The following is a 71,268-nucleotide window of genomic DNA, read 5'->3' as shown; positions in this document are numbered from 1 at the left end:
CTCCGGGGAAATTTAACAAGAACCAGCCAAGGTCACAGAACCATTCTGACTTACTCTTTTAGGGAATCTAGAGTAATCTTGGCTCATTGCAGTACTGAGCTGAGCATGCTCAGAAGTATTCATGTCAGCCATCTTTCCTTTCTGAACATGCTCTCTCTGACCTTGAACTGATTGATGGTTCTTGGAAATGTGCCCTCTTCCGCATGTATATTAGTATGTATAGGCTTCCCAATAAATCCCCATGCTTCCCCCTTGTTCCCAGAAAGCACTCTTTCACAAATAACCCCAATCTTTGTATTTGCTATAATGTGTCTTTCTCCTCTTACGTCCTGGTTGTGCTTTGGGGCATGGTATTCACTAAGATGGGGACCCACTGCCTTTGGTTACAACTCATCTTTCATTTTCTCTTTATTCTGAGCACTCTCCCTGTGTCACTCACAGGAGGCATGGCTGGGGCTTAAAGCCGGCTTCCTGACTCTTAGCTTATTCCTTCATGAAGCATTCAAATTCTACCTCAAGTAAAATTTGAGACTTCTATGTTGGGAGTTTTATCTATGACTTAACCTTTAATTCTTACAACAGTGCATTGCAGGAACCTGCTTATTATTATTATTATTTTTTTTCAGGAAAGGAAGCAGGGATTAAGAAGAGGAAAGCAGTTTGACTAAGACCCCAACGCCCCCCTCCCTATTGCAGGGGGTTGCGGGGAGAGCGGATCCCAGGACCTGAAATCCCTGAATCCCCACATCCAGTGTCACAATCCATTCTTACTTCCTCTCCCTTGTCACCTCCTGCTTGGCTTTTCTTATAACCCACCTGTCCTGGGTGCTAATTCCTCCCAGATGTCTAATAGCCTAGCAGGCAGATAAAGGTGCTTGAGGAATGCAGTCCCCTGGGGGAAATCAGCCTAGTAAGGGGTTGCTCCCAGGCCAGGACACCAGGGCAATAAGGGACAGGAAGAGGCCCAGGCTGCCTATACAGGATGGAGGTGTGACATTGCTAGGTAGAAAAGGCGCAGATGACCTTACCCATGAGTCATAGCTGCCCCACTACTGCCTCAGCAAAGCAATGTTAGGAAAGTGTGAGTCTGGCCCATGCCCACAGACCTTTGTGGAGCCTGACCAGTGGGGGAAGTGTGAAGGAGACAGCCAGGCAGGATTCAGGCTTCTCAGGGCAGGGAAAGGACTTGGGGAAACTAAGAGCCACCCTTTGCCAGGCTGCAGGAGGGGAAGGCCTGGGTAGAGGGAGGGTATAGCTGGTTCAACAGGAGTATGGAGGGAGGAAGGAGCCTAGGAAGTCGCAAAAAGCAAAGTCCAGGAGGCATAGACTGAGAGGGCAGTGCAGAGAAACAGCAGGTGGAAGACAGGGACAGCAGAAATGGTTCTGTGGATAAAGTGCTGGCGGTGTAAGCAGGAACCTGAGTTCAAGGCCCAGAACCGACAGAAAGCCAGAATCAGGAGCCCCATACTTGTGCTTGTCAAGTTCCTACAATGATGCAGAAGGGCAGAGGCAGGAAACCAGAAGCCCTCAGGCCATGTAGCCTGGCCTGAGGCAAGAGACAAACAACAGATCCTCTCTCAGACAAGGTGGAAGGTGAGGATTGATACTCAAGATTGTCCTCTGGCCTCCACGGTTCTCTCTCTCTCTCTCTCTCTCTCTCTCTCTCTCTCTCTTTGTGTGTGTGTGTGTGTGTGTGTGTGTGTGTGTGAAAGAGAGAGAGAGAAGAGGAAGAGGAGGAGGAGGAAGAGGAGGGGGAGGAGGAGGAAGAGGAGGGGGAGGAGGAGGAAGAGGAGGGGGAGGAGGAGGAAGAGGAGGGGGAGGAAGAGGAAGGGGAGGAAGAGGAAGAAGGAGAGGAGGAGGAGGAGGAGAAGGAGGAGGAGGAGGAAGAAGAGGAAGAAGAAATAACAAGGCCAAGACAGAGACAGACACAAAGGGCAGACCCAGAGTCTGAAGGGCACCAAGACTACCAAGGAGACAAATCAGAGGAGGGGAGAAGGCTGTCTCCCAGGAACAGCTCTTCAACTGGCTGCACTGCCTGCCTGCTGGACTCTGGAAAAGAACAAAGGCCATTCTCACAGGCTCCCTCCAGACTGAGGGCTGAGGAGAGAGCTGGGCAGATGCCTCACACAGAAGAGGATTCAACAGAGGCCTGAGTACTGAGTGCAGGGAGGCACAGCAGATCTACGACTCTGGTCTAAGACTGAGCCTGGGGCATAGAGGATTTAGCAGTCTTGGCTGGGTCTCTCTCTCTCTCTCTCTCTCTCTCTCTCTCTCTCTCTCTCTCTCTCTCTCACACACACACACACACACACACACACACACACAAACACACACACACACACACACACACACACACACACACACACTCCCCCCTGTCTCTGACAGGATCTGGCTTCAAACTTGCTTTGCTCATATGTTGAAGTGCTGTACAACTGGGCTACATTTCCAGCCCTCAGCCCCTAGCCCCAGCTCTTTACAGATCAAAACTAAGGTCCGGGTTGGGAAGAGGAGAACATGCTGAAGTCATACTTTTTCAGGCCTCCTATAAACGAAGCCCTACTTACCCAGGCATCTGTTTGATGCATGGTTATCCATTAAGCCATCCTTAACAACTTTGCCGTGAACTGAGTATCATGGTAAATGCTGAGGGGACATCAGGTAGTCTCAGTTCACAGTCAGAGGGCAGAGGCAGGCGTCACTGCACACTAAGTGCCACCATAAAGGATAGCTAGGCTAGGGGAAGTCTGTCTGGACACGGGGTAGCTTCCGGAGGAAGACACCAAAGGCTAACCTGAAAGTGGAGTAGGAAGTAATCCGGAGGGGGAAAATGGGAAACCACGAGAGGCAGAGAAAACAGAGGAAGCCAAGCATTTGGCAGAGGCGTTACAAGATTCAGCTCACTGCTCTGATGCACAAGGAAGCTGTAATTATGTTATTACTAATGTGACTTTTCTCCCGAACTCCTCCCTGTCTCTTCCTTAGGTTGACAGGGAAGACTTACATCATGTTACTGAGTATATTTTTAAAAGCTCAGTCTGCGAAGATCTTTTTATGTACCCAGGTACCACGCTGCCTTGTATCTAACTATGAAGCTGGATGTGTAGCTCAGGTTGGGAGAGTGCGTGCCTTGCATGCTTGAGGCCCTGGATTCAGGCCCTGGCACTGGAGACAACCGGGCACAGTGGCCCCAGCATTTGGAAGTAGAGGCGGGAGAATCAGAATTTCAAGAATGGTTGACCTTGTCTACATAGGAATTTTGAGGCTAGCCTTGGCTACATGAGACTCTGCCTAAAAAATTAAAACTAAATGACTAAGGCCATCACTTTTGTCAACCTTCAGGCAGTGTTGGTTCTACTTGAGTGTGGGGAAATGTTGAGGGTAAGTGGGGTCTGTTGGGGGCTTGGATACCTAAGTAGGAAGGTTACTCTGAAGAGGCAATGCTCATCGATGTCCTCTGCCTCTACAGGTCAAACTCCCACCTGTCCAGTCACAAGGCTCCTCGGGAGGGTTCCCAACTCATGAACTTGGGGGTCTTTTTAGCCAGTTCAGGAATGCCTCTGCCTGAGCTGCCTATACTTGAGCTCTGAGAGTCTGAGCTCTCCTGGGCACTTGCCCAGGCCTCTCCCTCAGCCTTCACTGCTCCATCCCTTACTCAGCTTCTAGTACATTTGGAGCATTGGACAGGACAGGCAGGCAAATAAGCACAGGCCTTCACCCTCGGACAACACTTGCACGGACGCCTTGCTCTGTTGCTGTGTGGAATCATGAGCGTGCCAGATTTCCTTTTCCTTTTCTTTTCTCTCTCTCCCTCTCTCCCTCTCTCCCTCTCCCCCTCTCCCTTCCTCCCTGTCTCTCTCTCTCTCTCTCTTTCTCTCCCCCAAGATGAGCCTTCTCTGTGTAGCCTTGACTGTCCTGGAACTCCCTCTGAAACCCACACTGGCTCTGGTTTCTCCCAATTGTCAGTGTAATGAACAGTGTTTCAGGAAACTTCTCTGTGCATGCATCCAGGTGTTTCTTCAGTGGGTAGATGCCTGGGGGTGAATTGCTGGGGTAAATACCATATATTTTAAATTCCAGTAGAATGTGTCTGATGGTCTCCAAAAAAGTTGTTCCAACTTACATGGCCAGCAATGCTTTTTATTTCTCCAAGCTGTATTTTATTTTTAATTACGTGTCTCTGTATGGGTATGTACACATGAGTGTGGGCACCCACACCCCACAGGGACTAAGTTATGACACGTTGTGAGCCGCCCTATGCGGATTCTGGAAACTGAACTTGGGTCCCACGGAAGAGTAGAGGGCTCTCAGTTGATGAGCAGCCTTTCTAGTCCCCACATTATATAGCAACTCTTGTCAACACTAGGTATTGCTATGAGTTGGTTGTGGTTTGGTCTTCAGTGGTTCATGAAAAATTAGCCATTACTATAATAATACTGAGAGATGGGATGGACCTTTCAGAGATGGGTCCTTAGGTCACTCAACCGCTGTGTTTGGAAAGAATTTAAGCAAACCTCATTTAGAACCCTCTCTGGCTTCCTGTCTGAGAAGCTGGTCACTTCTCCCCATCCACCTTGCAGCCACTGTGACATTATCTACCAAAAAGCTTTTACCAGAGCTGAGTTCATACTGGCTGGGGGACCCGTGAGCCCCCAGAACTGTGAGCTAAACTAATTTCTGTATATAAACTGAGTCCTATGAAAAGCCTTGTGTGTTTTGCTATCATAATGGATGCAGATATCATCAATAGTCTGTCAGTCTCTCAGATGAGAACTGATTTCAATCGATGGTATTTCAGAGTTTCACCCCCTGACAAGCAGCATGGAGGACATGGTCGCATGTGTGAACCCTTCCTGCTCCTTCTATGGCTTTCCTATTTGAATGCTTTGCCCAGCTCTCTGGTTTGGTTTACTGGGTTAGGGGGTTGTTTGCTTGTTTGTTTATAGGAATCCTTTCCAGTTTTCAGACTACTTTTTCTTATGTATGAGGAAGCACTTCCCCTTTTCATTTTTAAAAACATTATTCTAAATTTTAAAACATTATTAAAATTTTTATCCAAAATTTTAATACAATGTATTTTGAGCTGTTTCCCCTCCACCAACTTCCTCCCAAATCCTCCCCACCTCCTTCTCCCTCCCCCACCCTCCAATAATGTACACTGGGTGTCTGGGCTCCAGTAGCTCTGGCCACTGTCACACCTCCCTCAACATGGGGTAATGTCACACAGAAACAAGTTCAGCCACCTGAAGCAGGCCTTTTTCCAGATCGCCACGGGCATCTCAGGACTTGACCCACCACCTAGACACCAGGTACAGACCAGGCTGCACATTTGGGTTTCTTGCCTGGCAGCCCTGCCTGCTTGACCCAAGGTCCTAGCTCTCCTGTGGGGTGGAGGAAGGCACCATCATCTTCTCACAGTTAAGATTCCTGTTCCCTTTTCTCCTCTGGGTCATCGCAGGGGTCTGGAGGTTGTTTATTTTGAGCCTATGAAACATTCTAATTACACCCAAATTATAGCCCCTTTCCTGACCACACTGCTGACCCACCCAGTCATGGCGTTCTGCCATGACTCCCTCCAACAGTTGCGAAGGACGGCTGTGTCGGTCACCAGCTGGGAACATACATCCTATGAGTGGGTCTGGCTCCCCTCAGCAATCAGGGGTCAAAATTCCCAGGTACCCATAAGTTGTCAGGTGGTTCTCAGTGTGTCACTGCTCCACCATCGCCTTCCTCAGGACCTTTACTCCCCTGGGCAGGGCAGGAGCCATGATAATCAGCAACACTGCAAGGAAAACCACGCCAAGGACTCTGAGGCCAGGTTCAGTCATAACTCTCTCATTAAGGAAGACATTTCCCAAAGTGTATGCCTAGGGCGTGGGGAGAATCGCTGATGATGTGGCTAAGTTGGTAGAGTGCCAGCCTAGCACACATGAAGCTCCGAGTTCAGTCTCCAGCGCCATATAAACTAGGTGTGGTGGCTCGTGCCTGTCATTCGAGCCTTTGGGAGGTAGCTATATTGCTGTACGGTGGATTCAAGGTTAGCTTGGGCTACCTGAGATATTGCTGAGAGGGGCAGGAGAAGAGGAGGAGGAGGAGGGAGAGGAAAGAAAGACCATAAAGTGGCATTTTTAATATGCTTCTCTTATAGTCATGCCCCCACTTAGATTCTAGAATGATCAGTAAACATAACCAGACACCCTAAGTAGCTACCAGTGCAAGAAGGATGGGAGGTGTTCTCCATAGATCCTTAGGCCCAAGATAGCACCATTTACATTCTCTCTCTCTCTCTCTCTCTCTCTCTCTCTCTCTCTCTCTCTCTCGCACACACACAGTTTCTAAGTGTAATAAAATTGGTCTTTAAATTCTTTAAAAATAACACTGTCTCTGTTCTTAACATGTATAATTTTTTTCTTGTCATTATTTTCTAATCGAGGCACCATGATAACTGATTCTGTGGCTTTTACTCTGTCTTAAGTTTTCACCCAGAGGCGGTTTAAAGTAGGTGCTCTGTCTGAACAGTTTGTGTGCATGCCATTGAATATGAGAGACTGGGGCGTGCACGGACTTGGGTATTCATGCAGGGTCCTAAATCAAATCCTCTGTAGACAAAGAGAGGTAGCTGTACTCTACTCCCCTCTGAATGTGATCGTTTTACGGCTTTTTCCTAAAAATGTAGGCACAGTATCTGGGCAGAGGGAGAAGAGGAGGGTGGTAGGGGAGAGAGGCTGAGTAAAAAACAAAACATGACAGTTCACGCCTGTGAAATGTCACAATGGACTCCACTTTGCATGCTACCTTTAAACGTTAATTTAAAAATACAGATAATCAGCCCTCTTTTTAATTTGTATGAATTAGCTTCTTGTTGGATGCCTTTATGGCGTGAAGACCATGGCAACCAGACTACTTTGGTTTTTCAGGGACTTCCTGACTCTGAATGGCAAAATCCTGCATTAACTTTTGTGTATAAAAGCGTTCCTCACTCCCTCTATGCCACCCTGCTTCTTTCAGTGAAGTGAGGTCAGGCGCATGAGTCTGCATAGTTTACTTTTCATGACTTAGTGATATTTACCCTGTCCCAGGCTCTGGCCCCAGGGATACCTGAACAAGGGCATTACACACAGTCCCTCTAGGATGACACTCGGAGCCGTGAGTAGGACAGGTGATCCACACTGTTCAGATGCCAGAATGGAGGTAAGAAATGAGCACCCGGCTGAGGTGGGACACTAACTCCCCAGGGAGTTGAGAACATCAGAAAGATCTCTGGGAGTTGGTCGATGGAGTGTTGGAGTGTGATTTGAGTCAAGAAGGAGGAAGCAGTGGGCCTGGGTTTGGGTGACCTCCCTCTTTACAGGCTGAGTCTACAGAGCGTGGGGACATCGAGTGGGGTTGTCCTGAAGCTGCTGACAATGTGTCTGAAGTCAGACAGGCAGCATAGTGGACGTGAGAGAATGGAGGGTGGATGGATGGAAGGAAGGAAGGTAGGCACAGAGCCATTGTAAGACGGGAGCCTCAGAAAGGAGACTCTGTGAGGTGACCATCTGAAGGAGGAGGACACTGAGCCTCTAGGAGGGCAGTGAACCTGGGTCCCACAGAGAGCAACCAGTGCTCTTGACTGCTAAGCCATCTCTCCAGCCCAACTAGTGATGGTTTTGCTCTGACAAAAAAGAGATTGTGTTTGCTCTGAATGACCCAGATGATCCCCTCAGCTCCCCCAACCCAGCAAAGCCTCCCTAGTGGCCAAAAGGGCCCTTCACCCCGAGATACCCACAGGCCCTGGAAAAAATACAGGGCTGGGAGTCTGCTGGCTTGGAGTCACTGAAACAGCCTTCTCTAAGGCTTCCTCTTGGGGCCCCTTGTTGGGACCGCACACCTTGACTTGGAGACCGATGGGGCCAGCGGTCTCTGGCTTGATTCTGATTTTATGCAGTGTTGTTCCTGCACGAGCACATACTTCTACTCACTCACAGGCAAACACTGCTCGCTCTGATCCTCAGTGTCAGCTCACAAGCTCACACACTCACAGACAAGAACATCACTCAAGAAGTGACCTGCTGCCAGACGAGTTAGGGGATGCAGGAGCGAAGAGGTTAGAGCAGGATACAGGACTCTGCTGTGTGGGGAATATCTTGGTCCTGAGCAAATGGAGCTGTACTTTCAGATCTGCTCTCATTGCAGCAGAGAAGCAGCTCTGGCTTCAAAGGCTGTGACCTTTCTGACTTTGGGGCTAGACAGAGGGCTGGCCTGCATCAGGGCTAGGCCCAGAAGAGCATCCTTAGTGTCTGACTTCTGTTGCTGGCTGGCAGGGCTCTGGGTTGTTGTGCACTGAGCTAAGGGTTTTCACGGCCCTTCTGCCTGGAGGCATCTATGCTGTGGAAGGAGGCAGGGGTGGTATGCCAGGCCATTGCCCTGAGTGACTATCTCCATGATAGCATTCCCACAAGGCAAGCTTAGCTGCCAGTTTTTCCCCTGGCATCTGCTGAACCCACGATTCCAATGAGCAGAGCCTTTCGGAGTCAGGTATAGAGGACCTGGGCCGTGAATTTCTGGGAATCACACAGATCATGAAAAAAGACATCCAAGTGTGCTGACGGATGAAATCTTGCAGGAAATGACGTTGACAGCCTAGTAGTGGAGGGAGACTACAGAGGAAAGTTGGGGGAAACAAGAGAATGTGTGGGGAAAGACTAATAAAACATCATATTTTCTCCTACATGCAGAATCTAGGTATAAATATACATTGTGTGAGAGCAAAGGGGGTCCATTTGGTAGAAAGAAGGCTAGCAGGGATGGGTGTCGGAAGAATAGGAGAGGGTGAGGAGGGTCATGAATATAAGCCAAATGCAATATCACACATGTGTAAAAATGTCATAATAAGGGGTTGGGGATTTAGCTCAGTGGTAGAGCGCTTGCCTAGGAAGCGCAAGGCCCTGGGTTTGGTCCCCAGCTCCGAAAAAAAGAACCAAAAAAAAATTGTCATAATAGGTGCCACAATAGCAACACTAATGAAAGTAAAAACTAACAGAAAAAGGTACTAACCTAAACAGTAAAACAAACAAAAACAAACAAACAACAGCAAAATCTGGACTTGAGTGAGATGGCAGTCCAGAGTCGAATCCCCCACACCTCCACCTAGCCAGATCCTAGCTGCGTAAGCTTCGAGCACTGATGTTTTCAGACACCAAGTGTAGGGGTGGGTGTATCCAAACGGCAGAACCCTCACTTCTCGCAGATCCCCGAGTGGGCTCCCAGAGGCCCCCACTGTGCTTGGAACCCTCGGATGAGTGCTGCCAGCATCGTTAACCTCACAGCAAGTCTGAGCAGCAGGGGTAATGAGCTCTGATGGGCTCCGGTGTGGTAATTAAGTCAAAGTGGAAAGGAGCAGGATAATTGAGGGTAAGGAAGCAGGGAAGGAACTTTAGGTCCTGAAGGAAATCAGAAGTTGGGGAGGCATTCAAGCAGGGGCTGGCTAACGGCTCTGGGGGAAGACACCGGCAGGGGGGGAATGCATTCCACTTTGGTTTTCTCCAAGACAAGTGAACCTCAGAATCCCATGGGTTAGCACTTCTGTGCAACTAAGGTTTGAGACCCAGAGGGAGGTCCAGCTCCTCTGAGGGTGCCCTGCTAAGCTTGAACTGATGACAAGCTTCTGATAATGGCCTCATCCGACACCCCCTGCACCTTAGGGTTCTGAAGTCCAAAGGCTGTTATATGACTTGCTCCCCTGTGGCTGGGGATTTGTTTCCTCATGAAGTCCCAGATGGGCTCCATGCAGAGCCCTTCCTCAGCAAGACTACAGCTTCCTGTCTCCAAAGTCACATGTAACCTCAAGATTTGTTAGCCACTGGGTGAATTCAGCAGATGGGTTTCTGCTGGTTGGATGGTGTCCATGTCCTCTGATGTCTGCTGTCAGATCCACACAGAAAGCAGCCCTGATGGCCTCTTGAGGCATGAACTCAACGGCTGTTAGTTCCTGTGCAGGTCAAGGGCAGTGCTGAGCCCATGGCTTCTAGTCCTAAACACCCAGAGTACAGGGTGCCAAAGAGGGTTCCCTGGAGTGCTCAGTGAATGAACAAAAGCAACCGTGTCTGCACCTGGAATAATACCCTTTGCCCTAACAGAGCAGAGCCAGCACGCAATGCCAGGAGAGGCATGCAAGGTGGGTAGATAGACCGGGGCGTGGGGCAGATGATGTGTGTGGGCAGGTGAATCATGTCCTTCCAGACCAGCTCTCCTCCTCTCTCCAGTTTCCCTCTGCACTCAGAGACCATGCTGAATAGGTTCCGGGGCCCTTTGACCTCTGCCTAGATCCAGCAAAGAGGAACCCAGCAGGACATGGGACAGAAGGAGAGTCTTGTTTCCAGAATTTCTACACAGTTCCTTGGCCTGGCCACACCCCTTGACACAGGGCACATTTCCTATTGGGCATCCCTCTCTGTGTAACTGGCTCTTCTGCACTTTTTTGGGCTCTGGGTAACATCAGTCTAGCTGTGCTCGATCAGGTCGTCACGAGCCTGGGTGGTCTCCCTTCATACTCTCCGATCCTCGTTTTTCCTACTTGTCCATTTTTATTTCCTTTTAGTTTCTTGCAGACAGTCTCCCTCTATATGACCTGGGTTAACCTTCTGGTTCATGAACTTTAGGTTGCTGAAGCTGAGGAAAATGTCTGGGCTCATATCTTACCTAATGTGGTCAGCCAGCCACAGAAGAAATAGCCCGGGCTATCCTCAACCAGCAATCCTCCTGCTTCAGCCTTCAAAGTGCTGGGATTACAAATGTAAGTAAAGATGCCTGGCTTTAATAGTCCCAAGTTAATAAAGCCCACCCTGAAACATTCCAGTTTTTAAATAAATGAGTTTCCCAGTGCAGTCCTGCCTGGCTGCTGCACATGGTAACTGACTGGCTCAGGGTGGCCAGAAGTCACCACTGTGATATGGATAGAGGCCCAAGTGGGTTTTTTTAACCTTTTATTTATTCTTTGTGAGTTTCACATCATGTACCCCAATCCCACTCACCTCCCCGTCCCGTCAATATCTACTGTCTACCCTTGCCTGCCAAAATAAAAATAAAATAAGATAGAATAAAAAAAAAAACTGTCATGGAGGCTGTAGGGTGTCAGTGTGGCACACAATGTACCCTTTTGTCCACATATCTTTACTTGCAAATGTTCATTGCAATGAGTCATTGGTCTGCTTCAAGGCATCTGGCTTCTGTTACACTATCAATACTGGGTCCTCGCTGGATCTCCTGCTGTCTCCCTGTGTCTTGGAGATCCTGCAGCTTTGGCACTGCGGGCCTAGTCCTTTCACACATGTAAGCCGATTATAGACAGGGTAAAGTTGGGGTGCACCAACTCAGAGCCCTGGGTCTGGGCCTGGGTGGTAGCTGGGTGGTCAGCCTGCCAGCTCGCCTGTGCTGTGCCCCCAGGGCGAGCGCTCCTGCACTGCCCTGGCTGTTAGGCTTCAGACCCAGGACAAGGAGCTGAGGTACATATTTTACATACTGAAGCAGACCTGGCCTCCGGGTTCTCCCAGCATCCCTCAGTCCCAACATGGCATACCCCACCCCAACTTTCCAGTCCAGGGGCTGGGCTGCCCTTCCCTATATAATCCAGACATCTTTTTCCTTCTCTCCCTGGGCACACTTTCTCTCTTTCTCTTCCCCAGCCCCCGTCTCTCTCTCCCCATGGCAATGTCTCTGACCTTGTTCCTTGGGACCACTGAACTCACCCACCTGAGGGCAGACTCCCAGTCAATCTGTGTTTGTGCATTTTAATCTGCCTTGAGTTGACTCATTTCACCACAGAAATAACTTATCACTGGTTAGCTCACCCAGTGCCACATCCAACAAGGGTCAGGGTCAGCTCTCCTGATATGTCCTCGGGGCCAGCTCCCCTGCACCTCTGTCACTAGGGCCAGCTCTACTGTGCTGCTCAGGTGAAGTGCAGGGCCTGCTCTCCAGAATGCTGCAGCAGGTGAGAGATGTGACCAGCTCTTCCCGCATAGCCTGGGTGCCAGCTCACCTGTCTGCTGCAGGTGGCAAGTGTCGAGATAAGGAAAGCATCTATCCTTTGCCTGGGACACCCCGTGACAGAAGAGAGGCCAGGTCAGGCAAGGTTCAGGGCTCACTCTCCTGAGTGCTACAGACAGTGAGGGGTGGGAGGACCAAGGTGTCAGGATTCACTTCCTGGCTCTAGTCTATGTGCATACTTGGGAAAGCCTGGTAATGCCTTTAAGGATTCCTTCTTCGGGTGTGAAAGTGGGAATTGAAATGGGACTCCCTTGCTCAACAGGGCTTCAGGGAGCAGCAAGAGCTAAGCATCCTGCTTGACACAGTGAGTGCCATCGTTGCTTTTGTGGATGGCTGACCACATGGTAAGATAAAAGCCCACAATGCCTCCCTTAGCTTCAGCCGCCTGAAGGTCATGAACAAAGAGGCCAACCCAGGTCCTGCATTGTTCCCAGGTTCCCTCTGCCATATATGTAGTATTTTGTACTATGTGTGTGTGTGTGTGTGTGTGTGTGTGTGTGTGTGTGTGTGTGTGTGTGCGCGCGTGCATGTATGTGTTCTGGGAGTCTTAGAATGTACTTCTGAGGGGGTTGCTATATTTACAGTGTCGCTGAGGTATGATCTCCCCTGGGCCCAAGTTGGTGCAGGGGTTGGGTGCTAAATGGACAATGACAGTGTAGTAAGACAGAGAGGACAACAGATGAGACCTGCCATGACACACAGAGAGTTACTTTTTGATTATTGTGACAAAATGCAATGACCGAGGCAACTTACAGAAGAGTTTATTGCTTACAGTTTTAGAGAATTAGAGTCCATGACCATCATGGTGGGGAACATGACTTCAGATAGGCAGAACTGGCATGAGAATGGTAGCTAAGAGCTCCCACAAGGCATAGAGAGAGAGAACTAACTGGAAAGGTCATGGATTTTGGAACCTGAAAGTCCACCCCAGTGACACCTTCCTTCAACAAGGCAACACTTTCTAATCCTTCCCAAATGGTTCCACCAACTAGAAGTGAAGTATTCAAACTCCTGAACCCATGGGAACATTCCCATGCAAGCCATCACAGATGCTGTCACGTGGTGTGGTTGATGGACAAAAGAGGGAAGATCCAAGCCCAGCAATGGTGGTGCATGCCTTTAATCCCAGCACTCAGGAGACAAAAGCAGGAGACTTCTGTGAGTTTGAGGCCAGCATGGTCTACAGAGCCGGTTCCAAAGCTACACAGAGAAATCCTGTCTTGAAGAAACCAAAAACCAAAACCAAACAAACAAAAGCAAACGAAGGAAGGCCCTTGACAGGAATTAGAGAGAATTCTTCTTGGGTCATCAGGTCTCTGAGACACAAGAACCTTCCCAGATCTAGAATATTCTGTTTTACCATGGTTCCAGATGGGATCTAGCTACCAAAAGAACATTTTTGACATTTGCTCAACTTTAACCAAGGCCATCCTAGTTTTCATACTGAGTCCTGCTTAGGATCTGGGAGAGTGTTGGCCATGGAGACTAGAGGAGGGATACCCAGCTGCAGGCTCTGGCTTCTTCCGTAGGGCCTGCCACAGTCTTGGGTATGATCAGGGAGGTTCGAGCTATGACAAGTTTTAAAACACGTTCTGTTTTGTTTCAAACCTCCATGAGAAGGTGATTTTAGAAGCTAGCTCTGTACTCTTTCCGAAGTTCTCAGTCACGATTTTGTCTCTTCTTATCTACCAGGCTGTGGTCGTCAAAAAAAGGAACCAGTCCCCTGTAGCCACCCATGGAAGCAGAAGTGATTGCATGCAGAGTTAGAGATGCCAAGCTTTCGTGAGTATCCACAGTGTGCCAGCGGGCATGTGTTCATATTAATGAACACGATCGTTAATTGGACCAACTCAGGCCCACTGTGTGCCTCCCACAATGCTGCTTTCTCTATATTCTCCCAAGAACTTTGTAAGGAAGGACTCATTATTTCAAAATGAAGGAAATGGAAGCCGAGAGAAGGGTTACTTGCCAAAGTTTCCCAGCAAGTCCAGAGTTCAAGGAGCCAGACCTTGAACTCAAGTCTGTTTCCAAATTCCCTCAATCCCCTGGCCCGATGCCACAACTCACATTGATTGAGGCATGGACAGGCACCTGGCTGCTGGTTGGGACACTCAAGCTAGAACATGCTGTACACCAGAGTACTGGGTGGCCTTGGGCAGGTTCTTGTCCTCCCTAGACCTCACATGTCCATGTTGAAGTGATGGCTTGAACACACTGTCCAGCTGTGACTAACTCGGACCTGTGTGTGAACGAGCAAGGTTGGGACCAGTCCAAGGTGAGGAGAGCAAACCATGGACACCCTGACTCGGCATAGCAGGGCTTTCTGTCACTCACTGTGGTGCTTGTTAGATCCCGTCAGGCGGGTAGTCCATGCAGGGTGCACTAAGTGCAGAAGGATAGCTCACTTTCTGGGTGAGGCACAGACAGACATCACGGGAGAGGCTAGCATCATGCTATTCACAACCGTATGTAATCTAAAGTTTATAAATTATTTCTGGAAGTTTCCCTGTAAAATTACTGGTTTTGTATTTTGTTTGTTTGTTTGTTTTGTTTTTTTTGAGACAAGGTCTCATGTAGTTCAGGTTGCCCTTGAACTTGTGATCCTCCTGCCCTTGAACTCCCCAGTGCCATGGTTATAGGAGTGTTCCACCATACCTTGCTTTCATTTAATATATTTGGATTGTGGTAGACAGTAGGTCACTGAAGCCATGGAACACAAAACCATAGAGAATGGAGGTTACAGTCCTTTGCAGCTCAACATAAAAGGTCAGGCTCTACAAAAACACTTTGAGAAAAAGATGCTTGAAGATAGACCATTTCCCTGCAGGGCACAGGTTGGAAATGACTGGCCCAAAGTGAGGTAGGTTTAGGGGGCCCACTCTTGACTGTGGAGGTGCCATCCCCTGAAGAGACCACTGCTGCACTGCTACAGAGTCCTTCCCATATGTGTCAGGGTTTCAACCAGGAGCTGGAGGGATTCCCAGGCCTGGAAATTCCTGCTAAGATAATCCCACTCCACCCTAAGTCCCCATAAACTGGTCATTCTCTGCTCTGTTTCTTGGAAGAAGTTGGCTTGTGATCAAAAATTCTGGAGTTCATCATAGGAAGTGGCCATTCAAGCAAGGAGAAAGGACTCTGATTAAAGAGCCAAGAATTCTGGATCCCGATTTCCCCTCCAGCAATTACAAGCATGTGTCAGACGAGCCTGGATCGACTCCAGCTCTGTCTTTGGGCACTGCCTGGTTCCGGACAAGGCGGGAACCTCACTGAGCCCTGGCTTCCTCTTTATGACTAGGGACTGAGGTATCTGTCTAGCAGGTTCTTGGGAGGATTTCAGAGGGAGCAACTGGGCTTGTGGTACGTTGGCGTGCAAGGACACTTACTGCCTTGGGAATAGCTGCTACATGCAAATGTCCCTCTACCCGACCCCGCAAGGTTCAACAACCAAAGGGTTAACAACTAGCCCACCCTACTCTCCAAGACCCTTGGTCTTTCTGATTGCTAATAAACTCAATGGGTAAACGAATGTTCTATAAACCACCAGTTACTGTCATCCCACCTCCACACATACCCAGGTCACACCATCTCCTACATACTTCCAGGGTCTCTTCACCCAGATCTCTGGTAGCCATGATGCTCACTGAGCTGAGTCTGTTGTTGAATCTTTCCTGTCATCCCAGGCAGGATGGCTGGGGCAGGATCCCAGACAGCTCCACCTTGCCCTGATGTTCCAAGGCTCCCAGATCCTTTCCAGACTCAGTGTCCCCACCCGCACTCCCTGTTCTCTGAGTCCCTACAGATCAATCCCCTCCTTCTGCCCCCTCTCGCTCACATCTTTTTTTTTCCTAGATTGAAACAATCAAATCCTCCCTGACTGCCAGATTCCAATGTGTCCTGCCAGAGCATCCCCTCACTCTGGACAGAAATGCCTTCAGAAAGAAGGGTCTCTCATCACCCCTCAATGAGATGCCACCCATCATGGAGACCCCTGCATGATGGTTGTTACAGGTGGAGCTCTTGAGGACGGAGATCAAGAGGGAGACTTGCTGGTAGAATGTTCTTTGGGGAAGTTCTCTCAAGATCTGCCTCAGAAGCAGGACTGGGCAGAGGGACAAACTGGACTTCCAGGTAAACCCCTCAAAGGCCTTTGCCTGCTCCTCCCAGAGGTCTGGAGCTGGCATGGCTTGTGTGTTTGGTGGTGTGTGTGTGTGTGTGTGTGTGTGTGTGTGTGTGTGTGTGTGTGTGTGTGCGCGCGCGCGCGCACGTATGTTTGTGAGCTCTCACCAGTCTTTTATGTGAATATCAGAGCACATGTTGTAGGTTTTGTTTCTCTCCTTTACCTTATGGGTCCTAGGGATTGATTTCAGGTTGTCGGACTTGGCAGCAAACATCAGTTCACTACTAAGACATCGTACAGCACCCCCCTCCCCGATTTAGTATTGGAGCTCAGGTCTTTCACCAAACATGGCACTCACTAATTTGGATGGGTTGACTGGCCAGTGAGTTACAACCCACCTGCCTTTATCTCCTCAGCTCTAGGCTTACACACGGCTGCCTCTGGGCCTGGATGTTACACTGGGGATCCAAACCTAAGTTGTTTTTGTTTTTGTTTTTTCAGTCTGGCACAGTAAGGACTTTACACATTGAGCCATCCCCCAGCCTCTATAATGGTTTCTTGTGATTATCCCAAATTGAGGGAAGAGCCCTGGGCAACACCCCACCCCATCCCCCACACCACGTGATGGGGAGACAGTGGCAGTGGGGAACATTAACCACAGATTCTACCACCGGAAATCTCAGCAACCAAGGAAGGAGTGACACAGCCTGGGGTTCGGGGGCATCTGGGCTGCACCCAAGGCGTCCACCACAAAAGTGCTTCGGGTTGAGGAGCTGTTTGGGATGTCTGTTGTATAACGTACGAAAGAGCTTGGTGTGGCCTGCAAGCTGGGTCGTGAATCATTTAGTACCCTAGACTCTTCGAGATCTGACCCAAACATCCCCATGTCCCTGCTGCCCCTCGCCCCCACCCGTGTAACGGTATTGTGCCTCTTCCCACGTCTGGCAGGTTATTTCACACCCCTCTACTTTTGCTCCTGTTACTTTGCCTGCCAGGAAGGCCTTTAAAACAGAAAAGAGAAATCCTGTTCGCTAGGCCAATTCCCACTCCCCCATCATACTGCAGCCAAGCACTGCCTCCCCTGGGCAGTTCTTAGTTCTTTCAAAGCTGATGCTGCCACATGCTCAGGGCACAGCCACTGGGTGCTGTTTGAGGACCAGTATCTGGCTCCCTCCCAATTCAGAGGGCAGGCCCTGGCTACTTGGTTTCTCTGGACGTGTTTGTACATGTGGAATGTCTTGGGTAGGTACCCAGGAAGATGCACAGGGTGGAGTCCGGAAGTGTCACGGATGGCATCATCCTTCTCCCTTTCTTTGTCATTACAACACCATCGTTACATTGTCATGACCATGAACGCTGACTACCTCCCAGGCTTGGCGCCATGTGTGTTACAAACATGCTTCCAATTAGTCCCTATTTTATTCCAGTCATTAATAACCCTCCATCAATAGGTACTGTCATTATCACTGTTTTACAGGATGGAAGCTGGGGCTGGCTAGCAGTGGGCGTGTCCAAGGACACCCTCCATCGACACACTATCGGGCAGACAGCCACAGTGACCTCAGCCCTTCTGAGTCCCTCCCGCTTGCATCACTGTCTGCTTTTCTAAATGATCTGAGATGCAGGGTAGACCTACCAGAGGAGCAGCCTTGGAGGGGGTGAGGCAGACCATTCAGAACCACATTCCCTTCCAGACCCAACCAAGACAGGGCTTGAGTCATCTACAGTCACTGTTGCTCTGAGTGCTTGTCCCAGCCTCATGTCTGCAAACCTGCAATCTGACAGCTCGCAGAGAAGACTTGCTGAGGATGTTGGTCAGTTGATAGAGTGTTTGCCTAGTATGCACCAAGCCTTTCATTTAATGCCCTGTACCGCATAAAATCCGGTGTGGCAGTATATTTTGTACCCAGCATTCCAGAAGTGGAGGTAGGAAGATCACAAGTCCAAGGCTATCCTTGGCTATCTAAACAGCAAGCTTAAGGCTAGCCTGTCTCAAAAACAAGCAAACAAACAAACCCAAAAGGGAAGAGACCTTTTCAAGAACGCACTGCCTATCCATCTATAGTCAGGGCCGGAGTCTGGAATCCCAGGCCAGAGTTCTGCCAAGCTAACTCCAAGAAAAGAATATTCTGAGGGTGCTGGGCAGAGATCTCCTCACTCACCAAAACTGATGGTAAGCCCCAGAATCTTCCAGAGACCCCAGGAATGAGGCCTTTGACCCCAAGATCAGCCTCACAGTCAGATGGTTAATGGAAAGCCCCATTCTGTCTCTTCTGACTTAAATAATGCACAATTATCCAGGGATAGACCTGGGATGCAGCAGACCCCCAAACCCAGCCGCAGTGGCAATAAATACAGAATGAGGGACAGCAGAGCCGGGAAGTGGCTTTTACCCAGATCTATTTAGGTAAGGATCCTTCATGCTGGCTGTGTAAATTTTGGAGCAAAATCTGATTGATCAAGCCTCAGTCTTCTCCTCTACACAATGGGAATAAGAACTATTATCTGGTAGTGTTGCCAACAACAGTTACTGAGGAAAACAATGGCAGTGTTCAGTAGGGTCACAAGGTCTGGGCTAAGAAGAAGCTCTGGGTGGCAGCTGCTCTTTTATTTCATTTGGAGCGGACAGAGATGGTGGGTTCCAGGTCGTGGAACAGAGTAGTTCCAGTCCCCACTGGACAGGACTGAGTTTTCTATGTCTCTGGAGTCCAGAACAAAGGGAGAAAGTTTCCCATCCCTGAAGCCAAGGAAGCGATGGTGTAACTGTCTATCAGGTGAGAAGGGCAGGGAGGAAGCAGAAGAATTCCTGAGGTCACCAGGAGCATCAATGACAAACCTAGAAAATGACCAGCAGCTATATCTTCAGCCAAGCAAAGCAGAAAGAATCCCTCCCCAAATCTGCTGGGGTGAGAGGACAGTGTATACCAAATGCTGTCCCTGCCTCACCTCCAGTTGCCCAAACATCAGCTCTGGTAGGCAAGACTGGCAAAGCCCTGATGGCCTTCAGCTGCCTGTCTGAGGAGGAAACTGGATTCAGGACAGGTGTAGCTACTCCAGGAAGCTACTGAAGCCACACTGGCTGAGCTGGGCCTATACCCCAGCCTCAGAGACGAAGAGACAGAGACACCAGCTCAGGAGACTAAGCTCACCTAGGAAATTCTGTCTGGGCAGACACGTGGTAATGGTTGGCTGCCCCTGGACAGCCCTCACTCTCAATCAGGGGAAGGCCTCTGAGGGCCCAGAGAAGTCACAGGCTGAATTTGTACATTTCAAAGCTGGGTCCCACCAGATCCCAGCCTAGCACATTCCTGTACCATACCCTGTACACAGCAACACACATCTGTAACACCAGCAACATACGCCTGCAAACACCACACAAGCACTTCCCAACCTCTGCCTTTGCATATACTGTTCTCTGCTGAGAAGCTGCCCTTATCTGGCCCCTCTAATTCTTGGTAACCTATGTTCTCTCAGCAGGGTTCCCTGTTCCCTAAAGCCTAAAGCCATCAGCTGCCACCAGCTCTCATGCCCTCAGCCTGGGGCCTCTTTCCCTCTGTCAAGGAGCAGGTCATGTTAACAATCAGTGTGTCTCTTTCCTGCATCAGATGGAAGTCTCTAGAAAACAGAACTGGCTTCTGACTTAAAGCAACAGTCCCAAACGTAATAAAGCCTAACTACAAAGGATCTACAGTTTCTTCCCTCTCTCTTGCTCTTCCTCCCCCAAAGACTGACTGAAATCCTACTATGTACCAGGCTGTAGGGAGCCAGTAAACACTTGTACGGAATATGAATTGTTTGACACATGCAGGGCCATGACAAGGACCAGTTCCTCGGTCCCATGGGAGTAGCAAAGCCTCGAGTGTGAATATTGACATTGTGTACAGAAAATGTTCACCATAGCTGTCTGCCCCCACCAAGATGTTTCCAGCCGGAAGACTGCTCTCCCACAGACTGCTCTTATCAGGTTAGCTAGACCTGCCTCCTGCCTCAGCTCCTCATCATAAACCCCGCCTCCTTGTTTATCTTTATGGAATAACTCCACCCTTTTGGTTATCTGAATGCAATAACCCTGCCTTCTTGTTTATCTGTATGCAATAACTCTGTCTCCTCGCATATCTGTATCAATAACCCTACCTTCCTGGTCAAGTGTATATAGTAAACTAAGCCTAGGGTGCTATGGCTTCTCCATTTGAGAGCCCGGATCACTCAACCCCAGCGTTTCTGTGTCCATATGTCTGTCCTTCCTTCATTTTCCTTATCACCGCTAATAGGCAGTTCAGGGCCCAAGTCTTGCAAGGGCTCAGCACCCGGCAACTCCTGGGGCAGGAGATGGAACAGTGACCAACACAAAGTTCATGCTACACGATCATCATTCTTCTCGGGGAAAGGGGCAGGGAGACCACTGAAAACATGAAAATGCCAACAAGTTTCGGTGGAAACAAATGCTAGAAAGTACTAGCTCACTGAGGGAGCCAAGGGCTTCAGGGCGGGAGCTGAGGGCTGTTACCTATGCTCTCAGGCTGCCAAGAGCTGCAGGGGGCATGTTTTAGGAAGGAAGCTCTGGTCGATGGATGTGCCAGACAGCTTTCCTGCCCACAGGCACACTTCCTGGCTCTCCAGGAATTTGACTCAGAACAGTTCTAAGCAGTCAGTTGTGTACTGGTCACAATAGATGCCATTATGGAAGGCCTTGGGAGCGCTATGGGTGGAGATGACCTTCCCATTACAGAAGCCTCCGTCTATCCATCTGGGCCCGACTAGTCTCCACTGAAGGAAGGCTCAGCGTCACACAGCCTACACAGCCCATCAGTGGCCCTGCTGGGATTTGACTCCTGGATCCCACGGTCTCCCTACCCCAAGCCCTGTAACTTCCCCAAGGCTTGGAGTGACTTGTAAACAGTCTGGTAGTGGGAAGAGTGTGACACTAAGGTGCTGATCCCAGCCAAGACTGCAGCGTGGGGGGTCCCCTAGCTCCTGTCTCTGTGGCCTCTCTACCACTCCCTGGCAACCGTGCCTTATACCAAGATGGCCTATGAACCAGGGCAGGTTTGCTGTGAACTTGGGCATAGGTAAAGTCCACTATGTACCCAGCTCCCAACCAACCTGGCTGGAAGCCAGTCCCGAGGCCAGGGCTGGGCGAACACAGGGTTGGTTGCCAATCTGGGCTGTAGATGAGGGTGGAGTCAAGGGTAGGGTGCCCTGGATCCATGCTGACACAGGATGACTCTGCAATATCCCTAGTCAGCCAGCTACTCTTCTTGTTCTTGGAAGATAGGCTAAGGACATTTGCTAAGGCCCTATTATGCACCAGACCTCTTCTTAGGGACTCAAACCATACAAATGTGTTAAATGCATTACCTTACAGTTCTTACGAGTCCAAGGTTAAGGAGTTAGCAGGCTTGCTTTTTTTTGTTGTTTGTTTTTTGTTTTTAAAGACAGGGTTTTTCTCTCTCTTTGTAGCCCTGGCTATTCTGGAACTCACTCTATGAGCTGGCCTTAAACTCAGAGATCCACCTGCCTCCGCAGTGTTGGGATTAACTGTATGTCATCACTGGCCTTTGGGGCTTGGTTTTTGAGTTCTCACTCCATGGTTAGTAGACGGCCATCTTTATAGTTACATGGCGTTCGACATGTGGGGTCACAAGCAAATCTCTCTTCCCAGTGAAGATACCAGTCGTGTGCGATCAGAGTCTAGCCTGCTGACCTCATTGTCACTTGTACCTTGCCCCAGATATTTACAATCTAAGATAATCTAGGATTTTAAGAGAGAATGCGGGTGGGGAGCACAATTCTAACTATAATGATGAGCGACAGAATCAGACTTTGACCATGGGTCATTTAGATCCCTCTTTTGTCCACTTCCTTTCCCTGGGACCCAATGTCTACCCCATTATAAGAGCTTTGCCCTTGATTTCATTCACACAGTGCAGCAATGTGGTCCTCGGAGGACACCGAATCTTGGGGAAGAGAAGGCACATGCACACACCAGAAGTCAGCGCTACAATAGGACGTGACCTTGACTTTCCCCTCTACCACCCTGCATAATTCACTTCAGCAGCAGCATGGTGGTGTGGTACCATGGCTTGCTCGGACAGATGCCCATCAGATATGAGCCATTAAATTGCTGGGATGCTCAGACAGACTCTGGGCCCAGGGCAAGAGAAGGGTCCGCTTTAGACAGCTGTGGGTATTTTGCAGCTTGTTTTGCTCCATGTTTGAACAGCAGTCCTCTTCTCTCCTGTAGTCCCCAGGTCGTCCTTTATGGTAAAGACCATTGGAACGTCTGTCCTCTAAGGAGTGTGGCAACAGGAGCTTCCTGTCTTTGAAAAGTGAGCTTCACTAAGGAGTCAGCATTAGAGCAAGGATGCAGGCCTGAAAAGACCCTGAAAACCAGACTATCCAAGCCCCTGCCCTGGACATTCAGAGAGACCCAGGCCCGTGGAGCAGGCTGTTTCTTTAGACTGTAGGGAACCAGCCCTGAGCCAGGCAGGAAGGCCTACCCCAGGACCCAGACCCAGGTTCTTTTGCTACATCAGACTAGGTGTTCTGGCTGGGGCAGAAAGTTCACTGTCAGTTGTGGGCCAAAACATTCCTCTTGTGAAATTGTTCCTGGGATGCCGATTCTGATGAAATTCTTTCACTATCCACAGGATTCTCACTATGACCTACAATGCTCCTGAAGCTCGCGTGTGTGTCCCTGCCCTGCCCTTTCACCCTCTCCTCTCTCTTCTCCACATTAGCTGATTGCCTCAAGCAAGCATCGAGCGACTACTATTTGAACAGACTCACAGTTGGCTTGTGTCCCAGAAGATAAACAAAAAATATCAGCACAGGTCATCTACCATGTCTGGGGTGCCCCAACCTGGAGTGCACTGAACCAGGCTGGTGGGTGTCCCTCCAGGGTTAGGCCAGCTTCCACAGTCCCGCTTTTGAGAGAAGCAGTTAAAGGTAGGGACTCTGATGTGGAACGCTGGATTCAAGTCTCAGCCTCCTGCTTACTAAAAGAAGGGAATGATAACAACAGGGTTCTCCTTGTGAGCCAGTGAGGACTAAGGTCACAATTATGTCATGTCTGCTGGGAGCCCCAGCTAAGTCAACACTTCCCATCTCCCAGGGCCCCCATCATAGGTGCTGATGGCATAAAACTAACTTCACTATCACTTCTACCTCCAGCTGAATAATCTCTTTCTTCCAAAGCCTCCATTTGTAAAACAGAGGTAGGAATGCCACACACCCCACCCCCCCACCCCACCCCACCCCACCCCACCCCTGTCACCAAATGGGCCTTGGGTATGACCTCAGCTTGACCTCCCTACCTCTCATTCTCTCCCTCCCCAAGCTACCTCTTTTCTTGATGTTCCCCACCCCCTAACCTCCACCACCGTTCTAAGAACAGAACTTGCTTGTGCTCCCAGCTCCTGGAGACACTAGATTTCAATCCCCAGGGCTCAAGGGAGAGGGCATTCTGCACGTTGGAAACAGAGCAAGGCAGAGAGAGTGGAAGGCACCACAGCATCCAAATCTTACCCAGCCTGGGCGGTCACTGTCTGGGCCTGGAAGTAGGCACTCGATGTGGAGGCAGGCAGCTGGGACTTTTTGTGGTGATCCTCGGGAATATGGAGGAATGGAGACTGGATGAGGCGCTGGGAAGATTCTGATAGGTGTTTACCTGGGACCAGGACCCACTCAGAGGACCCAGCACAGCCTAACAAAAGGATGGCCAACCCACTGGGACCCTCAGCAGAGATGAGACACATGTGCAAACATGGAGGCCACCGAAGGGCTCTCAGGTCCAACTGCCCACGGCATAAGTCTGTGTCTTGCTCTCACGGGATTTGACACTCTGTCTATTCCATTGTGTCCCTATGTCCCATACCGCCTTGGCTTCCCACCTATGACATCAGACAGCTCACTGTGAGCCTTGCTGTGAGCACCTAGAGTCAACACCAGCAACTGTGACTCTGTGCAATGCCTGACTCAAAGTTCCTTGCCCCCTGCTCACTACCTTCCTGTCTCAGCCCTGGGGGCAGCTGGCAGGCGAGGCCATCCCTGTTAATCACCAGGGTTTACTACACCTTGCCTCTGAGAATTCAGAGAAGCTGCCATGTGCGCACAATGCTGCCAATTTCCGAGATGATGCCAGGGAGTCCCTTCCATTGGCTTCCAAAGAAATGATTGTCTTTATCTTACAGAAAGTTTGCAATCAACTCCCTTGACCTGGTGATGCCAGGTCTGCCATGTGCCCATTGAAGAGCAAGGCTTACCCTCCTCCACTCCCTCCCATATTTGGTGGACCCTCAGTCTCCTGCTCTGGCCATGTCCCAGAACATGAGGCAGAGGAGAGACATAAGGGGATAGTACAGAGTAACAGTAAGGACAGGGGCCTCAGTCAGAGGCTAGAGTTCAAGGACCAGCCCTTCTACTTGTGAGCCGAGTGACCTGTGGGGTTTAGGAAGGAGCCTAAAAAAGAAAGTAGATTCTCCCTGGACCTCTGCCACAGCATGGTCTGTGAACTTGGACTCCTGCCCTCTCTGAGCCTGTTTCCCCATCTGTGAAATCCAGGTTTCTGATGCAATTTGTCCTGCTTTGAGAATCCCTCTTGACGTATCCTTGGCCTTGGCCCAGGCGTCACCATGCACACCCAGGCCAGAGCAGGGACTCTGTCTTCTAGGCCCCCAGAAAAATAGGTCCCAACATCAATGCTGGTCAGCCATTTGATTACAAAGGGAGTCAGGTCAGGCACAGAGGGAACACAGTCTGTGCCATCAATCAGTCCCAATAGTCCTAATTGCTCCCGAATAACCACCAGACCAGCAAAGCAGTGCTTCTTATCAAGAAGTTCATAAAGCAGCCTTGAGAGTCAGAGAAATCCCAGCCGGGAGGCATTGCCACTGACATAGTCTCTGGCCCTCCATGTCCACCTTCTGGGTATCTAATCACCATGCTTCCATGATTGGTGGTCCCATGCTCACTCTGGTTAGAGTAGTCTATGTTCCCGCCATGTAATTATCATCCCCTCTGGACCTTAGGTTAATTCTGTTTGTTTGTTCACTGTTGGTTCATTAAGTCTTGTTATATAATCCCAGTAAGGCTCCAACCCAAGATCCTCAGGGTTCAGCCTCCAGAATGTCGTATGACGGGAGTGTGACAGCATGTCTGGTTGGCACAGTGGTTCTGCGCATGGTCTTAACATTCCTGGAGTCTAAAGTCTATCCCTCTGTGAGCATTTACTGTGTCTATACTTCATGCAAAGCCTTGCGCTCTGTGGTGCTGGGGCTGGCAACAGGCAGAGCAGAGCACAGGGTCACTGAGCTGGCAGGACTGAGAGGGAGGCGGGGCTACTTCCCTCTGCTCACACAGGAAGGGCCAGTATGACATCCTCAGTAGCCTGGAAGGACCAGAGGTCTGTTTGTGCACTTCTAGAGAAGAAGTGTGGAAGGTGATGAATTCCATTTAGTTAGCTGAGCAGGGAGGCTGAGAAAAAATTCTTTTCCTTATGTCTTGTCTTGTTTTAACACGAGAAAAACTAAAACAGCTCTTTCCACATCTCCCATTATAATGGTCAATGAGAGGTGAAATCAACTCACAGTTGTGACCACCATTGTTAGTTCTCCCTTTTTCTTTATTTTAGTTCTTGTGTGCATTGGTGTTTTGCTTGCATATATCTCTGTGTGAGACCATCAGGTCCCGTGGAACTGAAGTTACAGGTAGTTGTGAGCTGCCAGCTGAGTGCTAGGAATTGAACCCAGGTCCTCTGGAAGAAAAGTCAGTGCTCTTAACGGCTTCAGCTCCAGTCCCTACACCACTGATATTCCTAACAAAATGGGGCAGAAAAGAAACTATCAGAGTGTAATACAGGTGGGCACCGTCTGTCAAACTTCTCTTTCAAATATGGTGTGTGTGCGCATGTTCATGTCCACTTGTGGTACTATGTGCTTCTTACTGTGAACTATCATTTAAAAACCTGAAAAAAAAATATCTTGATAAAACCCGTTTGCTCTTACCTACCACTGACTCTGCTATGCATGGAGATGGACCTTGTGAGATGGCAGCATTTCAGAGTTCTGTTTGTACTGGGACGGAAAGTAATAAGCTTATTTCAATACTTTATTTTCTTAAGCTGTGTAATAAGAATACGCAGCCCTTTGCACGTAACCCTCTGATAACAGAGTTACCCCCCCGGATGAGATAACAAGGGCCCCAGGCTTCACTGGCAATCTGGGATACCTAATGTGGTGAGATTTCTGGACCACAGTGTAAATGGACGTCTTTCCACACCTGGGCGATCTAGAGGGGCCAATGAAACAACGGTCAGAAGGGTTCCGGTGGCTAGAAATCTCCCTGCCGGTATGGTACTCACAGCAGTTAGTGTCAGAGTCAGCGGTGGCAAAGCCAGGGATTTTGGGTCCATGTTGAAGACTTGGTGCCTTTATATACCATGGAAGGAGATACTGGGGTCCTCAGCAGGAAGACAGGACAGGGGTGCATAGGAAGGGGTGGGTTCCTAGCAAGAACCGCTAGGCTCAGAGGAGAGAATGAAGTGGTAGAGCTCACAGGAAGAGAGTGAGTGCCCACATGCACGTGGAGGGAGGCAGGTAAGGCAAGAGCACTGCCAGGCCTTTGGGAGGTGACCAACAGGCTAGCTGGAGGTAGGCGAGACTCCCCAGGGCTTCCCCCTCTTCTCTCAGGGCTAACCTCACTGGAGCCCCTCATTCCCTGTACCTTAACCACCCACGCTGAAACATTGTTTGCTCCACCTTTTCCCTTGCAGGTTTTCCCTCTCTTAGGTCACCTTGTTCCTTTGCTAAGCACCCCTTGCCATCTCCTCTGGGTCCAAGAGGATTCCTTCCCCCCTGACCCATAACAGCTTCTCTGACTGCTCTGGAAACTGTGCTCAGTCTCTATTGCTCGCAGACAGACAAACTCATCCGGATCTGTGATCTGTCTTCGTAGGTGAGTCCAACCTGACCGTGAACTCCCAGACCAGCCTAGATCATGTGTCAGAGGACCATCTGAGAAACATGTGGGGTGGACGGAGAGGTGGACAGAGAATAAAGACAGCAGGAGAGGTGAGAGAGGCGGTGGGAATGCTGAAACAGAAACAGTACAGAATGGTCACCCCTCTTCCTGGGCCTCAGTCTCTGGAATTAAAATGGGCTGTGAATGGGGCTAAAGTGTCTCACTGTAAGTGAATCTTCAGGGCTTTCAGCTCCCAGGTTGATCCACAGTGGTGGGAGCATTACCTGTTGTCTGAAGTGTATGTGAGCTCAGCTCCTGGATGTAGGACTCAGGGAGGGACATGGAAGGGGAGGAGAGGGGAAGGAGTGAGAGGGGGAGGGGGAGGGGAGGAGGGGGAGGGGAGGGAAGGGCCTCAGGTTTGTATCCAGACCCCTGGAAAGGGACCAGTTGTGAGAGCTACTTGGAAAACAGCCTCTGACCTCCAGCCACCACCAGACTGGGGAACACATAGGTTGGAATTTTAACAGATTATACCTACTGCTTTACAAAAGCCCTGTGACCTGTCCAGAGAGCAGGCAAGGTGCTCTAAGTCCCCAAACCACCTTTGGGCCCTCCAAGCCTCTAGAGTCATAGTGTGTTCCTAGGCTCTGTAGTCTCTGTTTCCCTGTCCATCTGTTACAGAGTTTCAGCGTGGTAAGATGCTCATAACGGCTTTTATGTTGGGTTTTTTGTTTGTTGAGATAGGGTCTTACTATGTAGACCAGGCTGACCTCGAACTTACGGAGATCCAACTGCCTCTGCCTCCTGAGAGCTGGGATTAAAGATGAGCACCACGGAGCCCAGCTTTAACCCTTCCTGTCAGCTTCAGTGATAGAATGAGGTTGTGCAGCCCTTACTTTGTCCCATCTGTACCTTTTCATCTTGTCAAACTGAAGCTACACCCTTGGGGTGAGGTTTCTCTCCAGAGCTCAGATCCAGTGAACTCAGCTTTTCATCTGTTAGTCTGTCTGTCCATCTGTCTGTCATTTATTTCTTCATTCTCTCCCTGCCTCTGTCTGTTAGGTCTGTCCCTGGGACTGTGGAGGACTCCACAGTGATGTTTACAGTTCAAGTCTAGTTGCATAACACTGGTGCAGCTGCCCGACGAGTTTGGTTGGTAATTGCCTGAAAGATCTTTTCCCCATTCTTTCACTGTCGATCTATTTGTGTCTTTGAACCTCAAGTTAATCTCTCCTGGGAAACACATATCAGTGGTCTCCAATGGCTTCCTTTGTGCCTCCAATACCTGACACATAACCATAGGTTTGACTTAATCATTTTTTTTTTTTTTGGTTCTTTTTTTCGGAGCTGGGGACCGAACCCAGGGCCTTGCGCTTCCTAGGTAAGCGCTCTAACCACTGAGCTAAATCCCCAGCCCCTACTTAATCATTTTTAACGTGACATTAACACAACATAATATAAAATCAATCTGTGATCAGCAGAAACTGGCTCTCCTGCCATGTCGGGCAGCTCCTTCAGCCAATCACAAGCACAGCTAGTCTCCTCCAGCAGGTGAGGGTACTAAGCTAGGATGTCTCCAAGATTAGGTGTGCTAAGTTCTAATAAGCTGTTTCCAGCATAAAGTGGGCTTATTGTTTGATAACCTAATCATTAATCAAGAAGGAGCTGTAAGGGGCTGGGGATTTAGCTCAGTGGTAGAGCGCTTACCTAGTAAGCACAAGGCCCTGGGCTCGGTCCCCAGCTCCGTAAAAAAGAACCAAAAAAAAAAAAAAGGAGTTGTAGTTGGATCGTGTGTTTTACACATTTACTATGGTGGTTCATAGCTGTAATTCTAGCACTGGGGAGGCTGAGGCAGAGGGTTTGCAAGTTCCAAGCCAGTCTGAGCTACAACTGAGACCCTACCTTAGTAAATAAATGAAGTTGGATATGGTGGTGCACACGGGAGGCAAGGGGCAGGCAGTTCAAGGCCAGCTTGGTCTACAGAGTGAGCTCCAAGACAACCGGGGTATATATAGAAACCCTGTCCCGAAAAATAATAAGTATACAAGTCTCCCTTGTCCAGAGTTTTCTTTCCCACAATTTCAACTTCCCACAGTCAATTAAGGTGTGGAAAATTCCAGAAATAACTCAAAAGATTTAAATTGTTCAGAGTAGCAAGATGAAATTTCACTCTGTCTACTTTGTTCCACTCTACCCTGCCCCGGACTCAAATATCCCCTTTGTCCAGCTTCTCCATCCTGTAATATAATCTTTATTCCTTATATAACCGATCATATCCATTATATAACACAATCTTTGCCTAATGCCTGCCTGTGTCAGAGAGAGAGACAGACAGGCAGACAGAATACTCACATATTATCATAGCACTTTGATATAAGGACCTCCATAGCACCATTTTATTAACTGTTTCCATTAACCTCTTTGTTTTATTTTGTTTCGGAGACAGGGTTTCTCTGTGTAGCTCTGGCCATCTTGGAACTCACTATGTAGACTAGGCTGGCCTTGACCTCACAAAGATTCACCTGCCTCTGCCTCCCTAGTGCCGGGATTAAAGGCACCCACCACGACCTGACTGCTCTGTTACCCTCTCATTCTGCCTAACTTATAAATTAACCTTTTCCATAGGTGCTTAAAACTAGGAAAACCATGGGATGCATAAGGCTCAGCACCATCTTCAGTTTTGGGGTTCTTGAAGCGTATCCCCCACAGAGAAGGGTGACTTCTGATGTGGAGGGCTTTACTCTAGCGTTTGGTCATATGTCTTACATGTGCCCCGTAGTTCTATTTCCTGCAGTGCATTTTCTTCTGTGTCTGGCTGACTTTTTGGCAGTAAAATATTTAAATCCCTCCCTCATTTACTTTCATTTCTGTTCTAACAGCTATCTTCTTTATGAGCTATGGGATTATGTTTAACGTCTTAGAGGTATAATGCTCTAATTTGAATTTATAGCAACTTAGCCACACACACACACACACACACACACACACACACACACACACACACACACAGTCCCTTAACAGTCCTTTCTTATCCCTTTCCGTTATTAAAATCACAGAATTACACATTTACTCGGTGTGTACCTTAAAAACTAAACAAAACACACAGAAAACAAGAAGCTGACAAACCACCTTACTGCAACGCTAGCGTTTATAACCGCCTGTGCATTTATCTTGATCCGGAACTTCCGCCTACAGCTGGAGCTGTTGTCCGCACTCCTTTCTTTCACAGTAGGCAACTCCCTTCAATGTTTCTTGCAGGACAGGATGGAAATGTCTTAATTCGGCCTCATTTTTAAAAGTTTGTGAGACACCGGATTTTTGGTTGACAGTTTTTTTCCCTCAGCATTCTGATTGGCTCTGTCTACTGCATCCAGCCTCCTGATTGGCTCTGTCCTACTGCCTCAGGCATCCGGAAGTTTCCGAGCTCCTGCTGCATTTCCTACTGTGATCCCCTGGAGGATGGGTCTATAGGCTGCTTTTGTCAAGATTTCAAAGATTCTGAATCTGGCTTTTGATAATTTAACTATAATATCTCCACGTAGGCCCCTCTTAAGGTCCTCCTTGGACCTGCTTTGAGTTTGCTGGAATTACAGATGTTTATCTCCGTGTTTTTAATCAAATTTGCAAAGTACCTAAACGTTTCTTTTCCAAACATTCTCTGTATCCATGTCTCTTTTCAGATTTCATGATGCATCGATTCACTGGCTGATGGCTCTGTCTACGCTTCTCTAATGGTTTGATGCTGTTCCTCAGATGTATTTCCATCATCCTGACTTCCGTGTTGCTTTCTTTCTTTTACTTCCTGCATCCCCGGAGTGGTTTCCATCTCCGTTATTGTACTTTTCAGCTCTAAGTTCACTGTGAGGTTTTTACATCTTTTCTTGGTTATTTCCATTTAACTCGTGATCATTTTCTTCACTTTCCCTTGCTTTTTTTTAAAGCAAATATTCTATTCTAGAATAGGTCGGCTGTCAGGTCTTTCACAGTTTCCAGTTTCCATTTAATATTTTCCTTTCCTTTTTTTGAGGCAGGGTCTCTCTTCATAGCCCTGGCTGTCCTTGAACTCACTATGTAGACCAGGCTGGCCTCCAACTTACAGAGATCCATCTATCCATCTACCTCTACCTCTGCCTTGGCCTCCTGGGTGCTGGGATTAAATGCATGCACCGCCATGCCTGGCCTCTGATAACTTACCTACTAGTATCATTAGTATTAGTATTACTGTACATGTGGATGGCAGATGGGATGTGTGCACATGCCATGACACAGGTGACACTCAGAAGACTACTCTGTGCCACCAGCCTCTCCTTCCACTTTCATATGGGTTACAGGGATTGCAGGTTTCCAGTCTTACATTTTACCTACAAAGACACCTACCCAGCAGCCTCCCCCTGCCCCCTTTTTTTCTTCAAATGGGGCATGCTTTGATGTTTGGTAACCTTGTAGTATTCTGTTGAAAACTTGATATTTTAAACTAGTAATTTAGTAGGTCTTGAAATGAAGGCTGTCCCTTGCAGCGTTTGGGGTGGATAGTTGCTTGGGTGTTCTCTTGACTGACAGCTGTCCTGCTGGACATTGTGGTACACGCCTGCACTCCCAGTTCTGAAAAGGCAGAGGCAGTGGAATGTAAGTGTCAGATCACTGTGTTACACAGTCCTAGGGCAGCCTCAACTGGAATAGCAAGACTTTGTTTCAACAAAACAAAAACAAAACAAACAAAACATAACAAAGTTGTTATAAGGATCAGCCTAAGGTATGTGCCTTCCCTGGCTGTGTGTGGTCACTTTGTAGTGTCCTCTATATACACTGTTCCTTTAGAATAAATGATCTTTAATTTGTGGCTCCCAGTGGGGACAAAGGGGAAAAAATTAAGGAGAAGGAAAGATACCAGTTAAGTCCCTGGTAGCTGCTTCATGGAGGCAGAGTCTTGCACTATTTGGGGAGACACACCAACAAAGGATCCCAATGTCATTGTGTCTCTTCCTCAGAAGTGACAGAGTCAAAGGTCAGGACTGAGCCTGTACTGAGAACTACATCCTTCTTTATCTGTGTGTATAGTTCACTCCAGGCACACACTTGCACAGTTGCCTACACAAGATGGATTCAGGTCGCTGCTGCTTGGGTTAGCAGTTACAGTGGACTGAAATCAAACAGTTCATGAACCAAGTCTTCCCCTGAAACAGATTCCAATTTCTACCACAGCCGCAACAGACAGAACCCACCAACGCAATTCTTGTGGCACTTGGGAGAGAGAATCCCAATGCTTACACTTCTGTCATCTTCCCGGAATCCTCTTTTCTGTCCAGTTTGACAAACATTTTCCCAGGACTGTCAAATGAATTAATAAGCCACAGAGAAAGAATCAATATTCCCCGTGTGCAGGCCCCAAACCGCACATTCGACCTGAATTAATTCCTTAATCCTTACCACAACTTCTCAAGTAGAAGCCATTATTTCCCCGTGTTACAGGAAAGAAACATAAGGCAGGGAGGGCCTGCTGGGGGGACTTGCCCACTCTGAGGCTGAGATTCGACCTGACTAGTTGGCCCAGAGTCCATACCTTATGATTGTGTTCACATAGAGGTATCCTTGGCATCCCCTGGCAGCAGAGAATGGGCTCTCCGTGGCACATGATTAGAGATGCAGGGGGCACTTCCTGAAAGAGGTTTGCCTATGAAGGTCAGAGATGAGCTGGGCAAAGGGCTCCTCTATAGAAAGAATACCTGGAACAGTCAAACTGGGAAGTGCAGTAGCCTGAGCATGAAGCAAGCAGCAGGCAGGGGCTGAAGGCAGGCTGCACTCAGGAGCCTTTCCAACTTCAGGGAAGAGAAAGAGTGGGGAATGGAAATGTCTTTGCGAGGGAGGTGGCAGCTTTGGAAGATAGCAAGGCCTGCAGCTGGCAGATTGGACTGAGAAATCCTTCCAGACAGGGGAAAGTACGGAGGTGGGGGAGTGGGAGAGAAATATTTAGGGACACATTTGGTTTGGCAGGAGGGGAGGAGTGTTCATCACACAGTGACTGCTGAGATGTCAGCATGGCCCACACGGGAGTCTACAGTAGGATGACTGGAATTTTCTCCGCGCCAACATGAGGCTTCAGTGGTGTGACCACGGGTGAGAGCAGTGAGAGTCTCAGTTTCCACATCTGTAAAGGGGAAGAGTTTGGTGATCACCTAGAAACGTCACCCCAGGGTTTACAGATGGGGATTGTGTGGAAGAATTTTGTCCACCGTACAGCATCTTTTCAAGTCCCTTAGTTCCCAAGTTGGTTCTTAGGACTGACATCGGAATCACTAGAGGGTCTTCAACACAAAACAACAACAGAAATAAACCAAAATAACCCCCAAAACAAAAAAAAAAAAACAAGATGGACCAGAGGGTGGCTTGGCAGGTAAGGAAGCTGTGTGATATACAGATCCCACATGGCAGAAGAAGAGACCAGACTCCCACAAATACAAACTTGTCCTCTGACTTCCACATGCACACTGTGGTGTGTGTGTGTGTGTGTGTGTGTGTGTGTGTGTGTGTGTGTGTGTATGTATGTGTGTGTGGTGTGTGTGTGTGTGTGTATGTGTGTGTGTATGTATGTGTGTGTGGTGTGTGTGTATGTGTGTGTATGTGTGTATGTGTGTGTGGTGTGTGTGTATGTGTGTATGTGTGTATGTGTGTGGTGTGTGTGTATGTGTGTATGTGTGTGTGGTGTGTGTATGTGTGTGTGGTGTGTGTATGTGTGTATGTGTATGTGTGTGTATGTGTGTATGTATAGGTGTGTATGTGTATGTGTGTGTGTATATGTGTATGTGTATGTGTGTATGTATGTCTCTGTGTGTGTGTTATATGTGTGTATGTGTGTGTGTGGTGTGTGTGTATATGTGTGTGTGTGTGTGTGTACAGGAGATGAAGACCAATATGAGCTAAAAGATGAGAAACCCACAAAATTACCTACCATTGTTCTTGGGGTATCACATAGGCAGGATGTCCAGGAGGAATGGGAAGAAAATTGTGAAAATGGCTGTTTAACTACAAAACCCTGCAGAAACTAACAAGGGATCCAACATTTCCAGGGGGATTTCTGGAGGAAGGAGATTCTGGACAGAGTAGAGGATTTTTTTTTAAATCTGAGATTTTTCTACTTATATTTAATCTAATTATTTTTTCTTTTTAATTGGATATTTTCTTTATCTACATTTCAAATGTTATTCCCTGTTTTAGTTAGGGTTCTATTGCTGTGAATAGACACCATGACCAAGGCAACTCTTATAAGGACAACATCTAATTGGGGCTAACTTACAGGTTCAGAGATTCAGTCCATTGTCATCAAGGTGGGAGCATGGCAGTATCCAGGCAGGCACGGTGCAGGAGAAGTTGAGAGTTCTACATTTTCATCTGAAGGGAGCCAGGAACAGACTGAGCATCCTCAGGCAGCTAGGAGGAGGGTCTCCAAGCCCACCCCCACAGTGACACACATCCTCCAACAAGGCCACACCTTCTAATAGTGCCACTCCCTGGGCCAAAGATATGCAAACCACCACATTTCCCTTCCCAGTTTCCTCTCTGGAAACCCCCTATCCCATCCCCCCACTCCCTCCTCCATGAGGGTGCTCCCCTACCTACCCATCCACTCCCTCCTGCCCTGACATTCCCTTATACTGGGGCATTGAGCTTTCACTGGACCAGGGCTTCTCTTCCCATTGATGCCTGACAAGGCCATCCTCTGCTACATATGCAGCTGGGGCCATGGGTCTGTCCATGTGCACACTGTGGTTGGTGGCTTGGTCCCTGGGAGCTCTGAGGAGTCTGTTTGGTTGATATTGTTGTTCTTCCTATGGGGTTGCAAACCCCCTCAGCTACCCTAATCCTTTCTCTAACTCTTCCATTGGGGCCCCCTCCCAGGGCACTTCTTGCCTTCACCTCCCTCCCCCTTGTATGCTAGCAATTTAACCTTGAGCTGTAGGCGAAAGATGGCCAAAGAAAGGAGGGAAAGGGGCTTGTCATGTAGGCCATGGGTGCATTTTGGGAAATTAAGCTTTTGCCATTGAGAGATTTTAAGCAGGCAAGAGTCGTGGCCATTTTGCAAATTTGTAGTTTAGAAAGATCCTACTTGCTGCAGCAGAGACAACATTCAGAAGGCGGAGTGGGGGGTGGGGGGTGGGGGGGAGTCTGTCAACAGTAGACACAGGGATGGGATTGGGAGGCAGGTAAAGCAGCAGATGCCTCATCCCCAGGGCCTCCCTGGCTGGGTGGGGAAAATCAAGGTTGGTAATGAAAGGGAAAGCCCAGAAGCTGATGGGCTCCCAGGAAGGGGTAAAGGGATTTGTTGTTGTTGTTGTTGTTGTTGTTGTTGTGTTGTTGTTGTTAAGACAAGCGCTTCAGAGTCCTGAGGCCCCAGCCTGCACAGGACGGATGATAGAAACTGAATGAAAGCTGAACACTCCTCACACCTACCCAACAGCTGGGAAGAGGAGGATGGAAATCCTTAGGCCAGAAGGAGGGCGAGGGCAGTGTTTTGATTGCTTCAAAACAATCTCTCTGCAGTGTAGGAATGATGTTGTGCACTGTGTAAAGTTTGTCATTGTGTTATTAAAATGCTCATTTCTCTGCCCTCATGCCTTGTTGCAAACCAGGCACTGTAATGCTTATGCTAAGAACTTCCTGTGTAATGTAAATGCTTAACATTTATTCTCTGCCTTGTCAATAAAAGCCGATCAGCCAACGGCTGAGCAAAAAGGAGAATAGGGCAGGATTTCCACCAGCCCTGGAAAGGGGGGGGGGGAGAAAAAAAAAAGAGTAAGGTAGATTCAGTCAAGAGGAGGATGAGACAGGAGGAGGGTAAGAAGAGACATCCTAGGAGAATATACCTGAAGCTGAGAGAGCAAGATCAATGCTAAAAGACAAGTATGTCAAGGGTAACAGGAGGTAGCCAGGTTAGGCTAGAGGATTAGAATAGGTCAACAATAGGTCCCAGGTTTTGTGCTGTAAAGTTTGATTGAATAAATCTAGTAGTCTCAGTCCCAATCATTTGGGAGCTGGAGGGGAGGGGGTCATAGAGAAAAAACTAGACATTGGGTGCTACGTTGGGCACCAAATGTATCAGTGACTTTAATATAAATATATTCAATGCATTAATACAGTGGCTGTTTTCTTTATCCTAGCTAGTTCTCCAATAAGGACACAGAGAGACCAAGATTTATTTTCAACTTAAAGTGAAATAACTAGGCACTATAATTCTACTGATGTCATCTAAGCTAATCTGGCTCCCTCCTAAAGATGTTTGGATTTTAGTATTGTCCTTCAAATGTGTTTTCTGAGGATGTCTCTCCTCTTGCCCTCCTCAGAGCTGACTTTCTTCTTCCTCTCTTTCCCTCCTCCCCTGACTGATGGAAGTTCCACCCTATCTTTCTATTGCCTAGCTATTGGCTTTTCCGGCTTTTATTGACAAGGCAGAGAATAAATGATGAGCACTGATTACACAAACTCAAGACAAGAGATTCTTAGAATAAGCGCTATAATACCATGTCCGGATTGCAGCAAGACTTCCATCAGTTATTTCACTTCAAGTGAAATCTCAATCTGTGCACTGCAACACTTATCATGTAAATCCAATTTACACTATGGTTCATAACAGCAAAATTACAGTTACGAAGTAGCAACCAAAATAATGTTCTGGATGGGGTCATCACGATATGATGAACTATATTAAGGGGTTTGCAGCATTAGGAAGGTTGAGGAGCTGTTAAGAAGTTTCAGGACACTGGAAGGATTCTGACCTGCGTGTAAATAGAGATCTTCCCTACTCATGTCTATTGACATGAGAGAGAAATTCAGTCTCCTCTGGGAAATTTCTTTTTTTATTTGGCACCATGCTCTGAGGAACCCAGTCTCTCCTTAGAACTTTCTCTTTCTATCCCAGGACTCTCTCTCCTGTGGAGTCTAAAGGCCTCTCTCTTCTCACACTTGTTCCCACAGAGGTCAGGGACTGGGGCTCTCTAACAGAACATTTGATGGAAAGACCCTCCTCTCTTGGCGACTGCCGCTCTAGCCAAGGCAACTCTTTGATGAGATCTGAAGGTCTGGAGCAGCCTGTGAGAGAGGACGGTTTTCTCTCTCTTTGTTCAGGCCATTCCTGGTGCAGACTGCACAGCAGCATCCACTGAGCTGTGCTCATCACAGGAGATGCTCTCCCACATCCTGCAGTGTGGTCTTCCCTTGTCTCCTGGCCAGCTTTCCTGAGACTTGATTTCATCTCTCTGAGAACATCCCTGCAGTAGTTACCAGATGGGTAAGTCTCCCATTCTGAACCTGCCTAGTGTTCTTGCCTGTTAACTGTTGGCTCCTACACCAAGGGAGTCTTTTAAAAATGATACCCTTTTTATTAAAGTTTCGCCTCCAGTTCTTGACAGACAGCATGATGGTTTGAAAGAAATGGAGCCCCAGAGGCACACATATTTGGATGTTTGGTCTCCAGTTGGTAGAGTTGCTAGGGGTAGCCTTTTAGGTTCTAAAAGCCCGTATCATTCCCAGTTAACTCTTTCCCTCTCCCTCTCCCTCTCCCTCTCCCTCTCCCTCTCCCTCTCCCTCTCCCTCTCCCTCTCCCTCTCCCTCTCCCTCTCCCTCTCCCTCATCTTCTTCTTCTCCCTCTCCCTTCCCCCCTCTCTCTCCCTCCCTCTTCCCTTCTCCTCTCTCCTCTCTCTTCTGTTTGCAGATCAGGATGTAAGTGACCGGCTACTGCCCCGGTGCCATGTCTGATGCCGTGCTCCCCATCATGATGATCATGGACTTTAACATTCCGAACTGTGAGCCCAGATTAAAAAAATTTTTTATAAGTTGTCTTGGTCATGGTGTTTTGTCATAGTACTAGAAAAGCAATTAATTCAGACACCTCATCAGGAAGTACATTCTAAAGATACATGCCCCCCCCCCCCAATTTGAGAATAGCAGCATCAGTTTTCATACAATTCTGTTGGACCCTTTCCTCCAGAGGTGTGCCTCAGGATCATCCACCCTGGTCTCAACATGAGGCAGGCACCTTCTATTCCATCACATTCAGCACTGGGATGTATTATAAAGAACTGAAGTGAATGTAATCTCTAGATCCTAAAACGAAAGGAAGGAAGGAAGGAAGGAAGGAAGGAAGGAAGGAAGGAAGAAAGAAAGAAAGAAAGGAAGGAAGAAAGGAAGGAAGGAAGGAAGCATCCTGTGTTCCTTTGTGATGTAACTTGGCTTCAGTGCACACTGGGAGGCCTGCAAATGTGACCCTTCATTTCACCACAACACTCTCTTTTCTCAGCCAGTTCTGACATAATGTTCTAGGTGGTCAGAGGTATCCTATATATATCCAAGCTTTCATGTTCTTTTCTCAAGATCTAAATCTGCAAAATGTCTGGCCACGTGTGTTTAGAGAGATTGCCAGGGTCCTCAGAAGCCCAGAACATCCTGGATAGCCCTCCTTCATCCCATGTCATCCTATCAACCACTCCCTCAGTCCATTTTCCCAAAGGGGTTCAACAGTTCTCCCATAACCAGGGCTCTGATATCCTCACCCTTTCACACACCCTTTCAAGAAAGAACTCTATAGACCTAATGTGTTCTGCTGCTGCTTCAGGAAGCCTACAGCTCCTCTATGAGATAGCCTGCACTGTCAAGGTCTGTGTCCCCTCCTCATACCTGACCTTGGCCAGACAGAAACCAAAGTGGTCTCTTTCAGCCAAGACCTCTCTACATGCATTAAAGCAAGATCTTTTCTATCTCCTCCATCTCCTCTGACTAAAGTCAGCAGAATATATGCACTCATCCACTGCTGTTCACATGAGGAAAAGACCTGCGCTTGGTCAGCACCTGAATGATGGGCTAATGAGACCCTCATCTGAATCCTATGGGAGCCCCCCCCCCCATGGAAGATGCACTTCCCCCAAACAGACCCTGGGAGGTGCCTTAGGAGAAGGATCCAGGTAAGGAGGGTCATAGCTACATGTTTACGCTGATTAACCAGTGGTGATAAAGCCTGCTGATTATACCAGACTGCCCTGTCTAACTCCAGACTGGCTGAGGCCATGTATAATTCCTACCCTGGGACCCAGAGTGTCCTGAAGGCCTTGTCACTTCTCAACCCATTTCATAGTTAGTCCATCTCAGGTATCAGACAGAACCGCCAAAGCTGGGCAGGGATCTGAAGTTTCTTTCCCCACTTGGCTTCAAGGTATTGGATAACTGGGAGGAAGTTTCAAGCCTATGCCAGGGCAGCTCTAGGTGCCTCTGTCACAATACAAACAGTTTAAAGCTTCATCTACATCCCTTCTGTTCTGCATGGGGAGACCAAGTTCAAGTAATACCCCCTCCCCTGCTCTGTAAGTATTCTCATTGCGTCAGTCATGACATTTCAGTCAAGATTGTCAAAAGTGGCCTGTGCCCACATTGCAAAAAGAAGGGACATTGGATCCAGGACTGCCTCTCTCTGCAAAGGAAGGGTTACCTCAATACCTACAGTCCTGGAGATACTATGGCCAGGGGCATGGAAGGTACCACTGGGTCTATTCTTGGACTCCAAGGGAGGAGGACTGGCTTACTAACAGACTGTATGTAAATAGACTCTCAGACTATTTCTCTCTCTATGGAAGAGCCTTGGGTGACCCTGAATGTGGCAGGAACTAGAATTAATTTCTTAATTAATATGGGAGCCACTTCTAAATAGCTTCCTTTTTGGTCTTTGATACACTTTATTGAAATTAGTGGGTGCTTCTTGCAGAGCTAAGCCACCCCATACCCCCTCTAGAATGTTCCTTAGAAATTTTTATCTTTTACACATCCAGTATTACTGAAATGCCTACTGTACCCTTAGGGAGGGGCTCAACATTGCCACTAGCTTTCCTGGCCCCTCTTACCCAGACACATCATTAGACTCCCATTTCCCCAAAAATCCCCCTGAGGTCTGTTTCTCACTCTCTGGATGATCGTTGTGCACAATCTCTACAAAACATTTTCTTGAAAATTCCAACTCCTTTCTCAGGCACCTCTCCCCCAAGCTGGAAGTCCAAGGATGTCTGTTCCTTTTATCTATAAGCATTTGGTCACCAGTGTACTCTGTCCCTGTAACTTCCCTTGTGACATGCCCATATTTGGAGTTAGAAGCCCTGATAACATATACTGGGTAGTGAAAGACCTTAGAGTCATCGACAAGACTCTGGACTCTATATGCTGTTGTACCAAACCCCTATATTCTCTTAGGGAGAACACATTCCCATGGGGCATTCCTACTGATCTCCTTCTTCCCAGTTAGTCCCCCTTTTATTATTATTATTTTTAGGAGTGTCTTAGTTAGTGTTGTGTAGAGTCACCATGACCACAGGAACTCATATATATTCAATTGGGGCTGACTCACAGTTTTAGAGGTTTAGTCCATTATTATCGTGGCAGGAAACGTGGCAGCGTGTAGGCAGACGTGGAGAAGGAGTTCAATGGCAGTGAAGGGAGACTGTACCACACTGGGCATAACTTGAGCATAGGAGTCCTTAAAGCCCTCCTCCACAGTGACACACTTCCTCCAATAAGGCCACACCTACTCCAACAAAACCACACTCCCTACAGGCCAAGCGTTCAAAGACAAGAGTCTGTGGGGCTATTCCTAGTCAATATTCCTAATCCTATTCACCACAGTCAGAAAATGAGTTTAATAAAAGTTACATATGGAGGGAGAGGCAAAGGGAGAGGCTATTCACAGGAACATGAGCAGTTACCTCTAGGGGCTGTCTAAAAAGCCTTTCCCACTGAGACTAAAGAGTACAGAGGACACAACAGCGCTTGAACATGTACTCTTTCACTTCGGTCTCCCTTTCTCTCTATGGTCAGTTTTCACTCAAACAAACAACAAAATGAACAAACAAAAACAACAACCAAGGAATCGGTGAGGCCCTTAAAATAAAGTGTCACTTGTACGCTGTATACACACAACCAGCTGGAAAGGCGGAGAGGGCAAAGAGGCTCCTCCTTAGTAATTTAATACAAGAAACTCAACAGTCCTACCTAACTCTCCTCTCAACAGCGTTCCTAAGGTCTCCTATCACTGCTGAACAGAAATGTCTCAAGCCCATTTAAGGTCCCATGTAGAGACCATTTCTTCAGATAAAGCTTTCATAAAGCCCTGAAACTCATTATCTTGCCTAGTATGTCACATCTCAGAAACCAGCCATCAAGACCACTAATGATCAACAAGAACATTAGAGCCCTAAACCAGACTTCTTTTCCATAAAGTGAACATAGCCAGTCAAAATTAACCTCAATGGGACACCACAGAACTGCTCTCTCTAAGTCCTCTAGGACTCGAATACTGACCAGTCAGAAAGAACCATTATCATTTGTATGGTGGGAACTACACGATGGGAACTGCATGGTGGGAACTGCATGGTGGGAACTGCCTGGTGGGAACTGCCTGGTGGGAACTGCCTGGTGGGAACTGCCTGGTGGGAACTGCCTGGTGGGAACTGCATGGTGGGAACTGCATGGTGGGAACTGCATGGTGGGAACTACACGATGGGAACTGCATGGTGGGAACTGCATGGTGGGAACTGCATGGTGGGAACTACACGATGGGAACTGCATGGTGGGAACTGCATGGTGGGAACTGCCTGGTGGGAACTGCATGATGGGAACTGCCTGGTGGGAACTGCCTGGTGGGAACTGCATGATGGCTCGTCCTAATCAAAGTGGGTAGTGGGCTAGTGAGACGACACAGTGAGTAAAAGAATTTTCCTTTAAATCTGGTGACCCGACTTCCATCCCCAGAACCCACACTGTGGAAGGAGTGAAGGAGAGACTAACACCTCACAAGCTGTCCTCTGACCTCTACAAACATAGGTACATTCCTCACACCCGGAACAATGAAAAATAGATTTTTTTTAAAATAGATGGTAGCTGCAGACAGTGATTCTTTCTGACCACCCACCTCCCTGAATTCTCCCAGTGTGTTCAGTAAACCTGCTCCCCTACTTGGTCTAATGGTGAAAGAATTCACCACCCTACATCATCCCTCTTGCATTCCCACTCCATAGGAAGAAGAGCTCAGACTCTTCCCAGAAGGCTCCAAGGGAATTGGTACTGCAGCAGTAAATTCTAGCAGCCCAACTGTAAGAGTGACCTGCCCACTTGGATATGATTTCAGAGGGGGCCACAGTGAAAAGATCCCCCAAAGACCTCCTATTCCCAAGGATGATGGAATCCATTTTTCTTTCCCTCTTTTGGCTTTTTCGAAACATTCTATCTCTAGGGCTAGGCTGCCTTCACACTGACATTTATCCTGCCTCTGCCTCCTGGTACTAAGACAACAGGCAAGCTTATAGACAGGGACTTACCATTGTCCCCTCTCCTTAACTAGCAGGGTCCAGCCCAGGTAAGTCCCCAGGGCCACTCTGTGAAGGTAAGACAAGAGTCTGAACAACCACTCTCTTCTGAGTGTGAGCTTGACTTTGCTGACTGGGAACTCCCTTTTTCTCAGGCAGACACACACAAGCCCAAGCAAAGATTTTTGTTTTTAAATAATAAGGAAGAGAGAAAGGAAGACTGGATGCAACAAGCCTGGGCCATAGCAGGGGAACATTGCTGGGTTTCCCCACCCAGAGGCCCTTTCCAAAGGGGCAAGTTCCTGGGAGGTCCAGAGCCAATATCAAACTCCCTCTAACCCTTCACTGGAAAGGGCCTCCCTCTGAAGGTGGGCATTGCCTGGGGTATGTGGGCAGAAGTACCTACAGCAGGTAATTTCTCTTTTTAATCCTGTATTTTTTCCAAACACACACACACACACACACACACACACACAAATAATTTCGGCTGGAGAGGATGGAAGACTTAAGCCGCTACTACAGAGCAGTTTCCCTTCTTGGAAATCCAGCCAGAAGTTGACTTTCCCTCCAGGAAAGAAAAAAATAAGTCTGTTATGTCTATTGCTTTCTCTCTCACTCGGTGTCTGCCAGCTTTTCTGCTTAAGCTTTCTCTCTCTTTTCTGTTCTCTGTCTCTCCCTCTTTTTGTCAAACACACCCATTAATGGCTCTAGACCTTTTTTTAAACTTCTTTTTAGTGGGGTGGAGGAGAATTTGAGAGAAAACCCTCATCTACTCATTCTTACCAACTAATTCTGCTTCCCTCTACACACCACACCACACACACACACACACACACACACACACACACACACACACACACACACACACCACACACACTCCGGCGACCTCCAGATGTTCCCAACCTAGCGGCCATCTGCTGAGATTACTAGGACACACAACTGAAGGAAGGCAGAGGGGGCAGGGATCCGGGACGCAGGAAGCTGGGAGAGAGAGAGGCCTTGTGGAGTGGGAGGGAACCGCACACTTTTTAGACGCTCCCTAGGGTGGAACCCGTGCTCGGCCAGCGGGCGGGGACAGGGCTGCTAAAACGCCCCCCTAGACTTGCACTTTAACGACGCTCCCTGAGCTTCCTGGCCCGGAGCCGGTGCAGCCACTGGGTGCCGAGCAAGGGGAGCCCGGCGGCGGGCGGGGACGTGGGGCGGGACGTGCGGGCTCCGAGAAAAGCGCTGGCCCACGGGCCAACGCCGGGTCGCCTAGGTGAGCGTGCCGAGGCGACAGCTGCCGACCTGCCAGGTGGGTGCTGTCCCGAAGCGCAGCGAGATCGGCGCCGGTTTGGAGGTTTGGAGCCCGGGACTTCAACCTCACCGCCCCATCCTGTGAGCAGGCCGGTGCGAGGGGCGGGTCCGGGTCCTGCTGAGGCCCCTCAACTTTTCCGGGACACGGAGCCACAGCGGCGCAGGGTCCGGGGAGCAGGGGTGAGGGCTTTCAGAAGACAAAGGCTCTGCTTGGGGGCCGTGGGCGTGGGCCGGCGCCTCCAGGGTCTTTGTAAGAACACGTGCATCTCACGGTAGTGGGTCTTTTGTAGATTTGGGTTCGGAAGCTAGCATCTGCCTGTGCCTTTGTGTGTGCGTGGCTTTGCATGGCTATCTCGCCCCGGTGTCCCCGTTTTGTAGCCTTGCGTTTGGTTGTGGGGACCGGTGGGCGCTCCTAGTGTCCGCATACGTGGTCTAGGCTTGTCGACGTGTCTGGGTTGAGTATCCGTGGGGTATGTGCGAACTGAGAGCCTGAAGCTGCCCAGACTCTGTTCCCCTGCTGTCCTTCGTTTTCCCCCTACTTGGCTTCAAACTTTTCTCTGGGTTCCTCCGGCAACGCCTGTTGGCAGCCCTTCTGTCTCTCACCTCCGGAGGTCCTTTGAGCCGCGGGATGGATTCGGTGGGTTGGGGGTGGTCAGCAGTGCCTAGCGACTGGCCCCGGCCAGGACTGGGCGGAGTGTGCAGGACACCCTTACAGGACCCCAGTGGGAGGGGGAGGGGACACCGCTTGTCTGGGCTCTGGCCTGAGGCTGGAGACCCCGGAGTAGCGCAATGCTGGCAGTAGTCTTCTCTGCGCCCCTGGGACAGAGTGTGGATGGAGATATGTCTGCTTGGTGGAGAGACATGATTGGCTTTGAGTTCCACTCTGCATTTAACCGGACCCCAGTGTGAGGGGACGAACCTTCCGATCCTGTAGGTTAGAAAGGCCACGGTTTGCCTGCATCCGGCCTGCTTGTGGCCCCTGTCCCTGGTTGGGCTGTGATGAGAAGAGGCCTTCCACACACTAGTTTCGAAAGGCACGCCAATGGCCCACGTAGGATACGGGCGTGTGGCTGAAACCCGTTGAGATTCGGTCACTGTTGTGGATGAAGTGAGAAGAACTCTATCCCTCGGGAGCGGAGCGCACAAGTGGTGGTGACCAGCGTGGCGAGCTTAGCTGAAAGCGGCTCCCGCCCACACTTGGCCGGGCCCAGAGGTGACTCAATCTTTGATCCTTTCTTGCTCCATGCTAGCTTTTCGGATAAGTCTAGACTTGCAAAGCCCCCAGAGTGGGAGGGGCTCCATCCTGTCTGAGCTTTTGATCCTGAGTGTCAAAGATAAATCAAACATTTTTTTTCCCAACCCTCCACCCCAATCTTTAACTAAGAACTTTGGTCAGTTATTACCCTTGGGGTGGAGGTGGGGGGACGACAAACTTGGGAAAGGCAACAGAGGGCCACTTTCCTTTTCTTTTCTAGTCCTTCCTTATGAAAGATAGAGTGTGGATGGTCTCTGTACTCTCTTGATTCTCCTGATTACCAGAGATAGCTGAGTCTAGAAACAATTGTGTTCCCAGGCATTTATTTACTCCTAGGAAGGCTGGCGTTCTTGAGTCCACAGGGCTTCCACCTACATTGTTCCACGGACCCGTGTAAAGGCAAAAGCTAGTCTTGCTATCTTTTAAACAATAGACTGGGCAAGAGATTGAATCCACACTAGTTTTCTTTTTAATTGTAACTTCTGGCTCAGCGCAGAGACAATGTACTTGATTGGGTTCATCCCTTCTCCGGGCTCCGAGCCTGGGTATTGGGAATACTTCCTGAAGACAGCTGGTCCCACCCTGGAAGTCCCCTGCCAAAGCAAGTGCTAAGAGAAACAGGTTCCATAGGAGCAGACCTGGCAGAGCAGGTGACTGTACTCAGGGGTTTGAAATTTCCCAAGGGGTTGCAGAGACTGGAAAGGCCTCCCACAGTACAGGCTTCGGGGCTCTGTGTGCTCTGGAAAAGGCAGAGGGTGCAAGGTTGGGTGTTAAGGAATAGGAGTTACCCAAAGACTGGGAGGGAAGACAGAGGTGAAACACTGAGCATCAGTTTGATATCTGAGGTTGAGCCCGTGTGCAGAAAGCTGCTGGAGACAGCAGAACCATGTGGGAGTGACAGGGGTGATATTGGTGGTGGTGGTGGTGGTTGGTCATTCTTAACTCTGGCCTTTGGATGGTTCTAGAGTCTGGGAGGCCTGTCTGGAGACAGGGTGCTGCATGTCTTCCGATTAGGACGTCTGGGAGTTGTGCTCCCTCGTTCCCTAGCCTCCTGCCTCTGTCACCTGGTGTGTGTCATGTCACCTGTCTGATTCCCAGGCTCCTTCCAAGGGAGATTTTGACTCCTGTTTCACCGGTGTGTTATAAATACACTGGTAAATGGCATAAAAAAATATTATTTACACTAATAAATAATGTGGTTTCAGGGTGTCTGGTCACATACACTGTGTGAATTCAAGCGGAGGCAGAAATAGCATGAACCCCTATCTTAAACCTGGTTTTACCATTTAGTCAAACCCTGAGTTCCAGGAAGCATCCAAGCAGAAGGAGGCCTCTGTGTCCCTGTCATTTTAGTCCTCTAGTTTCTGCCCCTGCCGTTCGAGTATCCAAACTAGAGAGGAACTGGGTACATTCTTAGACAGCCATACCCAGGGCTCCTTCGGGAGTTGAAAGCCAGGTTGGTCTGGGAAGGCCTCACAGAACAGGTAGCTTTTGAATCAGACAAGTGGGAATTTGTGGAAGACAAAGGGAGAGGGGCTTTACCATCTTTGTCAAAAGAAATAGCCTGTGCAAAGAAAGAGGTCCCTGGGGAGTGACAGGCATCCGGCCTGAGAGGCTCTCTTCTCGGAATGGTTTTATATGGGGCACCATGGTGGGGGCTTGATCTTCAGTTGGAAGCCATCCTCTGGTGCCCAGCGTGGCACTTGTTTAGAGCTATGACAGTGTGTAGAGGCAGAGGTCAGAGGACTACAGAGTTCTCTTGAGTGTGACCTACGCAGGGTGAGGTGGCTGCCCAGTTTGAGGAAGAGGACAGTGACCTATCTATCCAGGAGTGACTGCTGATTTGATGCCAGCTTCTCATTTGGCCACAGGTGACATTCACCGTTTCAGCTTCCTCTGGCTTCTGTCACCTTCCCAGAAACCAGGGGAACTTGGTCAGGACCCTGAATGGGACACTGAGAGAATCCAAGACCTCCAGGGATGACTTCTGGGTTCTCCTCCATCCCATGTGTCTTAGCATCTCTTTTCTGGCCCTGCTGTCACCCACAGAGGAAAGATTGAACACTCTCTGAGACCCTCTGGGGCCAGCTTAGGCTGGGTCCTTGCTTTCTCTAAGTAACCCATACAGGGCCTCACAGTCACATGGAATCCTGTGAGGTTGGTACCCAGTCTTCAGATCCCCTTTCTTTTGTCCTATGCAGCCTCTCCCTTTATTCTTACTGTGCTACTTCAGTTCAGTGGGAACTTGACAATTTCCCCAAAGATCAGCTGGAGGGAGAAAATAGCATTTGGGACCTTGTCTATCACCCTGTGGGTGGCACTCTTTGGGTGGGAGGGTATTGAAGTTCCAGGTCCCACTCATACCATGAAGGAGGCCAGATGCTAGATTCAGAATACCTGGATCCTGCCTTTGTCTCATCAGTGGCCTCGTGACTCTCTGGACAAGTCACTGAACCTCTCCAGACTCTTTAGCCAGCCTTAAGACAAGTGCAATGCCTTCTAACCTCCTGGTTTCACAGGGTGAGCAAACATAATTGCTGAGGATGCATGGGGCAGGCTGAAGTGTCCTTTGGTGACACTGTTGCCTTCTATGTGCCTGATACGTCTTTTAGACATGTTTGTTTGTTTGTTTACAAACTATATAATCCCAGCTGCCCTGGAACTTACTATGTGAACCAGGCTGGCCCCAAACTCACTGAGATCCTCCCACCACTCACTCTCAAGTGCTGGGATTAAAGGCATGCACCAGCAACCCCCAGCCAACAATACCTGGTATATATTAATAAAGTACCTGATCCAGGGTTAAAAATTAAAAACCCTAACTCCCCCTCTCTGCCCACAAAGGACAGATAGGTAAACAAGTCATTACAGCCTAGCATTACCAACTCTAAGCAGCCATCCGCACTCCCCATCGAGGCCAATTGTGGGTTAGAAGCTAGAGTGTCTGGGTCTGGTTCCTGGTTCCTCTATTACCCGACCGAATAGCATGCTGATGTTTGCCTGTGCGACAGGGATAATAAGCTGGGATAATAAGGACTGGTGGAACAGGAGTCACACATGGGGGAGCTGATGTGCTTGTAGTTATCGGTTCTGTTGAGGAAGCCAAACCTGGAGGCTCCCAGTATGTACCCCCAATGCTAATTCCTGGAGCTTCCTGGTCAGGAGGCAGGACACTTAGGAAACTTTTCCCTGGGGATTTCATTATCATCCCTATTGACTGAGGGGAGTGAGGTGCAAGGCCAACTGGGGTAGAGGTATAGCAGGTTGATGGAAGGCCTGTCCTAGGTAGGTGCTGTGCATTGAACCAACCTGGAACTAGCCCCTTACCCATTTAGCTCCTGTTCCTGGGGTTCCCTGTTGAAGTTGTTAATAAAAAGCTAGAAAGTTCTGTGGATCAGAAATGCTGTGGCTCTGAACTAGGGGCTTGGCAACCAGGCCCAGGAGGAGCCTGGACTCCAACCTCTAACCCAGCCCCAGAGAGGTGTCCACAGAAGATGCAGGTGGTTGGACCGTCATCGGCAGATACCAACAGTGTGTCCGAGAGGTCAGAGCAAACTATGGTGAACCTGCTGGAGTCTGACTCTGCAGATAGGAATCTGGCTGGGAAGAGATAGGAAGGATAAGTTACCACCTCCAGGAGATTTAGGAAAGCCACCGGGGGACTAAGCACTTACTGAGCAGACTTCTCCATCACAACATGGTCCACAGCCCTCACTTCTTGTTCCTGCAGAGAACTCTGAGATTCTAGTGGTAGGGCTGGATTCCCAGCCAGGTCCTTCCTAGCCAGGTCCGTCTGGCAGCCAACCCCTGTGGCTTTCTTATTGGGTCTCTGTTGCTTCCTCCCTGCCACCAGGTCTGACTTTCACCTCAGTTGGGGAAGGATACTTAGGTTAAGAAGGCGGTACTCTGTCCCAAGCTGCTGGCATCTTATGTTGGAAATGTAAATTCTCTCAGTACCCTCTGAAGGAGGCCTATTGGTAGCTTGAGGTGTGAGAGGCCTGAAGGGAGGGGTGGTGGGAGCCTGTGGAGACAGAGGGTGCTTTGTTCTACCAGGCAGGGGCAGGCGGGTAGATGTGTGTGATGCAAGGACCATGTGAGGTGGTGGGTCTCAGCTACTGGGCCTTGCTCTGCTGTTGCGTTTCCCTTAATGCCCCTCTGGGCCTCCCGTCACTTCACCGGTCATCTCCAAGGACTCTGCAGCCCAGGAGCCTGGAATTCTCTCTGTTTGTGGACAGTGTGAAAAACAGCTGACTGACTGCAGGAAAGCTGCTACCCGGAAGACAAAGAGGGTCCAGTCCCTAAGGGGATTCAGACAGGGAGGGGAGAAGGGCATCTCCAACTTTCAGAGGCCTTTCTGGAGTAATCTCAGTAGTTTTACAATCCCCCAGGGCAGTGATGTCACCAGCTCTGTCTCATGGCTCAGGGATGCGATGTCGGGAGCCCCTTGGAGCTGTCAGGTTTGTAGCATTTACTCCATCCATGCTTGGCCTCACGGGCCAGCAGCCTACTTTTCTTTAGAGTCACTGTGGACTTGACATTGTGGGCCCTAAAATAGCTCATGTCTGGCCTCACAGGACCTGCTGTCTACCACACCAGTGCCGTGTGAAGTATCTTGCCTTGTATTCTGTTGATCCTCTGATGTCTTTCATCTGCAGGTCAGGCTTTGTAGAAAAGATCTCTTGACCTAGAGATCTCTCTTCTCCCCAGACATCCTTGATGGCTGCCTATCAGCACTGTCCGTATGTCTGCGCTGCCTGCTTGTCTGCACTGCCCTTTCTCCCAGGGTAGAGGTCCCTGAATGGAAGCTGAGCAACATTAATACAGTAACACAGATGAGGAACTCAAACTCCTGGACATAAAACTGTGAAAAGTCACAAGAACTTAAGCTTCCTGTGTCTGAGATGTTGCTGTGGGTGGGAAGGGGGCCCTAACAATCTCACACACTCACACCCACCAAGGCTTAGTCATGTGCTTCGTGCTTAGTGTTTGGTTCAGCTTTAAAACTGTAACTCTGGGGTTGGCGCTAAACCCTATATTGTGAAGGTGGGAAACAGAGGCTCCCAGAGGGGTGGGACTTGGCTGGTGGTCACAACAGTCCAGGGCAGAACAGTGACAGAGACCTATGGCTTGACTCTCCCCTGGGACTTGTCCCAACACAGAGTTGCCCCAGTGTTTTCTTATCAGCGTCCTGGAGGGTAGTGAAGCAATGATGGGGCACTCTGACATCTATCCTAGAGAGACAGCCCATGCTGTTTATCTGTCAGTGTCCTGGCTACACTGGGCACACCCTCCATAGGGGGACATGTCTAGTCCTTACGGCAGCTCTTCCAAGGTCTGGCCTTTCCATTTCATCTCCCCTGTCGTGCCTCCAAAATATTAGTAAGTGGCCCTTCAGATCCTGTAATGGGGGATGAGACAGTTGGTCTCATTGGGCAAACCTGAGGTCTATAGGAGAGGGGCTTGTGTCACTTCCTGTTTCCCACTAGAGTTCCCCAGGTCCAAGTATGACAGCAGGGGTCTGGGAGATGTTCATGGCACAGAGGAGCAAGGTTCTGGCCGAGTGCATTTATCACCCGCGTTGTCTAGGCAGGCCTCCACTGCACTCCTGTCTCCTTTATCTCGTTGTGAGGACCACTGCCGAGGTCCAGATTCTTCAGGGAAGGCTGTGGGAGGGAGGCTCTTCACAGATGTAGGGTGCAGGGCTTTGTTAACTTGCGTGAGGATGGCAGGACAGACGTTGCCACCCTGTGCAGAGTACAGGGCTGGGGCCCAGAGGAGAGCCACATCTGGGCTGTATTTGCCCCATTGGTTTCATAAGCTAGAGTTCAGGAGAAGTCACTTGGCATTTTGTGAATGCATTGTATAATCACCTCTGGGAGCCAAAGGGTGATTTTGGGGCCCTTTGTGGTGTTTATTTAAACCCCAGGCCGAGTGGGTTGGAGCTGATCAGCTTAGCTAGAGGGCGGGGCAGGGGTCGGGGTAATGAGCTCTGGAAGAGCTCCCTGGGGAACAAAGGGGGCCTGGAGCAACTTAATATTTTCCTCTTAGCGCAAACATTGGAACACTCTGTCCTGCCTTTCTGGGACCAGGATGCACCTGGGCTGGGTTTAATCCTCAAATTGGTCTCTACAAAAGAAAGGAATGGGCAAGAAGAGCCCTAGGGTTGGGGGTAGGAGAGAATAGGCCAGCCCCACTTCTCCCTGGCCCAGCATGGAGCCAGAGTGCAGATCAAGTGGCTGCCCCTTTAAAGTTTCATGCAGGGCCTGTAATGCTACCCAGCTGCTCCCCACCCCCAGCCTAGAAGGTGGGCAGGTCCTTGTCCCTCCCATTTTACCCCTATTTCTTTCTCTGGAGGCCCATGAGAGGGAGACAGGCAGGAGGACAGGCCACCCAGATGAAGAGCCTTCTGTCTCCTAAGTGGCCACCTAGCAGGGTAGGGGGCGCTTAGATGTTCTCAGTACATAGCTCTCTGGTTCTCTGCTAATACCACCCGGCATGCGAATGCAAACCTTGAGTGTGCCTGGTAGGGACCATGTGACTCTTAGATGTGACAGCATACATGGTGTCAGACATATGTAGTGGCTTCTGTTGTGATTTCACAGAAGGAACTGAGGTCAAGGTGAGTGGCTTGAGTTGTAGCATCTGCCTATGAGGAAAACCCTTCCTGGATTCTGCCCTACTTCCCACCAGGCCTGCTGGAGGCAGGAAGAACTGAGCAAGTCTGGGTCTAATTCTGCTCTGTTTTGTGCTAATTCGATGGTGAGGCACTTGTTCTCTCTGGGCCTCCGTTTCTTTTTCTGTACAATGGGGTAACAAGCAACCACCTTTCACAGTTAAAAAGAGGGGGAGCAGAGAGGTGACCTGGCTGTGATAGCTTATGTTATGTAAGGCACAGGTAAGGATGGTGCATGTCTCGCAAGCATCTTTGGGAGTCTGGACATTGGGTCTCATGTGGAAAGGAAAATGCTACTGTGGAGAACCAGCTAAGGTAGAGGGAAGAGCCGTCAGCCAAGGATCCTGGCTACCTAGTACCACTGTGCTTAGCTGTATTCATACCTTTCAAAGCTCAGGTCTCTCTTAGTGGCTGTGAGGGTTAGAGGAGACGATGTTCCGAGGCAGCCAACCCAGCAGCCAGCCTGTGGTTTCTTTTCAGCAAAGGCGAATGAAACCCCCAACTCCACACTTGCCCTGTGAAGTCCTCTCTCTAGCATTCCTGGGTCTCCGGCAGCCTCTGAGCCTCAGATCAGCAGTTATGGTAAAAACAGCCAAGAGACTGTCTGGTCTAACAGATTTCACAGTAAGATGTCCAGGTACCTTTACTTCGGTCAGAGCAGGCCACTTGCATCTGATGCTCCTAGTGGGAGACCCACCCACCTGTCCCAACCCTTAACCATACAGATGTGGGGACTGAGGGCAAAGAAGATTAGGGACTAGGGGTTACGAGTGTTCGGGGAGGCTAGGAGCTGTGACAAGTTCCAGCAGGGTCCGTACACGTGGGCTGTGTCTTATAGGGCAGGATATGAGTGTCTGCATCCACCCCTCACCTGTAGCTTTCTTTCCAGGTGTCACCATGTTGTGCACCCTGTTCCTGCTACTGCTGGCCCTGGGCACAGTGCAGACAACTCGGCCATGTTTCCCTGGCTGCCAGTGTGAGGAAGAGACGTTTGGCCTCTTTGACAGTTTCAGCCTGATCCGAGTGGACTGCAGCAGCCTGGGCCCCCACATTGTGCCTGTGCCCATCCCTCTGGACACAGCCCACCTGGACCTGTCTTCCAACCGGCTAGAAACCGTGAATGAGTCAGTCCTGGGAGGGCCAGGCTATACCACACTGGCTGGCCTGGATCTCAGTCACAACCTCCTCACCAGCATCACGCCCACTGCCTTCTCCCGCCTTCGCTACCTGGAGTCACTGGACCTCAGTCACAATGGCCTGGCAGCCCTGCCAGCAGAGGTTTTCACCAGCTCCCCCTTGAGTGATATCAACCTGAGCCATAATCGACTTAGAGAGGTCTCAATATCTGCCTTCACCACCCACAGCCAGGGGCGGGCACTGCACGTGGACCTATCCCACAATCTTATCCACCGCCTGCTCCCCTATCCAGCCAGGGCCAGCCTGTCCGCACCTACCATTCAGAGCCTGAACCTGTCCTGGAACCGGCTCCGAGCCGTGCCCAATCTCCGAGACCTACCCCTGCGTTACCTGAGCCTGGATGGGAACCCTCTGGCTACCATCAACCCAGGCGCCTTCATGGGGCTGGCGGGCCTCACCCACCTTTCACTGGCAAGCCTACAGGGTATCCTCCAGCTACCACCCCATGGCTTCCGAGAGCTCCCAGGCCTTCAGGTCCTGGACTTGTCTGGTAACCCCAAGCTCAAGTGGGCAGGAGCCGAGGTATTTTCAGGCCTGGGTTTGCTGCAAGAACTAGACCTGTCTGGCTCCAGCCTGGTGCCCCTGCCTGAGACGCTGCTACATCACCTCCCTGCTTTACAGAGTGTCAGTGTAGGCCAAGATGTGCAGTGCCGGCGTCTGGTACGGGAGGGTGCCTACCACCGCCAACCCGGTTCCAGCCCTAAGGTAGTCCTGCACTGTGGAGACACCCAGGAATCTGCCAGGGGCCCAGACATCTTGTGACGAATGGTGTGGCCTGAGGCCACTTGACAGACTGCTGTCCTGGGCTTGCTCAGGTCCCCACTAATATTTTAATGTGCCAATGCCTGTGGAGTGTCTACAGGTCTAAGTGGCAGCCATCTCAGTGAAGATGTGGGCCAAGGATAGTTTTCATACCTAGGGCCTATACCCAATAACAGAATCTGCCCGCTTGTCTCAGCGGCTCACTTCCCTGAGCTATGAGCAAAGGGACTTCGATGCCAAACCAGACTTTGGTCCCTTCCTGAGCCCTGCCCCAGTTATCTCTAAGTGCCTTCCCTTTTGCCCAGACTGACCTGACCCATGATGTAAGGACCGTAGGGGAGCACCACCACTGCAAAGGCTGACTAAGGTCTGTTGGGCTAAAGGTCTCTTTGAGCCCAGTGTCTATAGTCACACCTTCTTTGCTCTGGGCCCAGGAGGCCTACTTCTTCTTTTTCTCGTGGAATCCTGGAATCTTAAAGATAAAAGAACCTAGAAAGAAAATCAAACCCATTTTCCTTGTGGGGCAGATGGTAATATGGGACTGAGAACAGCAAACCTGGGGTCTTGGAGAGGAGCCCAGCCTCCTGTTGAGGTTGAGAGCTCTGTCACCCTCCCTTCCCCTGCTGGGTACCCTGTTACTATTGTCTGTACTGTTTTCCATTGTGCCCAGCAGTAGCAACAACAAGGTCACAGAGGTGGGAACTCTAGGTCCAGTGGCCAGCTTATGGTGTGAGCGTAGTCAGTCCCCCTTTCAGAGCCTCAGGAAGCTTGGAGCACCTCAGTCTCAAGCCTGTCAGTTCCTTACTCTGGGATGACCCCCAACATCAAGACTGGAAACATACACATTCTCCCCAGGGACACAGTCTTAAGATGCTTTTCTAAGAAGTCAATGCAGTTGTGACCATGTGGCCATGAGCTCCAAGGGACTCGTGGGCTTGGTGTCCATGGGCCGGAGCCCAAAGACCCGCTTCCCCCTCCAAGAGTATGGCAGAAAGGGTCTCCCATGCACATTGTGCTCCCCGCCAGGGCCACATCTCAGCTCTCCAGCTCTGGATTCTTTCTTCTGTTTTCATTTTATGAGTCGTTGTCTTTTTTAAAATGAACTGTTTAACCCCCACCTCTGCTGGCCAGGGGATGGAAAGGAAGATAAATGTATTTGTTCGCTTTTGTAAGACTCTGTTCTGGGTGTGGGCTGGGGATCTTGGGAAGAAGCCAGTTGGCTATCAGTAACCATGTGGGCATTGGGGCTGGTCCCTGGGATGCTCAAAAGTCAGTGAGAGCTCTGTCTTCTCACACTAGCCCAGCCCAGCCCACCCCGTGACTGGTCCTTGGTTTAATAAACACATGTAAGAGCTCTTTCCATCACTGGACTAGCATTTGCTGACAATCACTGGACTGGGATTGGGGTCACAAAGGTAAATCAGACCCCATCTTGAGCAGGTTATTCTCCCTGAGAAGGCCAAAAGCCTTCCAGAATTGGGGGTGTATGACAACATATGGGAGACAGCCAGCCACTTGGGTGGACCAACCCTCTTCCTATACCCCATCTACTTCCTTCACCCCTATCCATGCCACTCCACCTCCACCTGCCATCTGTCCAGCTTTAGAGGTGAGCTTGCTGAGGCCTTGCACACCCCTGCCTCAGCTCAGGGTAGAGCCGTAGGACTCTGTCCTTGCCTTGCCTGAGCCCCTCAGCTCTTTCTCACCTGGACAACCAGTTCCTAATGTGCCTTAGGAGTTTCCCAGAGTCTTTCTCTAACTCCTGTTGGTCAACTTTGCCCATCATGGCATTGAGCTCTTGTGGAACAGTCACTCCTGTTTGCACATCTCCAGTGACAGCACCCTTTGGTGACAGCTCAGTTCCAGCTTCTTGTAGGCCAGGTTGGCTTGTCAACAGGTTGATTCTGACTGGGCAGTCTAGGGAGGTATCCAACACCTTCATTGACACCAACAACAGCATGCTGCTGATACCTGCTCGACACCAGGCTACGTGCTGAGCTGGGGTTTCTGCCAGGGGGACACAACAGGGTCCCTAGGTAAAGAAAAACTCGGAGCCAGTGAAAGCCTAGTGGGGGACTTGTATCTCTCATGACAAGCAGACCAGAACAAGGAGGTGGCACTCAGGAAGGGTCATGGGTGAAGGGTTGATGGCACAGAATCCAGAACATTCCAACAATGGGCATCCATCCAGGGAGCTGACATTCTTGTCAATAAGGCCACCATGGGAGATTTATCAACTAGAAACTCTGAGCCCAGGGTACATGATCAATGCAGAAAGAGCCAAGCTGGGAGGATCCCGGTCAGTGAGGTGGGGAGTAGGCAGCCCTGTAGATCAGGCAGGATAGGCTTCAAATGGAGGAGTTGGGGAAGTATTGTACTCTTACACAATAGGCCTGGGCCCTCCCAAAGCCCTGCTTGTGGAAGGAATTCTGTTGTTTGGAGACAAGATCTCGCTAAGAAGTTCTGTCCACACATAGGAATCTTAAAAACAGGGACAAAGCCTAAGAGTGGAAAAATAGATCTCAGCATTCAGGCTGAAGCGACCAGTGCTGGTGCTCACCAGTGATGCAGGATTCCTGAGGCAGAGGCAGGACCACCATGGCTTACATGAGGGTCCGGGGTTGCAAGGCTGGAGGTGAGCTTGTGTTACATTAGACCCTATCTCAAAATCAGTAACAAAGGTTAAAGAAATGGGACAGGGCTTGAGCTCCTGGAGTGAAGGTGAGGGCACAGACATCAGATTGCAGCCTCATCCTGTGACATGAGATGTTCAGAAACTGCCAACAGCCGGTTGCCTGCCTTAGGCCTAAAGCCTCACGGGAAGTGCTTCTGGAGAGGCATCTGTCCCACAGCGCCACCTGGTGGCCACAGCACATGTTAAATGGACTGGTGGAGGAAGGCTTTAAGTGCTATTCTCAGCTTCTGCTGTTCAGATGCACTCATAGGTCGTCCCCTACCCCCAGAGATCCTGGCACTTAGGAAGAGTGTGTTAGAGCAAACAGTCTCCAACTTCGTACAAAGATTCTAATTTGGATTCAAAGGGTTCATCACACAGAAAATCCTGAACTCATCACAAACCGATTGTGTCACTTCCCTGAGCCTGAAAAATGAGGGTGAAGATACCTCTGTTCACAAGAACAGGAAGTGAAGTCAAAGACTATGGCAGTCACAAAATAAGGTGTCCCAGAAGCACCTTTCCTCTCTTCCTTACAATTGCGCCCAGTATTTTGGTCACCACACGCCTTAGAGTTTTACTGCCGTGAACAGACACCTTGACCAAGGCAACTCATAAAAACATTTAACTGGGACTGGCTTACAGGTTCATCAGTCCATTACCATCAAGGAGGGAGCATGGCAGTGTCCAGGCAATCATGGTACAAGAGGAGATACGAGCTCTACACCTTCATCTGAAGGCCCCTAGGAGAAGACTGGCTTCCAGGTAGCTAAGAGGAGGCTTTCTCAAAGCCCACCCCACAATGACACACTTCCGCCAACAAGGCCACACCTACTCCAACAAGGCAAAACCTAATAGTGTCACTGCCTGGGCCAAGCATATTCAAACCATCACACCATATAAACGAGGAAATCAGCCTGCCTTCATTTACCAGATACCATCATCATCTTGCCTGTCACTGCTCAGGAGTGAGGCCTCTGAGAATTCAAAAGCAGAAGGTGCTCAGAAAACGCCAAAAAGCCATTAGATTGAAGCTGTTTTCTGTTGCAAATTGGGGAGATTATGCCACTCCAAGTAGATCCTATCAGGCCATGTTGTATAGACCCTCAAGCAGAAAAAGCTGAGGTCAAAGCTACAGATGTTTTAGATTTTTTTTCTCTTGGCCCCTTTTCACAGGTGTGAGCCTCTTGAGGCACAGACCTAGGTCCTCCAGCAGGGGGCAGCACTCTGTGCTTCAGACCTGGCTACACAACCTGGGACGCAATGTGCAAGAACTTGAGTCTGCTCTTCAGAAGTGTTTAAAATTTCAGGATGGCAAGAGTAGCCGGAAGGCAAGCACGGGCTCCTTCTAAGGTGCCGCCCTCCATGAAGCCACCATCCTGGGCTCTGGTCATCTCATTAGTAGAGAAAGCTGAGGCTTGCCTAGTGTGGTGAAGACAACAGAACTCTCTGCTTCAGAGAGCCCATTGAGATCTTCAGAAACAGGAGTTCCCCTCTTGGTGTAGCCACACTCCAGTCCCCTGCTCCCCCATACCCACAGAACCAAGGGGCACTCAGAAAGAGTAGCATCGAGGCAGAAACTCCCATGCAAGTGCCATCAGACCAACTCACGAGCCACCTACTTAGATAAGCCCACATGGATGTGAAAGGCAGAGGCGTTGTCCCTGCATGTGAAGTCCACACACACATAGCTCCTTCCAAAGGTGAGGTCTGTGACAGCAGAGGTCATCAGAGGCTAACCCAGAGGCCAGCCCATGGAGGGTCAGCATTCCTTCTTGGCTAACATTTACTGGGGAGCAAATGTTTATCCTATCAATAATGACTCATGGCTAGTATCCACAAAGAAAAGGTGCCCAACACCGGTCATGTCGACCGTACACTGCTGCCCGGTGTCCCAGGTAACAATCAATACTGCGCTCTGTGCTCAGCACTTAATGTCCATCCTCAATGCACCTACAGAAACATGGCCCTTGAGCTGAGCCACACACCCTGTTGGCTTTTCTCTTTTCCTTATCTTACCTTTTGTTTATTTAAGTACTACAGATTGCATTTTGGGGGATTATTGCGTTTGCCGAGCTGGTTGGGATTTCCTCCTGTGTTCTCTAATTACCGACACTTTGTCATTTTATGTCACACACTCATTGGGCAAACTGGGAAAATCAGTATATGTCATATTGGTGTATGTACATGTTCGTATATCTACTACATATATCATATGTACATATATACTACATACATCACATTCATGTGCACTGATACAGGGAGACACAGAAGAAAAATATTGGTTGGAGGCCTGAAAGATCAAGCTAAGAACAATTTCTAATTAATTGATTCTTAGTGGCTGGTGATAACTAAGCCGAGGGATGAATGAGGGCTTGACTCTCCTGCTAGGATTAGGGTGGAAAGCCCCCCTTTGAGAAAAGAAAAGCTGGATTCCCTAGTGAAGAGTGACCAACAACTTCTCTCGGGGCACCCCAATAACAGTTCCAGAAAGAGGGCATCTGGCCTCAAAATCTGGCACTGCTGAGTCCAGGGGAAATCACTCACCCTCATTTTTAGCCATAGTCTCTCTCTCTCTTTTTTTTTTTTTTTTTAAAAAAAGGCTATAGTGGCCCCTCTCAGGGAAATCGATGCCAGCAAACATTTGACATGGTGCTTACAGGACAGTTACGTGCTACATTCATGAAATATCCATCTTTTATTTTGAACCACCCTCTGCCTTGGCCAAATTCACAAGCCTCCCTCTTTTCTCCTCCTCTTCTTTCTCCCCCTCCTTCTCTTCCTTTTTTGTTTTTTCTTGGGAGTGCCAGCTCCCAGGGGGGAGATACCCATGGGGAACAGTATCACACTTAGGGACTTCTCTGGTTGGGCTCAGGAGCTACAACTGACCCATTAGACTTGAGGGAAACCCTGACCCTGTCCCTTTTCTTTCTGAACAGCCTCATCTTTTGCCTGAAAACCACCATTGCTCTTTGATTTAAGTGATGACAGTTGTCTGAGGCTCCTCCATGATGGGCAAGGACTCAGTATGTCCGGGTGAGCCTACAAGTAGGACATGCACTGTTTCATGGAGCCAAAGAGGCACCTGACCCACTGCCAAGGTGTGCCACCCTAGAAATGCTTCCTAAGGGGAAGACTAGAACACTAGAGGCAAGATGACAAGGCCCACAAAGAAGGTGGCAGGAAGACAGGATCACACCCCTCCCTGTACTGCCACTGGACTGTCAATGAGATATCCCCATCAGACTAGTGGCCCCAGGAACCCCCGGCTTCCGGTATTCACAGCCTGCCCTTCACACCCCTATGACTTTGATTAGAACAGTGTATTTTTATTTTGTTTCATCTTTTTCAAAAATTACATTTCTATATACATTTATGTTTATATGGATGTACACACATCAGAGGACAGTTTGCAAGATTTCATTCTGTTCATCCACCATATTGTTCCTGAGGATAGGCTCAGACTGCCAACTTTGGCGACAAGCACCTTTACTCTCAGAGCCATTCTGACAGCCCATATTTTATCTTTTGAAACAGGGTCTGACCCTATAACTTACTCATTCTGGCCCGGAGTTCGCTTCAGCCTCCTGAGGGCTGCAAGTATATACAGGCAGGAATATGATACCATGCCCAGAACAAAAAGGTTACTTTAAATACAGGATAATGTAGAAGATGACCCACGTTAAACCTATCTTGTTTTATTTCCTTGTTTAATTTTAAACTTTTAATTTTTGTGGTTCAAGGAAATAGAACCCAGAGCCTTGGTATGCTAGGCAAACTCTTCACAACGGATATTCATACATACATAGACTTTTCCACCTCAGCTTATGTAAGACCTAAGTCTTCAGAGGATCTGGCTTGCTGCCTTGAGAACTCTGACTAGCCCTGTACAAAGTTTACTGAGAACATGTAGGAAGCCTCCAGAACTACATGAAGAGAAAGAGAAACTTCAGTCTCTCTCCCAGCAAGTTGAAGACCCTAGCTGACTTCCTTCATGCCAATGCCAGCAAAAGCTGACCAGCCAATTAGCTGAGACCTGCCCCGCTGCCCCGCTGCGGAATCAAAAGCAGATAACACGGCTGTTGTTCTAGGCTGATTCAACTCGTGCTGAATTGGCACAATTCACAGCGAATTCAACCCCCGTCACAGCCCCCACAGGCCCCCAGCCTGCTGCCACATTCCTGCCCTCCTGTTAATGTAGCCATGGGAAAAGGGTGGTTGAAGACTCAAAGAAAATTCTAGATAAAAAAGAAATGTTCTTGAAATACCGCTATTTTCAAGAGCCCTACCTGGCTGGTGGTTTAAAGTGTCCCAGGAGCCAATGCAGCTGGAAGCGCACTTCTACTTGCTTGCTTGTATCACAATGCCCCTGTGGGCTCAGCTCTTCCCACCCCAACTCCCAGACAGAGCCCCTGGCCCTTTCCCCTTCCTGGCTCTCCTCTCCCTGCCTGTCCCTGTCAGTCCCTGCCAGTCCCCTCTCCCTGCCAGACTGACCCAAGTCTGCTGTTCTGTTTGGGTGGTTACCTTCCCCTAGAGGCTTTCTCATGCCCAGGGACTTCCTGAGGAGCAAAGAGCAAGTGAGAATAGAGTAGGGGGAGCTTGTGGGAACCTGGCGGCATTCCCAGGGGCTCCAGGCAGAGAGGAAGCTTCTGTTCTTCCCACAGATGTGAGGAAAGTCGCACTTGGCTCAAGCTCTAAATATTCTCTCATCACACAGATACCGGAATTCCCTCAGCTTGTCCCACACTCCAAAAACCATGAGAGTGGCCCATGAGGCTGGAGAAAGGGGTTGTAGACAGACTTGGCAGAGATCGGGGTCCTGAGTATTTTCAGCAGGGGCTCTAGACCGACCTTCCCTTTGCTGATGTGTGAAAGAAGATGGCTACCGGAGGGCCTGGAGTACAGGGAGTGAGTGCCTCACTGTCTTCATCCCTCAGCTTGATCAGTTCCCATCTCCCCAGCTCCAGCATCCACATCACCCTCTCCTGGAATTCTCTCTGTAGACCAGGCTGGCCTCAAACTCACAGTGATCCACCTGCCCCTGCCTCCCAAGTGCTGGGATTAAAGGTATGCAGTCATTGAGTGGATTTGTCAGATATACTGAGGACAGCAACAGTAACAGATATACTGTTGCTCCCTAAAGCGGTGATTCTCAACCTTTGGGGAATGGCCCATTAGGGGTCAAATGACCCTTTCACAGGGCTCGCCGAAGACTACTCAAAAACATGGATATTCATATTACTCATAGCAGCAAAATTACAGTAATGAAGTAGCAACAAGATAATTTATGGTTGGGAGTCACCACAACATGAGGAACACTATTAAAGGGTTATAGCATTAGGCAGGTTGAGAGCCATTGCCCTAAAGGGTCCTTAATGCCCAGGCTAGGGCCTGATACATAGGTGTCATACATATCTGGTGAACTAACAAATAAGTCAGTCACTGGCAGTTAGGTCTAGAGTGGTTAAGTAGCTTCCTGGGTAAACTCTTTCAAGTTGTATTTCAAGCTCAGGGCAGAAGGCAGCTTTTGCAGGGCTGGAGAAACAATTCCATAGTTAGGAGTGCTTCCTGCTCTTACAGAGGACCTGAGATTGGTCCCCAGCACCCACGTCAGATGCTGCACGACTGCCTATAATTCCAGCTCCAGGGCATCCTATGTCTTCTTCCGGTCCTCATGGTACCTGCACATGTGCATATATACACATAACACATAAATAAAAAGAAATCTAAATAGTGGAAGAAAGAGAGGTCAGAGAGATGGCTCCGTGGTTAAGAGCACTTGTTGCTTTTGCAGAGGACCTGGGATTCATAGGACCTACATGGTGGTTCACAAACGCCCAGAACTCCATTTCCAGCCTATACTGTGCCCTTCTGTCCTTCATGGTCACCAAGCATGCATGTGGTACAGGTACATACATGCAAGCAAGACACACAGAAAATGAATAAATCTTTTTTGAGGCAAAGCAGGAATGATATATATTCCTGGATAGTTCTTCCAATAAATAATGCAAATCTCTGGTTAAACACACGTAAGCAGCTCCCACATTTAACTGTAACAAAAGTCAGAAAGCTATGCAGTTCTACATTCTATACCTTATTTTTTTTAAAGATTTATTCATTTATTATATAGAAGTACACTGTAGCTGTCTTCAGACACACCAGAAGAGGGCATCAGATCCCATTACAGATGCTTGTGAGCCACCATGTGGTTGCTGGGAATTGAACTCAGGACCTCTGGAAGAGCAGTCGGGTGCTCTTAACCACTGAGCCATCTCTCCAGCCCCATTCTATACCTTATTAATATGGTGGTTTACACACATTATATTAGTTCAAGACATCTAAACCAGGTCTCGTCCCAGTCAGTGGAGAGAGTCTTGGCCTGATTGTAGCATAGCATGTACATCACACTGAGTCTTGAAATCAGTCTGCTGAGGCTAGAGCACAGCTCCGGTTCCTTTCACCTTCCCCATTGTGTTTAAGTGACTCTACCTTCTTTGAATGGAAAAAAAAAACCAGCCTTGTAAAGGTATCCACCCTTCTAGGAACTTTGGTAGCCTGGGCCAGCAGAGCACACGGAAGGGCTTACTGTACAGCTCTGCGTACAGCACAGTTCTGCTGGGATCACACACCTAAGATAAAGTTTCAACCAACACTTTCACATGAGAGAATCCCGCCCTACTCTGCAGAAGCAGTACTAACATTTCCTTTCCTGCACAACCTATAAGCCCTCTGGGAGACAGCTCAGCTGCTCTAACACTGTAACAGCCTACCATAAATTTTGAGACACGTCTGTCAGTCCTGGAACTTGCTCTGTAGTTGGTTGGCCACAAACTCAAGAGACCCTCCTGCCCCTGCCTCCTGAGACTACCACTCAACGGAGGAGCCACCATTTGAAAGCAAAGGACAGCTCAGAGAACCAACATTAGACATGGAAATGAAATGGAATACTCACGTCTCAGAAAGGCCTCAAGCTTCCACCAACTACGGTTCTAACTTCTGAAGGCCTAGGTTACAGAAACTGTCAACTGCAATCCTTAAACATCTAATGTTTTACACAAGGTCTTCTCTTAGACTAAACTACCTGGCTAAATGCAGGTAGGGCAGACATCCTAACTGAACCACAGAACAATCCAAATGTTTATGAAAGTAGACATGAGGAGAACATAACTGGACAGACCTCAGGTTATAAGCAAAAGCATTTTTAAACTATACTATGGCACAAGCTCCCTCTTGTTAGCAGCTCTGAGATCCTGGTAAACAAGGGATGATTCACTTGTTTAGATTATCTGAAATACAACTTTATTCTGATTCTAAAAGAAAAGAATGGGGACGACAGTAACAAACAAGATTTCACCACTGAATATTGTGAGGCCACTGCAGCAGTTTTATCTCTGAAATTCAGAAAGGAAACAATTCTGTTCCAAACAGCTAAATATGGAAGTCCAAAAAAAATGAAGGTGTGTTTAACTGCCACATTCACTCTGAGGCCCATCCATCTCCTTCAGCCTCCCAGTGACATGTGCGACCTGCTTACTAAGCGAGGTGGTGTATGCACTGCCCCGACACCAGGGCACAGAGTTAGGATCTCCAGTGAGCTGTCTGGGAAGCCAGAGGAAAGGCTTTTCAAAGTTGTAGTTACTTTTGGCAGAAACGTCATAGCCCTGAAGATTCTTCTTTTGGTGGAAGACAAAAGGTTTTGCCTTCACTTTCCTGTCTTTAGTATCCACTTTGTTGCCACACAATACAATGGGGATGTTTTCACACACTTGTACCAGATCTCTATGCTAGTTAGGTACTTTCTTGTAAGTAACTTAAAAAAATTATTTATTTTATGCATGAGTACAGTGTAGCTGTCTTCAGATGCACACCAGAAGAGAGCATCAGATCCCATCACAGATGGTTGTGAGCCACCATGTGGTTGCTGGGATTTGAACTCAGGACCTCTGGAAGAGCAGTCAGTGCTCTTAACCGCTGAGCCATCTCTCCAGCCCTCTAAGTAATTCTTGACGTCACGTCAAATGGTACACTGGGCTTGGATGTAGTAGCCATTGCGCAGGCCTCCCGAACTTCTCCTGGATGGCTGTGTCCCACACGTTGAACTTGATATGGAAAACAAGCTGATGCACCTCCACGCCCAGCGTGTCTGCTTACTTCTCAAACTCGCCTGTCAAGTGGCACTTCATGACCATCGAACGGTGCTGCAGTCGCCCAACAGGATGAGCTTGAACTGGACCTGTGGCTCTCCCTGGGCAGCCATCGACACGATCCTGCAGGAGGTTCCAAAAGAGTCTCTGCACCTGTCCATAAATCTACTTTTTAAAAAAGATCATCTCATACTCACAAAGATAAATAAAAATAAATGAAAGAAACACGTTTTTGAGATTTCGAGTGTTTGTTTCTGTTCCCCGCCAGTGGGAAGCCCTTTTGTGCCCTCTTTTTCTCCAAGGCGTATGCCAGAGCCTCAGGCAGCAAGGTTGCCCCACAGTCTGGAGTTGGCCTAGGGCAGTTGACTCCAGTGAACGCTACCTATGGCTTTCTAGCCCCTTGGCCTACACCCACCTCTGCCCTCTCTTCTTACTGGTGATGAGTGTGCCCTCAGTGATCCCACCCATGGCCTCATGGGCTCATGGGCAAGGGAAACCTCTTCCTGGGAGGCAAGTCCCTCCTATGTCTGGCTTCAGGACCCTTGCCTTCTCCCCCCACCCCATCCCCTACACCCACCCCTGCCCTGACAAGATAGGGCTCATCATTTCAGTCCTCTGCTAGGCAAGGGAAGAGCCTCAGGTTAGGCTATCTTTGCTCCTTCTAGGAGGTCTATGCCCCAGCTTGGGCTTGTCAGCAGCGGGGGTGCAAAGGATAATCCCAGAGCACCAGGAAGACCCGGAAACCACCGTATTTTCCCAAGCGCCTCATAGTTTATCTTCTGGATTACATAATTTTTAAACTTTCACACGGGTGGGGGATGGTGTGGGAATGGGTGGGGTTCAGGTCTTAAAACAAGCAGATCCAGATGAGTCTACTACATAGCTGAGGCCGGAGTTTACAAGAATCTTACACAGCCTTTGAAAGCAGGGCAGGGATGTGTGTTACCAGCCCCCATCCAACTGCCCTCCGTTCTCTCTCGGAGTGATTTGTGTTGACACAGGAGAGGAGAGGAGAGGAGAGGAGAGGAGAGGAGAGGAGAGGAGAGGAGAGGAGAGGAGAGGAGAAGAGAGGAGGAGAGGAGAGGAGAGGGAAGAGAAGGGAAGGAAGGGAAAGGGAAGGAAGGAAGGAAAGGAAAGGAAAGGAAAGGAAAGGAAAGGAAAGGAAAGGAAAGGAAAGGAAAGGAAAAATGAGAGAAGAGATAGAGAAACCAAGATGATGTAGCTGGCAGGCTGGCCAAAAGGACACGCAGGAGGCTAACTCATGTGGGGTAAACCCTTTCTCTAGTGGACCTGTGAGAGATGACAAGAAAAATAAAACTCCAGGTCAAAGGTGACAGCATTCTAAGAGTGACAAATGGATTAAGGAAGGAGGGGAGGGTTGTGGGAGGGGGGAGGGGGCTCTCAGCTCTCAGTGGGCTTGGACGCCTTCCCCATCTTGCCTTCAAAGCCTTGCATCTGGCAGAGGCCTACAGCTAGTCTTAGGGTACTCGGGGATAGGCTAAACTCAGCCCGTGCCCATAGCATCCCAAGTCTTGAAGAAGCATGAGGTCAGCAATGAAAAGGAGCAAAGTGACTGCGTAGTTGGGTGGGGAACTTCATTCAGTTCGGCGGTCTGAGGGGACGGGACTAAGAGCTTGTCGTGGAGTCAATGCCCGGCAGGTGGCGCTCCTCTTTTCTGCTTTCTTCCTGGACTCCTGCTGATGGAGGTATCAGGTGAGTTGGAGGATGCCCCAAGTCCAGAGCTGAGGGCAGATGCAGAAGCACTTATCCGATAAGCAGAAGCTTTCACGGTTACCAGGGACTCCATTATATTCACATAGTCCCCTTTGCTACAAGAACTTTCTTACTCTCTTCTTCACAGAATCCAAAAATATTAATCCATGTTCTCTAACAGTGTTTTGTTGTGTATGTGTATGTGTGTGTGTTTTGTTGTTGTTGTTTTGTTTGTTTGTTTGTTTTTAGAGTTTTCTGTGTCCAAGTCCAGGGATGGGTACTGAGGAGAGATCAGTGACTTAAAGTATCTGATGTTCTAGAGGTTGGTATCTGGTGGGGAAGGGACAGCCCATAGTCCATTGCCTGGACATGTAAATAAGACCATAGTAAATACTGCCAGAAAGGTGCAGAAGCAATAAATCAGCGTTCATAGGAGTGAATCAGGAGCATTCTTACATCTGAACTGAGGTCTGAATGGAGGGTAGGCAAAACCCACAGGGACACTTCCCAGAGAAGGAAACCCAAGTGCCTTACACATGAGTAAGGGGCACAGTGTAAAGCCAACAGAGCAAGAACAGAGGCCTTGGCTGCCCAGGAGGCTCCACTGTGGGGGTGTGCACTCCGCCCCACAGAGAGAAGGCAGCTCAGCCATCCAGAGGAGGACTGGATGCCACAGAGATCACTGCGTTATGAGTATGGAGCTGGCCAGAGGGGCCAGAGAGGAAGTCATTGCCATCAACCTGACGATGGCAACTCGGTGGTAAAGGTGTCGATGAGAATGAATGTAAAGTTTTGGACTGTTTTGGAGTTAAACAAAAGACAAACAAAACCAAAAAACAAATGAAGGAACAAACAGCAAAATCCTCATCAACAAAAGGGAGTCTGGAGAATCCAGCCCTGCGATGGCTTCGCTCTTGCTTTATCAGAGAAACAGTTGTAGATAAGAAACAGGAGCAGAGAGAGAAAATAGTTTGGCCAGGTCCCATAACTGATAAGTGATAAAATCTGGGTTTAAAGAGCAAGGCTGTTTGCCACCTGTAGAGGAAGGGGGCTGTTCAAGGACTTGGCTCAAATTAAAGGATGGAAATCAGCCAGTAAGCTGCCCAGGCACTGATACAACCTTAACACCAAACCCAGAGTCTCTTTGCAAAGCGTTACCAAGGTAGCTAGGTACAGCCCTCAGCATAGGGTCAACTGCTCCTTCAACACTGGGAGCATCTTCATAAGGAACATTGGTGAGACCCTGGCACTTCAGTTCTTTTGATTGCCTATCCTCTGTGTCCCTACAAACAGAGCCATTCCCCATCCTGACCCATTAGGGTTGGGTGCTGACAATTAGGAGCACTAAGGAAACAAATGCCATGCGTCCAAAATGCAGGGAGAAACTAAGTGAAAAAAGTAAAAGTCACCCTAGTTAGCAGTGTGCCTGTTACTTCTTTTGCTCTTTCTTTCCCTTCCTCCCTGCTCCCCCTGCACCCCTTCCCGCCTTCTCTCTTTTGAAACTGTCTCTGTGTTGTCCTGGTTGGCCTGGAATTCACTACGTAGACCAGCCTGGCCTTGAACTCACAGAGATCCAATGTCTATCTTCCGAGAGTTGGAATTAAAAGTGTGGATTGCTATCACTGGCCCTGTTTTGTTTCATTTCTCTCCTTCTTTCCTTTCCTCTTCTTCCTTCCTTCCTTTCTTTCTCTCTTCCTTTTCTATTAATGTGTTAGGTGAGCATACAAGGCAGCATGTTTGGTTGCAGTGTCTTCATTACATATGTGTCATAACACTTCGCTCTCCTTTCCCCTCCCTCACTGCCCACCCGAGTTCTTCCCCTGCCCTCCAGCTGATTTTCTTCCTTCTCCGAGTCAGTCCCCCTTCTGCTTTCTTAAGACTTCCCATCTCACTTCGGAGCCTTTCCTCTTCTCTCACAACCCTTTTTTAATTTTATGACCTGTAGATATATAGATGTAGTATACATGTAATATATAAACACACACACACACTCACACACACATGCACACACTCACACACACATACACACACATACACATCACTTTAAATCTTATTTCCATTTATAAGAGAAAACATGTGGCATTGACATGTCTACTGCAAAGTATTTGCACTTCTACAGTAGGTTTTGATTTTCCCAAAAGCTTTGTGAAGAAACAGCATTGTTAGCACTGTTGGCTCCCTTTGGATGAGGTCGCCATGGTCAGAGAGGGGGAGTTAAATTGATTTAGGGCAGTGGTTCTCAACTTTCCTAATGCTATGACCCTTTAATATAGTTCCTCATGTTATGGTGACCCCAACCATAAATCATTTTCATTGCTACTTCATAACTGTAATTTTGCCAGGTTTTAAGTGTAAATATCTGTGTTTTCTGATAGTCTTAGATGACCCCTGTGAAAGGGTCATGACCCACACACTAAGAGAGAGGACAGCAGAGAGCAGAAGTCTGGTCCCTGAACTTAGCCTACTGATGTGGTGGGTGGGAAGACTGGGAAGAAGGAAAGAAATGGGGTCTCAGAGGGTTCCTGGGAATCAGGATTCCCCTGCAGCTGGCTCCGACACTTGTCCCCAGTAAAGAAATGCAAGTTCTCACACTGTGGAAGTCCCAGCCGCAGTGTTTTTCCTGGACTCCTAAAGGGAGCTGAGAGGAGGCTGTTCCAGATCCAGATAGCGAGAGGACACACAGCACTGCTAAAGGGAAGTTCCCTAACCGGAAACTAAATGGCAGCAGTGCTTCCACTTCCAAAAATGCTTCCCTAGGGCATGAGATGGCTTGGGTGGAGGCGCTTGTTGGCAAGCCCGATGACCTGAAGTTGCGGCAGGGAAAAACCAACTCCTGAGAGCTGTGCTCTAATTTCCACACATGTACACGGTATGCATGTGCTTGCTTTCTCTATCTCTTGCCTCATTTTCAACAAACAAACAAACAAACAAACAAAAATAAACATTCATCTTGAGCGAAACACAGTGCCTGCACCAGTTTACTCAATTACTGGGAAGGATAAGGTGGGCAGTGTTGGAAGCCCAAGTGTTTGAAGCAGTTTATGCGACTTAGTAAGAGCCATCTTTCCACAACAAAAATAAAAACAAAACAAAAACAAACAAACAAAAACCACCACTTTTTATGAAACCTTCACAGATGAATAATAAACCTACTCTCAAGAGTATTTGTTTTCATTATTTACAAAAGCATTAGCCATGATCCAAAGATCCATCAGTAGCATTAAAGTAATGGGAAGAGACTGTCGAGGAGCTGGAAGTGTTGCTGTGGTGCAACAGATCTTCCTGAGCTAAGATTGCTCACAATGTTTCCTCTAAGAATTGAAAAGCCATCATAGGGAAAGCTGAAACCCAGCCCCAAGGAGCGACTTCAGGCCTGAGACCAGAGGTAAGGCCAACTTTTCTGCTCCAAGTGACCTGCCTGGTGGACTCAGGACACACAAAGGCAAAATTCCTCTGGGACCAGACACTTCCAGTTTCTAGCTGGCACCCAAACCTCACTGATCTGGGCCCATAGCTCCCTGCTCCCAAACCCCATGGAAGAGGGAGCTGATCGCCCAGATGTGTGGGCACTCCAGAGACTGCAGGGCAGGAGAGACTGCCAGTACTGCCCACTTTTGCCCACATCCCTGGCCCAAGAGGAAACTGTATAGAGCCTCCGGGAACAGGAAGATAGGGACACTCAAGATGCAGGAGCCCTGAGGTCCAGACTACGCCCGGATCTGAAGAGACCCGGTCACACAGTTCCCTGCACCCAAATCCCATGGGAGGGAGAGCTAGACCTTCAGAGGGGCAGACACGCCTGGGAAACCACAGGAAAATACGCTCTGCCCACATTTCTGACTCTAGAGGAAAACACCTAGAGTCATCTGGTCCCCCCCACCCCCCGTGGACAGGGACCTAGGAGAAGTAGGGGCAGGCCCTTCTGATTCCCGCCCACAGGGACAGCTGAGAGCCAGTCGACAGGAACGACTACACGCCTGAAAGCAGAACACTCTGTCCCCATAACTGGCTGAAAGAAAACAGAAAAACAGGTCTACAGCACTCCTGACACACAAGCCTATAGGACGATCAAGCCACTGTCAGAAATAGCAGAACAAGGTAACACCAGAGACAACCTGATGGCAAGAGGCAAGCACAGGAACCCAAGCAACAGAAACCAAGATTACATGGTATCATCAGAGCCCAATTCTCCAATCAAAGCAAACACTGCATTTCCAAACACACCAGAAAAGCAAGATCTAGATTTAAAATCACATTTGATCATGATGTTGGAGGACTTCAAGAAAGACATAAAGAACTCCCTTAGAGAAATGCAGGAAAACACGAGTAAACAAGTAGAAGCCTTTAGAGAGGAAACACAAGAATCTCTAAAAGAATTACAGGAAAACACAATTGAACAGGTGAAAGGAAATAGAAACAATATAGAAAGCACAAAGAGAGACAACCCTGGATATAGAAAACCAAAGGAGGAGACCAAAAGCCTTAGATACAAGCATCGCCAACAGAATACAAGAGATAGAAGAGAGAATCTCAGGAGCAGAAGATTCCATAGAAATCATCAACAAAACTGTCAAAGATAATGTAAAACAGAAAAAACTACTGGCCCAAAATAGCCAGGAAATCCAGGACACAATGATAAGATCAAACCTAAGGATAATAGGCATAGAAGAGAGTGAAGACTCCCAACTCAAAGGACCAGTAAATATCTTCAATAAAATCATAGAAGAAAACTTCACTAACCTAAAGAGATGCCCATAGACATACAAGAAGCCTATAGAACTCCAAATAGATTGGACCAGAAAAGAAACTTCTCCGGTAACATAATAGTCAAAACGCCAAATGCACAAAACAAAGAAAGAATATTCAAAACAGTAAAGAAAAAGGTCAAGTGACATATAAAGGCAGACCTATCAGAATTACACCAGACTTCTCACCAGAGACTATGAAAGCCAGAAGATCCTGGACAGATGTCATACAGACCCTAAGAGAACAAAAATGCCAGCCCAGGTTACTGTATCCACCAAAACTCTCAATTAACATAGATGGAGAAAACAAAGGATTCCATGACAAAACCAGATTTACACAATATCGTTCCACAAATCCAGCCCTACAAAGGATAATAAAT

General features: G+C 48.9%; 1 protein-coding gene and 1 long non-coding RNA gene across 8 annotated transcripts; both read left to right on the top strand.

The window, feature by feature from the left end:
- Positions 1-37,164: 37,164 nt before the first annotated feature.
- Positions 37,165-37,923, top strand: LOC134484906 (uncharacterized). Its single transcript, XR_010062716.1, has 2 exons — positions 37,165-37,379; positions 37,803-37,923. It is a non-coding gene; the product is annotated as an uncharacterized LOC134484906 (long non-coding RNA).
- A 5,545-nt stretch (positions 37,924-43,468) lies between these two features.
- Positions 43,469-54,982, top strand: Tsku (tsukushi, small leucine rich proteoglycan). Of its 7 annotated transcripts, none has more exons than XM_039113189.2 (3): positions 43,652-43,806; positions 44,660-44,938; positions 52,543-54,977. In XM_039113189.2, exon 3 carries the CDS (start codon positions 52,551-52,553, stop codon positions 53,610-53,612), a length of 1,062 nt encoding a protein of 353 aa, XP_038969117.1. In that variant the 5' UTR covers positions 43,652-43,806; positions 44,660-44,938; positions 52,543-52,550; the 3' UTR covers positions 53,613-54,977. The 7 variants fall into 7 exon arrangements, with proteins under 7 accessions (XP_006229821.1, XP_038969117.1, XP_006229823.1 ...); XM_063262800.1 differs by lacking the exon at positions 43,652-43,806 and adding an exon at positions 43,870-43,997; XM_006229759.5 differs by lacking the exon at positions 44,660-44,938 and having other exon boundaries at positions 43,469-43,723.
- Positions 54,983-71,268: the final 16,286 nt, after the last annotated feature.

The sequence above is a fragment of the Rattus norvegicus genome, chromosome 1 (genome assembly GCF_036323735.1).
Source record: "Rattus norvegicus strain BN/NHsdMcwi chromosome 1, GRCr8, whole genome shotgun sequence".
Taxonomy (NCBI): Eukaryota; Metazoa; Chordata; class Mammalia; order Rodentia; family Muridae; genus Rattus; species Rattus norvegicus.
The sequence above is the reverse complement of the archived record's forward strand: the minus strand, read 5'-3'. Positions and strand labels throughout refer to the sequence as shown.

Coding starts and splice junctions, on each gene's coding strand:
- Tsku (NM_001009965.3), top strand. CDS start 52,551: ATGTTGTGCACCCTGTTCCTGCTACTGCTGGCCCTGGGCACAGTGCAG.